The sequence below is a fragment of the Triturus cristatus genome, chromosome 12 (genome assembly GCF_964204655.1).
Source record: "Triturus cristatus chromosome 12, aTriCri1.1, whole genome shotgun sequence".
Taxonomy (NCBI): Eukaryota; Metazoa; Chordata; class Amphibia; order Caudata; family Salamandridae; genus Triturus; species Triturus cristatus.
The window spans coordinates 721,259,324-721,331,412 of record NC_140595.1 but is presented as its reverse complement, the minus strand read 5'-3'; the positions used below and the strand labels follow the sequence as shown (position 1 = coordinate 721,331,412).

Genomic DNA, 72,089 nt, shown 5'->3' with positions numbered 1-72,089 from the left:
GGTCAAGTCTGGGCATGTGCCAGATGGACAAAGAAGCTATTTATAGACTGTTACTAGGCAGATTACAAGAGCAACTAACACAGAGGTTGGACTCTTCTCGTGGGGAACATGTGGAAGCATGACAATACAAAATGGAGTCCGAACTTCGGTCAACATAACGGAGAAAACATGCTCTATAAGAGGGGAATTAATGTCTTTAGTAAATGCTTAATCACATCGTTGTTTCAATTTACAACAGACGACCCTTTCAGCATTTACTGAAGACATCCGGCTTGTTAGGATAATCATCATGTATGTCAATTGTCATCATTTCCTCAACTTCTTTAGCTAAAAGTTTCTGGTGAGCAACATTGGCAATAGTTTTCTTATCTGGGATACAAAATGATACACATAATGAGCAGAGTGAGGGACCACATTGAACGCAGATACAGCATGAAAACAGAACCGCTACAATAATGCAGAGACCAGTTAGAACCTTCCATCCCCAGGCAGTAATTAACGCCCAAAACCATCCAGAAAAGGACCAAGTGCCGTTTTCTGTATGGATCTCAGCTGCAATTTTATGCAGTTTATTGATGGCATTATAAACTGATGGCGTATGATCAGGGATAAACACACAACAGCTACTTCCAATAATTTTACATGCTCCTCCTCTATCAGCTAGCATAACGTCTAATACCATACGATTCTGCAATGCAACAATTCTAGTAATTTGCAATTCCTCCGTAAGATTCCCAAGTGCAGCAGCGGTCTGATTTGTCACCGCTTCTACCACTCTTGTTAATCTTCGGATCTTTCTACTGTTCAGGGCAGCTCCAACAAAGAAAAACAATCCTAAGTTAAAATCAATATACTGCTGCAGACTGGTATCAGTCTGATCTACATCGTCAAGTGATAAAGTACGTTTATACCTATTTACAGTCACATTATTCAATAATTTCAGATCCTTATGATAAGATGCGGGAGCTAGGAATACAGGAGGTAATAGAAATGATACATAGCATACCCCAGACCACCCAGCCGGCAGACGGTAATAACCTTTATTTCCACACACGAAGTACGTATTATGGGAGGCTAAAAAGGTACTATTGTTCAACCCATCAATATTCAGAACAGTAATACAGTCACTAACACCAACAGGAATGAAACCCACACTCTGGACACATAGGTCCGCTTGAGCTTGCGCTACTTGAATCACAAATTTGTCCTTTCCCACAGTGTCTCTTGTGTTCGTGAAGATGTAGGGAATGGATTCATTGTCTGGTCGGTACTCTTCCCACTCCCAAATTGTCCCATTCGCTTGTGGATACCCATTTTTGTCTTGATGGCATTCTTTATTGAATCTGAAGAGCAATCGTCCCACTGTCGGTTTCCGAGTAGCAAAAAGCAAAGTATACCATGCTCTACAAGAGCCATTATGAGAGAAAGGAAGTGGTATAAATGGCGTTCCTCCTTTCTTCTGATGAGCTGGCATCATCCCACATATCCAACAGTTCGTAGCATTCGTAGCAACGTGGGTATGATGCAGCATCTGGATGAAAGTGTTATTCAAGTAAGACTGTCGATGCTTCAACTCTTGATATGGTAATGTATAAAAGTAGTGCTCCTCAGGCACCGGAGTTGTCAACACAAGAATCTTCCGAGCAGGAGTTACATCCTCCACGAACCATGTGGTTATCCCAACAATGGCTACTGTCAACATGAACCCTAATGCACAAAGGATTTTCTTTTTCTCCATGTCAAGGTAAAAAATGAAACCCAATATATTCCTGAAACTAAAAGTCTGTCAGAACTCTTCCCCTTGGGCAGCGGTTGATTTCTTCACCAGCGGGCCAAGACGGGTGTCGCTACACTAATGCAGGGCTGATCCCCCCCCTTGCCTCATCGGCTCTCCGTTTCACTAACCCAAGGGCCGTTCTGACAGTATGTCCCGGTACTGGAAAACTCACTTCCTTGGTCGAAGATGATATCGCCTTCCTCCAGGAGTCGCGTGGTCCGGAAAGAGCTCCTCGGTGGCGTTTGGCTCCGCAGCACGGCCTGTCTCTGCAGCCAAGATTTCTCGTTGATCGGTCAGCACGGCAGGTTCCACCAATCCGGGCGGCACCTTCCTACAGTGCAGGGAATGGATCCAATTCTTTCTGTTGGAGACTCGCACAGCCGTCCTCGTTGCGAGGAGGACCTGCTCAGGACCCACCCATCTCGGTTCCAAGCTGTTCGTCCTGTCGAAAACTTTCACCATCACGTGGTCCCCAGGCCGGAGACCATGTCCTTCACCGGTAGACCGATCAGGGAGCGCCTCTCGGACCTGTTGATGGATAGAAACCAAGTTATCCGTTAACTGTGCCAGATAATCGCTCATCATTACACAAGGTACATCATACATAGCCTTAGGTCTTGGTGGACCCCAAATATTCATTGGGCGTCCAAAAACAATTTCATAATTTGTGTAAGGCCAGTTCGAGAGTGTGGTACCGATCTAATTGACAATAACGCCAGTGGCAGAGCGTCTGGCCAAGTCAAAGACGTTGAAGCTTGAATTTTAGCAATCTTAAGCTTCAGTGTACCATTATACTTCTCAACTAGGCCTGCAGACTGAGGGTGAAACACGGCGTGGAACTTCTGAGTGATGCCTAGGCCCTTCAAGACATACTTTATAACATCCGCTACAAAGTGAGGGCCGTTATCACTCCACAGAAGTCTACAGACGCCATATCGAGGGAAGAACTCTTTCAGCAGCAACTTCGCAGTAGTCATTGCAGTATTGTCTTTCGTAGGGTACGCTTCAACCCATTTGCTGAAAGCGCAGACCACTACTAGAACATACTTCAGATTGTTACAGCGCTCAAGCTGGATGTAATCCATCTGCAAAACCTCGAAGGGTGCAGTAGGTGTCACAAACCCTCCTGCTGGAGTTCGAGTGCCCTTTCCTGGGTTATACCTCAGGCAGATCATACAGGTCTGCACCACCCTCTTCGCTGTGCTAGCAATCTCTGGATGCTCCCAGACTTGGGTAAGCAATTTTACAATTGCGGAAGCTCCAACATGTGCTAGCCCATGTGCCATCTGAACCATAGGCTGTACAAAAGCTGTGGGTAATTTCCATCTATCCATCTGCTTATTTCTCCAGCAGCCTTCGTCATCCAGTTCTCCCTCACTAGCCCATTGTTCCCGCTCTTTGTCAGAAGCGGTCCTTTGCATTTCTCGTACTTCCTCCTTCGCATCATGCCATCTTTCCACCTGTGACTTTACTACATACACGGCAGTAGCACCGGGCTGCATCGCAGTCTCCCGTGCTACTCGATCTGCCAACGCATTCCCTTCTCCAACTTTATCAACTACTTTCCTATGGGCGCTACACTTAACGATGGCAATTTTCTTTGGGTATGTCAATGCGGTTAAAAGATTGTGAACTAACTCTCCATGCATTATCTGTACTCCATGTGACGTCAAAAACCCTCTCTCCTTCCAGAGTAGGCCGAAGTCATGCGCTACTCCGAAGGCATAGCGGCTATCTGTATAAACATTCACACATAGTCCTGTACTGAGCTCACATGCTCGTGTTAATGCTATCAGTTCCGCTGCTTGAGCTGATTTCTGTGGTATGCGTGCTGTCTCCACTATCGTTTGCAATGTGGTAATCGCATACGCTGCTGAAGTCGTACCATCTGGTAGCTTCAGACATGATCCGTCCACCCACAGTTCTCCATCTACATCTGGAAAGGGCGTATCCTGGAGATCAATACGACCCTTTGTTTGTTCCTCAGTCACGAGAATACAATCATGTGCTTTCCGCGCCTCAGGCTGGGTTTCGGGGTATGGCAACAATGTTGCCGGGTTTAACGTTACGCACCTTTTCAACGTAATATGAGGAGCCAAAAGCGTCAACTCATATCCCGTTAAACGGGCGCTGGTCAAATGCTGCGTCTTCGTTTGATTGAGCAGGGCATCGACAGCATGGGGGACTAATACCAACAACTTATGAGATAACACAATTCCCTCACTTTGGCGTATTGACACAGCTGTCGCCGCAACCGAGCGAAAACACCCCGGTAATGCTCGGGCGACAGGATCAAGTACAGCCGAAAAATATGCACAAGGGCGCTGCTTATCGCCGTGCATCTGCACTAAAACTGATAATGCACATCCATCTTTCTCATGCACATACAACGAAAAGGGTTTTGCATAATCAGGGGTCCCTAACACTGGTGCTGAACAAAGGGCCTGCCGTAGTTGCTGAAAAGCAGTATCACACTCATCTGACCAAGGGATTGGGATAGGCGTGTCCTTTGTCAAGAGGGCTAACAATAGCTTAGCTATATGCGAAAACCCCAAAATCCACTGTCTACAAAAAGAAACAAGACCCAGAAATGCACGCACATCCTTCTGTGTGGACGGTCTCGGTGTATCCAGAATTACTTGGATACGATCCGGTGTGAGTGCACGTCCCTCCTTAGACAAAAGGTGACCCAAATAAGTCACCTTTGGTCTACAGAATTGCAATTTCTTCCTAGATACCTTATGATTGTGGGATGCTAAAAAGGAAAGTAAGGATAACGTACTTTTTTCACACAACTCCAGGGTGTCAGCCGCCAGCAAGATGTCATCGACATATTGAATGAGGGCGACACCCTCGAGCAGAGCAAAGGAATCCAATTGTCGTTTCAAAGCCTGACTGTAAATGCTAGGGCTTTCTGTGTAGCCCTGGGGAATCCTACAAAAACGATAAGATCTATTATTTAATGTAAACCCAAAAAGATATCGGCTATCAGGGTGAATAGGAATGGAAAAGAAGGCATTCTTCAAATCAATCACTGAGAACATGGTTGCCGTAGGCGGGACCAAAGTAAGCAACGTCGTGATATCGGAAACCACTGGGTACTGAGGTATCACGATCTTGTTCACTTCTCTCAAATCAATTATAAACCGATAAACTCTGGCATCCGTATCCTTTTTCAGTATGGGAAGAATCGGACTGTTACAAATGTTGTAGGGGACTTCCTCCACTACCCCTACCGCCATCAAATCCTGCACTATCTGTATGAGAGCCACCTCGCCCTCCTGGGAAATACGGTACTGTGGGAGGCGTGGTAACACCGCCCCCTCCTTGACGCTAATGTGGACCGGTCGAATCACCATTTGTCCCACATCAGTATCCGAAGTTGCCCACAAAGCACGAGGGAGGGTAGCTAACAGCGCATCCTCAGACATCGTACACATCCGTTCTGATCGGGGGTAATTGTCATTCAATATTACCCGTACACCAGCAGGGGAGCAACGGATCGTAGCCCTAAAATGCTTTAACATATCAAGACCCATAATGTTGTCCGGTGTGTACGGGGCAAGCAGAAACGGACAGGGTGCAGAAAAAGAGTCAACTTTAAACATGAGGGGCTGCGAAAGAGGGCTTCGGGAGAGTGTTCCGTCAAACCCTACCGATGTGACCATTAAGCCGGATGGGGGAGCCCCCGGAACCAATTGCTTAGACAGTGCACTACGTGTCGCTCCTGTATCCACTAGGAACTGATCAGTAGAGCCCAAAACCTCAGCCGATACATAAGGGCCCTTCTGATCGACCGGCACCTCAACTGATTCTAACCCCCATCCAACGCATTCCTATGCATGCTGAGAGTCATAGTACCCCGACCGGTCAATCCCCGACGCTTGGTACTGATGCTGGCGATCAAAAACGTTTGATCTATCGCGGTGCTGTCCAGCAGAGTCAAAACGAGCCTGTTCGTTAGACTTCCCTCGAAAGTTCGAGAAACCCCCTCTACCTCGCGGGCCACCATAGGTATGCCCCTGACGCGATGCATGCAACACCGGGCAGTCCCTAGCCCAATGACCCGATTGCTTACAATACGCACATTGGTTCCTATTTAAATCAGATCGGCCCGAGGGAGGACCATAAGATCCTCCCCTACCTCTATTACTACCCCGCCGGGGCGGGCCATAGACTTGTGCCAACATCACCTTTGTTTTCAAATCTTTCGATTTCTTTTCCTCCTGGCCCTTTGCTTCTTGCTCCTGACGCTCATAATACTGGGCGATAGTCAGGAGGGCCGTCGGTGTAGCGGTAGACCAAGAACTTTCACTCGCTTTTAGACGGGCCGCAACTGCCGGCAGCAGATTTGCCACATATTTATCCGCAAAAAGGTGGCGGCCCGTATCGTCAGTAAGCGACTGGCCACTAAAATCATGAAACGTCTCCTCAAAGCGCGTAAAGAAGTCCGCAACTGACTCGTCAGCTTTCTGTTTACATGCAGCTAACATATTCCAGTCAATCTTTTTAGGGGGAATAATTGTCTTCAGCTTAGCCACAATAGCAGCAGGGAGATCTAAAATACTCTGGGGCGGTTTCTGCGCGGGCTTCCGTTCCCTATCCTCATCCTCAAGGTCAGACCACCGGGCCTTAAAGGCAACTGTATCATCTACTTTTCGGACAGATCGCCACATATCCGGTGGTAGAATAAGGCCAAAGAACAGGTCTATATCTGCTAAAGTCATAACGCAAGAATTCAAGGCCCCCTCGACTTCTTCGTAGAAGGCCGCTGGATTCTTGCGGGGGTCAGGCAGCGCATTCTTTAATGCCATCACATCAGCTCTATGCCACGGAGTATAAACCCAATTATACACAAAATATCCCTTAGCATCGGCGGAAGTAATGTCCGAGCTAGTCCCCGCTCCTTTGGGAGGAACATACAAAGGCGCCGCCTCGCGCATTGGCTTAGCATGCACTAGATCGCTCTTATCTGATTGAGAGGTGGATGAGTGGCCTTCTGTAGTACACGAATCCGACTGCGTCTCCTCCCCTGCTCGTTGGCGCGCTTTTTCTTTATGGGCCAGCACCGCGTCCCGCAAGGCGAATAGCCGCCGAGCCGTATCAGAAGCCTTAGAGGGAGAAAAAACACCATCATGTAATGCTTTAGCATCCGATGTCACTTCTTCAGGCTCAAAGACACTAGAATATTTCCGAAAAGCAGCAATCACTTCCTCAGCGAAATGACTCAAAAAATACAATCTCTCTCTATCCTGCCACGACCCCCACGTATAGAACAATTCATCCACGGACACCTTACCCTTAAGTGCACGGAAAGAGATTTGCCGAAGCTCAGCCATATGCTCAGCCGATAACATGGACCGCGTATCTACCTTACCCGGACCCGGGACAGAATCTTGCGGCCTCGGAGCAGATGCGCCAACATAAGGGGGCGGAGAGCGATCTAGTAAATAAAAATCATCATCAAGATTATTAAGGACAGGATAGAGTGGCTGCCGAACAGCATATTGACCCGAAACTTGCAGCCTACGCTCTTTCTCTTGTCTCTCTGTCTGTTCTCTGTCTTCCCGACGCTTCGCTTCCTGGGCTCGCACATGATCATTCTTCCGTTGTTCCTTATCAAACAGCGCTTTCTCGCGCTTCTCTCGCTCACGCACCTCCTTCACCCACAACCGTACACACTCAAACATATCCTGACGAGCACGCCGCTTACACATACACTGTTCCACATACTCAATCTTACGTATATCAAACGATCCATACAAAGGCCATCGCAACTCAGGATCTTTTTTTGTATATTTCCTCCATACTGTGCTGTACATTATGGAAGAAAGACCATGCTTCACGTACATATCCCTATTAGGAGTCCCCTCTGGGGGAGCTGGAGCAGATTCCTCGAGGTTCAACCGGTTTCTAAAACAGCAACACCACTTACGGAGTGCGCTAAAAGCAGGCATGCTCAGGAATAATGCAAAATATGCAATATTATAGAAAAATGGCACTTAATCGTTGCGCCGTTCAAAGTTACACAGCTCCGGAGAAATCTCTCCACATTACCTGCCTATATGTGTTGCAACGCATATATTTTCACAAAGACAAATACAAAATATGACTAGTCATCACAAATCAAACTCAAATAGCCGGACCAGGCTTCAAAAACTCGGAGCAAGTACCGTACACCGGTTCTTACCAATCAAGAGTCCAGATTCCAACTGCCAAGCTCCACAATCGCCCAAACGGCTTTCACGGCAGGACCGACAGAAGAGGTCTCAGTCGGGGACCGGCGCCACCCAGACGGTCAGCTCGGAAGGGAAGGAAGAAAAACCTCGGGATGCCAGGGCTAAGACGCCGCTGGCAGTGATCACGTCCCCGGCCAAGTTCCTCACCTTCGTCGCGACCAGTCCTTCGAGCATCCGAGTCGCCGATGAGCCCCACGTGACGGGCGCCAATTGATGAATACAGGCCCCAGCTAGGCCCGCAGGACACAAGGGTTCGCTCTCCTGTAATGGAATCTATAAGGAAGTTGGCACGGAAACTGCAAAGTACAAGGACAGCATTTATTAACCCTTAAGGGTGGTCCTACAATCCACACAACACTCTTCAGTATTGCATAGAGTAGCACAAAGAACTTGCGTACACGGTCCCCTTTTATACACAACAGAGGGGCTCATAAGTGGGCGGATACAACATGAGGCAAAGAATGTTACCTTTTATGGACATTTTCGATACAAGATCAATATGTGGGCGGAGCTGACACACTCCTTGAGCCCGCGAAAACATGGTCAAGCAAGGCTAACTGATAACAGATGTGGTCAAGTCTGGGCATGTGCCAGATGGACAAAGAAGCTATTTATAGACTGGTACTAGGCAGATTACAAGAGCAACTAACACAGAGGTTGGACTCTTCTCGTGGGGAACATGTGGAAGCATGACAATACAAAATGGAGTCCGAACTTCGGTCAACATAACGGAGAAAACATGCTCTATAAGAGGGGAATTAATGTCTTTAGTAAATGCTTAATCACATCGTTGTTTCAATTTACAACATTACTACTTGCCCGCCTGCCCATTAGGAGACCGAGGTTTGAGCCTTTGCTCAACCCTCGCTCTCCTAATGGGCATGCGCCAGCCAGAGCAGACACTAGTGCGCATGACTGGGCACGGCGCGAAAATTCGCTGACCTTCCCCACTCATGCGCACTTGTGCTGCTGCCTGTTGCCCCTGGTCCGTCTCACAATCATGTCAGTCAACATGACGCCAGACCGCCCACCCCTTCAGACTCTGAAGGGGGTGGGCGGTCCGACGTCATGCTGACTGACATGATTGTCAGTTCTCCCTCGGCGTCTTTGAACTTAAGTAAACGGATTCAGTTTACTTAAGTTCAAAGATGCCGAGGGAGCTGCGGGCGGTGGGGGGGCTACGCCCCAATGGACGCCCCACGCCTGTTGTCATCCATGTCTTCAGTGCCACCCTCTGCTTCAGGAATGACGTGTACATCTCTTTTATTGGTTTTATGCTTCAGCGACCTTCGTTTTCTGCATGCCGTGCATATCTGTCTTTTTTGCTGGGCAGTCTGAAAGCTTGTGTGTTGCTCCTCTGCAATACCCAAGTGACTTTTTGACATCAGATGATCTCTTTGTGGGAGTGGTAGGACAGCGTTGACTGGTTCTTCATTGATTGCCCTGTGGGGTGCAGCTTCCATGCGAGATGCCCTGGCTTACAACAGCTCCTTTGAGCTGCAGAGCAAGAATATGTCTCTCAGGGATTTGCCAGTCTGTCATAGAACTCATCAAGCAATTCTTCTGGTTATTGGCAGGCTTGCCTGAAGATGAACTGTTCATAGCCTCTATTGGCCATCGGTTCAAAGTGTGCATTCAGGGCTGCAACTAGAGCATCGTATGTTCTGGGTGCCACATCGGCGAGGGTTTTGTACACCTTATGTATGTCTTTGCCTCCTAGGTGTAGTACGAGGGCTCAAAGACATTCTGCCATAACATTTCTGGCTACAAAATAGAGTTCCCAATCCCTCCACTTGGGCGCTTCGGACGACAGTGCGCCTTTTATGATGAAAGACTTTATAGCTGGTATTGTGGGCATTATGTCACATTCTGAGTGACACCTAAGAGCTGCTCACTTTCCTGAGGGTGAGGCAGGTCACTGTAGCACACCTCATGGCATGAGCACTGTCAGCGCTGAGGCGCAGGGGCAGCCACTGAACTGAGGGTGCAGGTGGTCTTAGTGGCCACTCCTCTGTGGCCGTTAGTCAGGCTTTAAACAGCTACTTTTGTGTGGGGTGCTGTTTCGCAGCTTTTGTGAGGTGTAATGTGCCCCATACCTCCTCTGAAGGTCTGTCTGCTGCGTGCCAATGCCCAATCTCTCAGCCAGCTAAGCCAAAGATTCCACTAGGCCCTTTCCTTAGGGATGTTGAGCTGTAGTTCCTCCTACTCCTGATGCGAGGGGGTGCTTCAGAAAAATACATGTGAAGGGCCTCGGTCCTGCCTCTCCCATCACAGCACAAGCCCTGCATGCAGGATACTCAGCCGGGCAGCTGCCACGTGGAAGGAATCGCCTGAGGATACGGTCTCCTTACTGCTATGTAGCCATGGGTAGATCTCTACGGCCTTGTCCTCGTCGCCAGTGTTAAATTGGTGGTTGAGCGTGACAGCCACCACACAGGGTGCAGCCTGGGTGCAAGTGTTGAGTGGGAGGCAAGAAATGAATACGTGGAGACAGTTGGTATACTCTCGGTGTTCAGCGGGTGACTGCCTGAGCAGCCCCATCCTGCGCCTTTTATTAGATGCTGCATGTGGGGGAGACCAAACAGACACACGTCTGCAGGAGTTTCTCCCGGTCTCCCCTATGTCACTTAGAACAGCCAACATTATATGGCCCTCCCAGCACTGGCTTCGAGCAGGGATGTCTCTGCCCATTACTTAGCCCAAAAGAGGAATCCCAGAAGGATGGACGACTAGCCCAGCTCGACAGGAATCTAACTTACATATTTACCAGTCTCTAAACTATTTAACATGAATAGTTTTGCTCGCAAAGCTCTTACTTCAAGACTGGTGCTATAATGGGATCCACTCAACCAAACTTCAAATCAACAGCCTAATGTGGTTGCTAAAGCAGACAATCATTATGAAAATATACAGAAATAAAATTAAATTAAGAAGCATTACTTACCTTCTACCTGGCGACCCACCTGGAGAGGAAAAGGCAACACAGGATGTAAGGTTGGTTCTTTCACTATTTATTTCATTTGACAGGATCTATAACAAGACGTCATGGGAGGGATGGGAAACTGGGTTTTTATGTTCCGTCTGCACAGCGCTTGCTGAAATCTATAGTATTTCATATGCATCTTAATAAGGGCTTACATTCAACCTACTTGCTTTCCTTGCTTTTTATTGGTTCCTGTGCTTGCCACTTACATTTCATCCATTTCTATTGGCTGTAGCGTACAGTTTTTTGCATTTACCAAGTTTGAGATCTGCCCCTGATTTTCCCCGGAGCACCGGCATTGTTTGCATGGCACTGACAGAGAGTTTTGCTGTCCAGTTGCAAGAGCTGCTGTCCCAGGAGATGAGCCTGCGGTAGTTTCTGAAGGTGTCCCAGGCCATGATGCTGCATAGAGTCCATCTCCTGGAGAAGGTGGTGGAAGTCGAACATAAAGAGGTGCGTGTAGGCAGGCACAGACAATCTTCTGTAGTATTTTTCCCATCTCCCCCATTCTGCCAGTGTTTCTTTCGATTCCCTTTTTCTGTTGTTCTGCCATTTACATCTTGCTTCTGCCCAAAACAGCATACAACATAGCACCAAGGGTCAGCCTCCTTAAGCCACTGGTTAACTTCAATTTGAGTGACTGCATTTTTCTCTTTCACAAGAAACACATCCGCACACAATGTAGTTGCTATCAGTGGCAGTGTTTTTGTTTTTATTTTATAATTATTATTTTAGTTTAACTTTTGTGTTTAGAGCTAGACGTGAAAGCAGGATACTTTTGATAGAAGAACAAGGCACATTCCAGCTTTATCAGTTCCTGAGTCCTGCCAATAATGTTGTAAATCTCTTTTTGAGTGGCCTTTTTAGGTTTTGCCTGCACAGCACTTGCGCTGTGTGTGTGAACTCTTATGTATTAAATGTATCTCAAAATGAGCTTACATCCCGCCCCCTTGCTTGCAATACTTTTCATTGGTTCCTGTGCTTGCCACTTACTTTTCCTCCCTTTCTAATGGCTGGAACACATTGTTTCCTATTTCCTCGTGTTGTTCCTCTCGCGTGCTTCTCTTATCAGTTTCCCATCCCCAAAGTACTGTTTCCATCCACTTTGGGGCTCTTTAAAAAAAAAACATTTGCCTAAACAGAAATGTTTTGCCAGCACAGAGCTTTTGCTGTGCTTGTTTACCTAATCTCCCCTGCACAGACCATCTACTTAATCATTCTCACCCTGGCTGCACACATTTCAATCATGCTTGTTACACGAGGCTTGGAACGCATCGTGCTTCAAACCTTGCTTTCAGCTCTGAGCCCCACCCTTGACAAAGCCTCAAAGTCATTTGCTACACCTGTTTGTTTCCCTTCCTGTTTGTTTGTGTTGATTTGCTGATGTGTTGGCACCTTAGCATTGCCTGTTTGAGATCTGCCCCTGATTCTCCCTGGAGCTCCTGCTTTGTTGACATGGCGCTAACAGAAGGCTTTGGGGGCCAGGAGAAGGCGGTGGAGGCTGAACGTAAAGAGGTGAGTGAAGACAACCACAGACAATCTTTTGTTGTATTTTTCCCAGTCTTTCATGTGATTCCCTCTACCTACAATTTTTTTTATCTTTCCGTTTCCATTCATAATATCGGCTTTCTTTCCTTTTTCGTGTACCTCCTTATTTCTTTTACACTTTACTGCATTCTTTCTTCCTTGTTCTATTTTCCTTGTACCTTCCTAGTTCTCAGTTCTTTAATAATAGTTCACTTTCCTCTTTCTCATTCTCTCGACCCTCTCACAACCGGCTGCCCTCTTCTCTATGTGTGCTACAATTAAACTAACATGCTTTCCTTTTCTCTAGCCTTTACTTCCACTCTGCCCTCTCTCACCGTCTCAATCGCTATTACTGATCACCTTTTATCTCTTCCCTTCTTCCATCTCCTGAAGGGACTCGCACCAGGCTCCCCAGCCTCTAGGTCGGCAGTTCTGGCCCTTACGCCACATCCTCTGTCCTACCCCTTCTCTTTTATTTCCATGACTCTTGTTGTTTTCATTCCAGTTTGTGGCTTGTTAAATGCTGTCAGGACCTGGCCCTGCACAGTCTTCGCACTGTGCACAAAAGCAGCTGTGGATCAAAAAGCTCAGACTCGCAATCCAAAAACATTAAAAAATCTACCACATGTGCAAATAACACTTAAATTGAAAAAGTGATACTAGAGGTTCTCTAGAGTCATCCCTTTATGGTCACACATTTTGTTGTCTTTTCCACAGAAAGAAAGACTTCCACTCTGTTAATTCAATGGTTTGCAGGTAATTTATTTCATTAGCACTTTGGCTTAATTTCGAGCATAATTTGTTATCCTTTCACATATTCTCAAACGTTTTTATCCCAGGCAATGTCATCATCATTTATCCTATCCAATGCATTTCGGGCATTAGGGTCATGCCCTTCATCAGGGAGTTGACACTGTAAAACGGAATGGGATACCGTAAATGTAGTATGAAACAATTCGTATCATAAGTAATATCATTGTGGTGTGACAACATGAAAATTAAATAAGGCAATACGAGCAAAAGAACGTGAGCAAGCTTACAAGCAGACATGATAATGGTGTACACTCAAGGTGAACATTGACATGAGAATGAAAACGTCACTTACATGCCTTTCTGTGTGTTGTTTTTAAGATCTGTAAAAGAATGGTAGGGTTCGGTTAAACTATGGGTGTTGGGAGCTACGGCATTGCGCTGAATAAATATGGGTCTATCCTAGCTGATGGACTAACCTGAAAAGGAACTCGAACGTGCTCGAGTCCGTTACTCGTCTTCCGTAGCGACGGCACGAAGATTATCGGCCGCGCTTTGCTATTTTGAAATGATTCCGATCATGTGGTATGTCACATGACCATTGACGGGAAAGAAAGACTACAGCTAATCGGTATTCTACGGCCGGGGGGTCAAACTTAATTGCGGGAATCACCCGTTAGATGAGAAAGTGGACACATTAAACAGGTGGAGGGTATGTGAAATTAATTTAGGTGGTCATCTGCTTCCAAAAAAAGGTGGTATGAAAATAAAGAAAACGAAAAGGTGTTGAGAACCCATCGGGGCGCGAACCTGTGTAGGTATGTGTACATATCATCTCGTTTTGTGTGTGGTGCCACTAGCGCATCTGGCAGGTTTACAGGGAAAGTGCGGGTACAATAAACAATGATACGGTGGGTGTCAGATATGATTGTGAAAGAACACAGTGTTCATGAAGGTACAGTCTGCGGAGCAATTAATTACAAATAACAAGAAAATTCAATTCTTTCATTCAAACCTGTCGGTTTTTGGGTGGACAGTTTTTGAATCCAGTGGTTCTCTCTTCTAAGGAGATGTTTAGAATTGTCTCTCCCCTCAATTTTCCGGACTGTTTCGAGTATGATATACTTGATTTGGGAAACATTATGATTTTCTTCTACGAAATGAGATGATAGGGCTGATTTCGTGTTCTTCAATCGAATGTTGGATTTATGTTCTGTTAGTCGTATCTTAATGCGACGCTCTGTCTTACCCACGTACATCTTCCCACATGGGCATCTTATCCCATAAATTAAATTGCTGGATTCACAAGTGGCATTCACCCTGAGTTTAATAGGATGACCTTGTGAGGGATGGCATATGGTGTTTCCTCTGATTATGCTGTTGCAATTGCCACAGTTGAGGCAAGGTGTAGTTCCTGAGTGTGATGTAGTATCTGGGGGTTTATTCTGTAAGATTTCACCCAAGTTCTTTGCTCTAGTGAACGCAAATATTGGTGATAGGCTGAATGACTGTTTGAAGTCTGGTTCCATGTTCAAAATTGACCAGTGTTTCAAAATGGTTTGTTTGTATTTCTTACTAGCTGTAGAATATTTTGATACCACCACAGTGCGTGTTTGATCTGTTTTCACCTTGGGGGTTAAGAGTTTAGATCTGTCCATTTTATCGATTCTTGTTTTGGATTCTTCCACTAGAGTTGGTGGGTAACCTCTCGAGATGAATTTGTTGGTCATATCTTTAAATCTGGTTTTGAGGGTCTTTTCGTCAGAGGTGATTCTTTTCACTCTAGCCATTTGTGAGAATGGTAAATTCCTGATGAGGTTAGGTTCATGAAAACTTGAATATAGTAGCATGTTATTCCTATCGATGGGTTTGACATATAGGTCAGTTGTGAATCCATCTGGGGTAATTGATACTCTAACATCCTAAAAGTTAACCATAGTATCTGATATGTCCCATGTCAATTGAATTCGTTGGTCTATATCATTGAATTTAGTCAATTCCATTATTAGTTTCTCCTCTGTGTTTGTCCAGATGATAAAGAGATCGTCAATGTATCTGATTATCATTTTGAGGTTGTCTGTCCATTCTTTTTTAGAAAGTATATATTGACTTTCATACCACTGCATGAATATGTTAGCATACACGGGTGCTGCCGAATTGCCCATAGCCATGCCGGTGAGCTGTTGGTACCAAGATTCATTAACTTTAAAATAACTATGATACAGTATAAAGTGCATCAGCTCCATGAGAAAAGTCTGAAAATCAAGGTCTAGTGCTGTGTTGAGAAGGGCAGTTTCCATTGCTTCTATGCCCATGTCATGAGGTATGCTGGTGTATAAGCTACGTACATCTGCTGTGCATAAAATCACTTTTTCAGTAGGGTTCAAAGATATCTGTTGTAGTTTCCGTAAGAATTGTGAGGTGTCTTTGACATAAGTTTGCATGGATTGTACTGTGGGTTGCATATATTTGTCTATCATTTGACCAATTGGTTCGTGTAAGCTCCCTCTTGTTGATACGATCGGCCGCATTGGTGGGTCATAGGTATTTTTGTGAATCTTCGGAACCATCCGTAGTGTTGGACTTTTTGGATTCGATGTTGTGAGAAAATTCTTCGTTCTTTCAGTGATGATGCCTTGTTTCTGAGCTCCATCGATGATGATTTTTAGGACTTTGGAATATTCCAATGTTGGATTGTAGTCAAGTTTACTGTAGGTGTTGATATCTGTGATGTGTTCCATCACTTTAGCGTTATACATCTCAGCGTTCATGATAACCATGGCTCCCCCCTTGTCAGCTTTGGTGAATGTTATATTGTTATCAGTGGCCATTTTGTGAAGTGTATCCAGATCCTTTTGTGTGGTGTTTCTTCTTTTTGGTTTAACATGTTTGATCTTGTGGAGGTCCTGCTTAACTAAATTTTCAAATAAATCCAGTGTCTTATGGCTTATCGGAGCTTGAAAGGTACTTGGGGGTCGTAGTCCTAACAATTGGTCTTTTTCAGGTTGTGGACGATCCGGTAATGTATTATCGAAAAAATGTCTCAATCTGAGTTTACGCATCAGCTTGAAGAAGCTTACTTCCAGTTCCAAGTTATCCGTTGTGGTGGTAGGCACAAAAGATGTTCCCTTTTGTAGTAATTCTAGTTCGTAAGAGTTGAAGTGTTTATCACTTATGTTAATGACTAGTTGTTCTGTGGTTGGTTCTTTTTGGACCTTTTCTCTTTCTCCTTCTCCTTGGTTGTTGCTGACGTGCTCCGTGTGGTCGGTGGTTCTCTTTCTTTGTCCTTTTCTTGTGCTTCTCCTGGGTCTCCTTTTTGGGCTTGGCCCTGATCTAAAAAAGGATTAGTTTCAGTGGTTCTACTGGTGGTAGGTTCTTCAATAGGTGTTTTGTCTTGTGCTGTTCGAGTAGGTTGAGGTTTACGTAGTTTTTGACTGGTCTCACTGTCAGTAGATGATGTTTCTGTGTTGGAGTTGTATGGACGATTCCTGCGTTTTTGGGCGTAAATATCAGCCCATGTGTAGACTTCCCCTAACTGGTAGTCGAGGGTGTCCCTCTTAAATTTACGGATTTTCCGTTCATTAATTTCTTTTGAGTGTCGATCTATTTGATTTTTGATATCGTCCAAGGTTGTTCTTAATTCATCTTCCGTCATCATTTTGGAGAGCTCAGATGTTGTTTCCTCTATTTCCGTGCTAAGTTCTTCTAGTATAGTGGATAGTTCTTGTATGATCAATAAGATCAAGTCTAGTGAACATTTGTTCAAAATTTCATACCAGCGTTCTTGAAACTTTTTAGAATGTTTGCAAAGAGAAGGTTTCAGTGCAATTCTTAAGCCTCGTGGTATGCGTAAGTTGCGGTGATATTTTATGAGAGTACTGGCGTGAAGTTGTTGATTGGTTTTCCTTTTAAAAAGATACAGTAATTGTTTGATATTTTGCTCCTTGGACCGGCTTGTGGTTTCCTGTGTAAGCTCTTCCCTAATTAAAGAATAAATTTGATCCGCGTCCTTGGCTTCAAACGCAAAAGTGGAGGCTCTGGCCTCTGTGCTTTTAGATATGTCCTCGTAATGGCTCATTATGTAAGTTAGTTGAATGGCTATTTTGTGCGTGCTATCTTTCCTGGGGACACTGCGTGAGTAAATATAGTTGTTTGGTTGGATAGATGCACAGCAGATTTGTTGTACCTGTGATTATATTAGGTTTAGTTGATTTTTATGGTGCTCCAAAAGGTGGCGCCGAGGGTCCAACGGCACTCAAAAGAAATTAATGAACGGAAAATCCGTAAATTTAAGAGGGACACCCTCGACTACCAGTTAGGGGAAGTCTACACATGGGCTGATATTTATGCCCAAAAACGCAGGAATCGTCCATACAACTCCAACACAGAAACATCATCTACTGACAGTGAGACCAGTCAAAAACTACGTAAACCTCAACCTACTCGAACAGCACAAGATAAAACACCAATTGAAGAACCTACCACCAGTAGAACCACTGAAACTAATCCTTTTTTAGATCAGGGCCAAGCCCAAAAAGGAGACCCAGGAGAAGAACAAGAAAAGGACAAAGAAAGAGAACCACCGACCACACGGAGCACGTCAGCAACAACCAAGGAGAAGGAGAAAGAAAAAAGGTCCAAAAAGAACCAACCACAGAACAACTAGTCATTAACATAAGTGATAAACACTTCAACTCTTACGAACTAGAATTACTACAAAAGGGAACATCTTTTGTGCCTACCACCACAACGGATAACTTGGAACTGGAAGTAAGCTTCTTCAAGCTGATGCGTAAACTCAGATTGAGACATTTTTTCGATAATACATTACCGGATCGTCCACAACCTGAAAAAGACCAATTGTTAGGACTACGACCCCCAAGTACCTTTCAAGCTCCGATAAGCCATAAGACACTGGATTTATTTGAAAATTTAGTTAAGCAGGACCTCCACAAGATCAAACATGTTAAACCAAAAAGAAGAAACACCACACAAAAGGATCTGGATTCACTTCACAAAATGGCCACTGATAACAATATAACATTCACCAAAGCTGACAAGGGGGGAGCCATGGTTATCATGAACGCTGAGATGTATAACGCTAAAGTGATGGAACACATCACAGATATCAACACCTACAGTAAACTTGACTACAATCCAACATTGGAATATTCCAAAGTCCTAAAAATCATTATCGATGGAGCTCAGAAACAAGGCATCATCACTGAAAGAACGAAGAATTTTCTCACAACATCGAATCCAAAAAGTCCAACACTACGGATGGTTCCGAAGATTCACAAAAATACCTATGACCCACCAATGCGGCCGATCGTATCAACAAGAGGGAGCTTACACGAACCAATCGGTCAAATGATAGACAAATATATGCAACCCACAGTACAATCCATGCAAACTTATGTCAAAGACACCTCACAATTCTTACGGAAACTACAACAGATATCTTTGAACCCTACTGAAAAAGTGATTTTATGCACAGCAGATGTACGTAGCTTATACACCAGCATACCTCATGACATGGGCATAGAAGCAATGGAAACTGCCCTTCTCAACACAGCACTAGACCTTGATTTTCAGACTTTTCTCATGGAGCTGATGCACTTTATACTGTATCATAGTTATTTTAAAGTTAATGAATCTTGGTACCAACAGCTCACCGGCATGGCTATGGGCAATTCGGCAGCACCCGTGTATGCTAACATATTCATGCAGTGGTATGAAAGTCAATATATACTTTCTAAAAAAGAATGGACAGACAACCTCAAAATGATAATCAGATACATTGACGATCTCTTTATCATCTGGACAAACACAGAGGAGAAACTAATAATGGAATTGACTAAATTCAATGATATAGACCAACGAATTCAATTGACATGGGACATATCAGATACTATGGTTAACTTTTTGGATGTTAGAGTATCAATTACCCCAGATGGATTCACGACTGACCTATATGTCAAACCCATCGATAGGAATAACATGCTACTATATTCAAGTTTTCATGAACCTAACCTCATCAGGAATTTACCATTCTCACAAATGGCTAGAGTGAAAAGAATCACCTCTGACGAAAAGACCCTCAAAACCAGATTTAAAGATATGACCAACAAATTCATCTCGAGAGGTTACCCACCAACTCTAGTGGAAGAATCCAAAACAAGAATCGATAAAATGGACAGATCTAAACTCTTAACCCCCAAGGTGAAAACAGATCAAACACGCACTGTGGTGGTATCAAAATATTCTACAGCTAGTAAGAAATACAAACAAACCATTTTGAAACACTGGTCAATTTTGAACATGGAACCAGACTTCAAACAGTCATTCAGCCTATCACCAATATTTGCGTTCACTAGAGCAAAGAACTTGGGTGAAATCTTACAGAATAAACCCCCAGATACTACATCACACTCAGGAACCATACCTTGCCTCAACTGTGGCAATTGCAACAGCATAATCAGAGGAAACACCATATGCCATCCCTCACAAGGTCATCCTATTAAACTCAGGGTGAATGCCACTTGTGAATCCAGCAATTTAATTTATGGGATAAGATGCCCATGTGGGAAGATGTACGTGGGTAAGACAGAGCGTCGCATTAAGATACGACTAACAGAACATAAATCCAACATTCGATTGAAGAACACGAAATCAGCCCTATCATCTCATTTCGTAGAAGAAAATCATAATGTTTCCCAAATCAAGTATATCATACTCGAAACAGTCCGGAAAATTGAGGGGAGAGACAATTCTAAACATCTCCTTAGAAGAGAGAACCACTGAATTCAAAAACTGTCCACCCAAAAAACGACAGGTTTGAATGAAAGAATTGAATTTTCTTGTTATTTGTAATTAATTGCTCCGCAGACTGTACCTTCGTGAACACTGTGTTCGTTCACAATCATATCTGACACCCACCGTATCATTGTTTATTGTACCCGCACTTTCCCTGTAAACTTGCCAGATGCGCTAGTGGCACCACACACAAAACGAGATGATATGTACACATACCTACACAGGTTCGCGCCCCGATGGGTTCTCAACACCTTTTCGTTTTCTTTATTTTCATACCACCTTTTTTTGGATGCAGATGACCACCTAAATTAATTTCACATACCCTCCACCTGTTTATTGTGTCCACTTTCTCATCTAACGGGTGATTCCCGCAATTAAGTTTGACCCCCCGGCCGTAGAATACCGATTAGCTGTAGTCTTTCTTTCCCGTCAATGGTCATGTGACATACCACATAATCGGAATCATTTCAAAATAGCAAAGCGCGGCCGATAATCTTCGTGCCGTCGCTACGGAAGACGAGTAACGGACTCGAGCACGTTCGAGTTCCTTTTCAGGTTAGTCCATCAGCTAGGATAGACCCATATTTATTCAGCGCAATGCCGTAGCTCCCAACACCCATATTTTAACCGAACCCTACCATTCTTTTACAGATCTTAAAAACAACACACAGAAAGGCATGTAAGTGACGTTTTCATTCTCATGTCAATGTTCACCTTGAGTGTACACCATTATCATGTCTGCTTGTAAGCTTGCTCACGTTCTTTTGCTCGTATTGCCTTATTTAATTTTCATGTTGTCACACCACAATGATATTACTTATGATACGAATTGTTTCATACTACATTTACGGTATCCCATTCCGTTTTACAGTGTCAACTCCCTGATGAAGGGCATGACCCTAATGCCCGAAATGCATTGGATAGGATAAATGATGATGACATTGCCTGGGATAAAAACGTTTGAGAATATGTGAAAGGATAACAAATTATGCTTGAAATTAAGCCAAAGTGCTAATGAAATAAATTACCTACAAACCATTGAATTAACAGAGTGGAAGTCTTTCTTTCTGTGGAAAAGACAACAAAATGTGTGACCATAAAGGGATGACTCTAGAGAACCTCTAGTATCACTTTTTCAACTTATGTTCTAGACGCCGTTGGACCCTCGGCGCCACCTTTTGGAGCACCATAAAAATCAACAAAACCTAATATAATCACAGGTACAACAAATCTGCTGTGCATCTATCCAACCAAACAAATAACACTTAAAGCCATAGAAAGTGCATATATAAGTAAATGAGTGATAAGTTTTGCACGTAGTTGAGTAGCAAAAAAGTGTGCTCGGTGTATTACTGCCAGAGTCAATGACGAAGACCACTGATTAATTAATTAGCACAAAAGTCACATACAGTGATTGTGCAGTTAGCGACTCTCATGAACAAAACTACTTTACCCAGGATTCACAGATAGAGCCGGTATCACATGACACAGCTTGCACAAAGCCACCATGATTTCCTGTCAGCTGATCTGAACTCAGGCTGTCCTGGTTTTGTCAATGGGCTTACTTGAACAAGGAAGAGCTTAGACATGTAGGGTTTTACCCTAGCTCATCCCCAAATTCCCTGCAAAGTTATCTGACATTTCAGAGCTTTAGCCAATGAAAACTTTCTTTTTATGCCACCATTGCGGTTATATTTTAACCATTAAAATCTGTGGCTGTAGATTTCAATACTTAAGCAACGCAGTGCATAACGCTGTGTTTCAGTTAGATTTTAGTTTATTTGTTTATGTTGCAGGAAAGGAGACCCAGCCATTCCATAGAGGAAGTTTGCAACTGGGTTGAGTAAAAAACAAACCAAAATGTCTCCCTTAACTCGTTACGTGCTCATGACGGAACCACGCTGTCATGAGCCACGGTTGCCGTGTGCTCATGACGGAGTGGTTCCTTCATGCTGCGGCCGTTGGCGGCCGCGCCGCCCACGCAGCGCTAATTCCCCGCCTGTGCGGGCGATTAGCGCCGTGGGCGGAGTCATGACGGAACCACTCCGTCATGAGCACAGCCCAACCGTGGCTCATGACGGAGTGGCTCCGTCATGAGCACCTCGCCACCGCGCTGCCCCCCCGCACCCCACAGCGCTGCGGCGGAATTTCCGCCACAGCGAGGGGGTTAAACAAGAAGCTCTTCAACATCATAATACTGGGGTTTGCCTTCATGTTTATGTGTACTGCCTTCCAAACCTGCAGGAGCATTGCGGTAAGCTTTGCTCTTGCCTTTTTTTCAGAGCCTTCCTACCACTTGACCATCTTGAAAAACCTAACTGTTTTTGTTACAATTCCTCCTGTTTAACCCCTTCAGTGCCACGCTCTTTCCCCCTCCTGTGCCAGGCGTTGCACTAGTGGGTGGGGTTCATGACGAGATAGTCTCGTCATGGGCACAGCGCAACCGCATGGGCACTGAAGAGGTTAAGAGATCTCAAGTTGTCACATGTCTGGTGCAGTGGTCGAAGTGCATTAAAGAAAGTGTGGGAACTGTGATGTGCGCCCAAATGGGGGCAAGGTGAGTGAGTGTGGGGGCCAGGTAAAGAATGTGGCAATTCTCATTCTGCACTCAACACACATCAATCACCATGCATTCAAGCACATTCACCATGCAGTCAGACACTTACCAACCTTCATTCATGCACCACTCACCCTGCACAGAAAGCATTCACACCATTCTCCTTGAAATCAAATACGAGCATTTGTAAAGCGCACTGCTACCTCTGGAGAGGTGTCCCGGCGCTGGGGATCGTTGGGAAGATTAAGCAGGCTATTGCCCAGAGTCACAAGGTACTAGGCTACCCTGCCACCGGCACTGAGGATTGAACCTTGAGCACTCATGTTCCGGAGTCAGCCACCCTGGCCGCTGCACCACTGCTCTTCCCTCTTGCACTCATACATTGCTCCTGCACTTCTTATTATCAATCCCATAGGCGAAACTGAATGCATTTACCAATGCATGTTTTGTATAATTGGTGATCTTTACGCCAAGAGGACCATTCACTCAAGGGGTAACATAGCTGCCAAGGTTTCAGATTGCTTAGGAGTGACACTTTCATAATTTCAGTGTATTAATCAGTGACATTCAACGACTATGAGTGACACTTTCTCGCAATCAAAATCAAGCAATGAAGACAAGGGAAACATAAATATCAGAAATTGTACCAATTTGAGCAACTAGAAACTCTAAGAAGATCTTAAAACTGCTGTATCGCACAAGAAATGGAAGGGCACTCGGACCCGACTATACCAAACAGTATGTGAGAGGCCATACTGCCTGCAAATGAGTCTCATGTTCCACAACGCCCCGTCCACCCCCCCCCCCAAAAAAAAAAACAGTTTAAATCTTCTATGGGTGGACTTAAGCAGAACCTCATGCCTCCCTCTGCAGAATCTGATCATACTGTGCTGAGAAGCCCCTGCATGAACCGAGGCATACCACAATAACAAATGCTGGGCTGCAGCTCTGCTGCCTGTCTCATGCAGGCCTCAGTCCCAGCATCCTGCCTGTTTGGATTAGTGTCACACATCTCACTGCCTGGCACGTTCCTGCTTGAAACAGGGCAGCATGAAGCTGCAGCTGAAGATGGTTATCGTGACCACGTGCTACTAGCGCTATTACATTTAAAGGAAATGTTATTCAGCAGAGAGACTCAATGACTCACTTACTTTTCGAGGGGGTGAGCAATTCAGCAATGGGCCACAATGACTCCCACGGCAATCACCAGGGCAGGGCATGCTTTTGAGTGAGGTGCAGCCCAGCTCTCCACAGAATTGAAGTCTGGACTGGTGGTGTGTTCTCTGATGCTGAGCAGGCGCGGTGCATCCATTGGGGCGTAGCCCCCCCCCCCGCCCGCAGCTCCCTCGGCGTCTTTGAACTTAAGTAATCAGTTTACTTAAGTTCAAAGACGCCGAGGGAGAACTGACAATCATGTCAGTCAGCAAGACATCAGATCGCCCACCCCCTTCAGAGTCTGAAGGGGGTGGGCCGTCCGGCATCATGTTGACTGACATGATTGTCAGACATGGGGCAACAGGCAGCAGCACAAGTGTGCATGAGTGGGGAAGGTAGGCAAATTTTTCCGCCGTGCCCAGTCATGCGCACTAGTGTCTGCTCTGGCTGGCGCATGCCCATTAGGAGAGCGAGGATTGAGCAAAGGCTCAAACCTCGGTCTCCTAATGGGCAGGCGGGCGAGTAGCAACTGTGCCCTAAGCCAATCCTGGTGCTGCTGGCAGTGCCAGGATTGGCTGAGAGGGGTTGCCAGTCCACTCCAGTCAGTGCCATTCGTGAAGGCGCCAAGGGGAGCAGAGGTGGCGCGGACCGGCTGTGAGGTAAGTTTTCCTTTTTTTTTATAATTAAATCCCCGTCCCCCACCCCCGCGCGACCCCCCCCCCCCTCATGAGCCGCGACTGGGAACAACAGAGTCTGTGCTCACTGGTAGCTGACAGAGCCTGCTGGGACTCACAGGGGCCTCATCAAGCCTGCCATTTATTTACAAGCAAAAATCAAGGCCGGGCGCTCACAGGCAGCGGACTGAGCCTCGAACTCCGGTTGACTCGGCAGAAGCTGCACTCGTAGGCAGCGAGAACACGTCAGCGGCTCGCAAGCTCGCAACTGCCTGCGCCTACAGTTCGTAGGCAGAGGCTGAGGCGCTGCCGCAGGCTGTAAGGCAGCCAAGTGTTGACGGAGTCCAGCTTGGACCGGAGCAGAGATGGAGACAGCGGTGGACTTTTACTTCGCCGCCCTTCCTGTTCACTGTGCTGGCCGTCATCCTGGCCTCGGTGTTCATGAAAATGAGGTCAGGCAAAGAGGAGGAGAAGAAGACAGATGAAGCGGCCATGGGAGAGGCGCAGGGAGAGGAGGATGGGAAAGGGGTAGAAGAGGTGAAGAGGGCAGAAGAAGATCACAGGGCAGAAGGGGGGCAGAGCGTAGACGGGGTGCATCAGAGTGTAGAAGAGGAGCATAAGGCAGGAGAGGATCAGAGGGCTGAGGAGGTACGTAAAGCTGAGGAGGTACGTAAGGCAGAGGAGGTATGGGAGGTAGAAGAGGCACAGAAAGCAGAGGAGGCGTGGAGGGCCGAGGAAGCAAGGAGGGTAGAAGAGGCACATAAGGCAGAGGAGGCGCGGAGGGCAGAGGAGGCGCGGAGGGCAGAGGAGACACGTAAGGCAGAGGAGGCATGAAGGGTAGAAGAGGCACGTAGAGCAGAGGAGGCTCGTTTAGTGCTGTAAGATATGGGGTATTTTGTAATGTATTTGCATATTTCAAGTCTACACCTTCAGAATTGCTTTATAAACATTCTTGCCCTCTCAAATTTGCTGTAAAATGCTCCATTTGCACACACTTTGCAAGTCCCTCTCCCCTCAAGTCCCTCCTATGATAGTTGGCTCGCTCGCTATCGACATAACACTTATCCTGAACTTTTACGCCCATCAATTTCAAATGTCACCAGCCGCCCCTGAAGGAACCACTCCAGCGGCCAGCGGTGACTGTGCATTTCACTCAGCAGCAGGTGGGTCGTCGGGTCTGATCCGGTCGCTGAATCTGCATTAAATTTACTGTGCTGCTTTAAATTTACCGTGATAGATGTCCGAGCAGTGCTGCCATTGCCAATGTAGCCTGCAACCTTACTATCGTGAACTAAAGCTGCGCTGTGCCGGCAGCAGTAGAACGTCGGTCCTGCCTTGGTCCTTGGCTATTGAAGTGTGTGAGCCATGGCCTGTTGACAAATGTATCAAAGCCACGTGATTCTGGGTAAATATTCTACACTGCACCAGATTAGTAGCTAGAGCTGAGCTGCGGACTCTAAGCTAAGCCCAAAGCATGCTGGGAGCAGCACGCACGGCGCGCTGCTACTCCAGCTTCGTTCCAGGTTCAGTATGGTGCATGAATACTAGTAACGCTTTAGCTTCACAGTTGAAGGGGAGCTATAATTTATGCATGTCTTTGCTTTTCAGTGCAGTGATGCGAGCCACCACGCTGAAAAGCGTTAGTCTAACGTGTGATGCGTGGTACTTTGCAGGGCTGGGGGTAATGACTGTGACTGGGAGGTCCGATGAGGAGGTACTGTGGTGAAGCAGGCACATGCACTAAAATGCATTATATTAACCCTAGATGCAACGCAACTGGGCAGGCTGTACCTAGTCAAATGTGTTAGCCTAACTGCAGATACATGGCACTTAGCAGAGTCCTAATTTTGGTAGTTCCAACACAACACTGAAGGTTACGTTTCAAATAATGTACATTTTTGAGTAAACAGTACTGAGTGTAGACCTTGCAGGTCTGGGCATTGTTATTAAAGTTACAAAAGTGCTCAAGTTCTATATTCATAAACTGTGGTCCGGTCGGCCATGATCCCCACTTCCCAGCAGCCTGTGCTGCACAGTATTCGGTGGCTGCTTCTATTACCGCCCCTTCTTCTGACCAAGAAACCAGGCTCGTCTTTCCACTGGATTGTGCAGTGGCACAACAGCGACAGCTAGAGGCGATTTACAGAAAAGGCAGTTGTTGAATACGAGGCGAGAGTAAATGGAGAACAGATGAAAGCGTCGATTTTGCACCGCGGCACGTGCATGGCTAGATTCACATCAGTGTAAACGCGAACTGTATTCACCGAACGCACGTGAGGCGAGCAGGAATCCACGGACTGGATTCTGATTTGTCAGCGTTATGCGACGTTAGCAGCAAGGTTTTTATAGTATCGCTAGCCGCATTCTTCATTTGTCTAAAAAATGAGTTTAAAGCGAAGAGCATCCAGTACCTAAGAATGGCCGTATTATTATTTTTTTTAACGTACTGTGATTTTCATACCAAGCCTAGGTACAGCGTTAAATGAAAAATGAAAGGGTTAATTTAGAGAGATATTTGCTGACTCAATTAAACGGATAATTTTCAACGTTTCCATAAAGTTTGGATATTTTATCAAAATATACACGTCCCTGGGTGGGCTTGAACCACCAACCTTTCGGTTAACAGCCGAACGCGCTAACCGATTGCGCCACAGAGACATGTAATTAGCAGGCTTCACATCACAATTAATACTGCACAACACCGTGACATATATATTTTTCAAAGTGCAAGAGGTGTTTTCCATCATTAGGTGCAACAATTCATAAATATATTACTGTTAAATACTTGAGTGCTGTTTGGTATGATCCCCATTTAAAACTGAGTCGGATGGAGTGACTAGACATTTCCAACCTACTTATTAGGTTATGAGCATATAGGGATTGCGTGTGTACAACAGTACATGCATGTTGTATAGGGTTGGACCTTTCTTGATTCTGACGACCATTCTCAATTCCGATCTAGATTCCAAGCAGGCCTTGGCATACATGCCAACATTTTATAAAAGGAAAGTGGGAGACTTAAAAGAAAATCTGCAGACTTTATTTTCTCCATTGACTGCTCTTGAAGCATATTCAGCCCCTTCATCCCATTGGCGTGTGCTGACACCAAGGTGTATGGAGAGGGAAAAGCATTTGTTATCTGCTGCAAGGTGGTCAGTAGGGCAATGGAGGTAGGGTCGAATTGCTGAGACAGGCACTCGGGCAAAGGGAGATGGGCCAACTCTGAGTTGCCGCTGTGGGCCGGTTTTTGACCAGCGAGGTGGCTGATTTGGGCTGCGTCTGTGCTGTTCAGATGCCGCCAGCGGCCTAGTGGGGGCCTGAGCGGCCTTTCTGGATTCAGGGAGGCCAATATTACCCCCCCTTTACCAATGGGGAGGAGCTATCATTCCCATTCTCATTAATGTATGCTGATTAAGCAGGGGCAGTGCGCCTGAGCAGAAGTGGCCTTACTTATATTCAGGTGTGGTTCACCAGAGTGAACTTATCCTTACACAAAGAGTCCTGGCAACTTTTGCATATTTTTATCTCAGCGAACTTAAGAAAACTTGCCTCTTTTAGAGAAACCCCCCTCTTATAATACTTAAAACACCGAAGAAGTGTTTTGTGAAAAGGCGCTATCCACAAATGTGGTCCACTTTTTGTTTGGGTGCCCGGGCCTATTTTTGACCCAAAACCAACCCTGAATGGAGGCCTCTTATTTTCCTCTGCAGAGCAGGTCAGTCGCCGATACCTCAAATCAAGAACATTGAGTGATTTCTTGTGTCTGTGATGCGTTAAGGTCGAGCACATGTGGAGGTCAAACAGAGTCTAGTCAGAACCTCACACCTTGCTTCAGATTCAGTCGCTCTGGAAGGAAGAAAGAAACAAGCATTGGCAAAGCCAATAAGTCTCAGCAACGCAAGAGCTGTTGTCTTTGTCAATGTTAATGATTTTAAGCCATCTGCAAGTGTAAGGGGGAGGGGGTTTACCTGCAGCAGAAAGGGAAGTGGTGATGTAGCAGGGGCAGATGGAACTGGGAGCATGATTCGCAGCCGTCAAGGTTGGAGGTAAAGTGATTGGGGTGGAAACAGCCGGCATATATAGCTCGATATACACTTCTATAGAATCACACACAGACACTTTTACAGAGACATGTAATGCCAACCACACAAAAAATGCACACATAGAGGCATTCACACACTCAGGTGCAGCAGCTTGGATACAAACATTTATGCAAACATGCACACACAAATGCATGTTCAAAGATGGAGACACACAAACACACACATTTAAAAATGCACACAAATTAGGTACTGCATATAGCCCTTTTTTTAAGCAGCCTGGACCCACAAGCAACGACAACAGGGGGGAGTGCGCATGCAACAACAATGGGAAAGAAAGTACTGGCAAATGTGAAGCTCTAAGGTGCTACAAGCCACCGCTGCACCATAGTGGATCATTGAGGAACAATGACGGGGAGGAGTGCGCAGGCAGCAGCAATGAGTTCTGAAGCTCCAAGAAACGTGAACGCAAGCCGAGTCCTTGTCATACAAAAAACACGAGGTTCACTACAACAGCCACCTAGGCAATGGGGGGGGGGAGGAGGGGGCATTGCAGTCTGCCCATTAAGTGGGTTCTCAGACTCGGTGGTGAACGTTTGGAATAATTTGCTGATTTGTAAGCACACTTGTTATAGGGTTAAACAATCCATTTATTTATTGGGTCTGATTACCCATATTATTATTATTTAAAGAAACATTGATATGATTTATAGGAAGTGAACCTTCACTTATTTTATATTACATCACAAGACCCCATACACTCAAATGTTGGTGAATATGTCTTATGGTCCTTCAGTGGCTATTGGTTCAAGAACATCAGTGCCACGGCCAGGGCTGTTGTATCCACAAGGCAAGGTGTGGCGCAGCGTCACCGCGCCACTAGTGTGTGGCAGCAAAGGACTTTGTTGTGCAGGTGGGTGAATTAAATGCCATGTTCACATGGAAGACAACATATACAATATTAAACAAGGTCTAAAACAATACTGTCTCCACTAAAGAAACAACGATCATTGGCCCCTTGCGGCCGCCAACAAACCATTTTCATAAAAAGCAAGCAAAATAGTTTAAAATTAAAATAAAAAACATAAGGCGCAAAAATTTAACAAATATCAGTTTTAGAATGTGCTGCTGCCTAGCACTTGGAAAGAAATACACAGGTTGCTCACCCTTTAAACATATAAAAATACCATACCAAATGTAATTGAAATATATATTGGAATCTGTAAGTATGCCGTCTAAAGAGATACTTTTATAGGTTAGGTCACACCTAAACAATAATTCAAAAATGGTTCGAAATAAAATGCTACATTTGTCACTTTCTACATCATGTAATATATTTAGATTATTCTGGAAAAAAAGAACATGCTTAAATTTACACAAATAATACTGCCAATAAAATGTCAAAATTACATTCTCTCCTTGCGGAGGAAAGGTAAGTGGTGTTTCAATAACTACCCCCTAGATGTTGGTCATTTCCAGTAATATTTGAATTTTTTGTTTGTTGAAGGCCTGCTCAGTTATTGCTCTGAAGGAAACTGGCTGTGATGCGTTTGCAAAGTCATTTCTTTTTGTAGGGGACCACAAAGAATATACAACAGGTCTGTTTTTTGAGACAGTGCATGCTTGCCGTCTAGAACCGAGACCAAAAAAGGGAAAGTACAGTTTAAATGTAATCAAACCGTTAAATCAAATATCAGTAAGTAAAAGTGTGGAGAGTTGGACGAAAGTTGTATATATGTGGGACTTCAAATGTACGCTGCTCCGCTGTACTCAATGGCGGAATTGATTATCAGAAATGTAGAAATGTATAAAGACCAAAGTACGGAAGGACACAGGGGCAGATTTACAAGCCCCTTGCGCCTCATTTACGCCGCTGCTGCGTCACTTTTGTGACGCAGCGGTGGCACAAATCCTGCGGCATGGTGCGGGGTACTTACAACGTGACGCCTCTGGGAGATGCGTCACGTTGTAAAGCCCTGCGCCACATGTAGGTGTTCTTGCGCATTGGGGGCGTTCCGGCGCAGGAACGCCTCCTAAAAGTGGCTGAGTGAAATCTACAAGATTTCACTCAGTCACTTTTAGGCCCATGCTGCGTCAAAACCCTGCGCCTGCCTGAAGCAGGCGTAAGGATCGACGCAGCATTAACAAGATAGGGCCCCCCAGAACATTGCTGGAGCTGCGTCGCGCTTGCAACGCAACTCCAGCAATGCGCCACTTTTACGGCACAGATGCATCCCGCATCTGTGCCGTTTTTGCCCCATGGTGCGCCACATTGTAAATACGGCGCATCCATGGTGGCGGAGCTGTGGCGCACAATAACTGGCGCATCCCTGCTGATATGCAGGGATGCGCCAGTTATTGTAAATATGCCCCACAGAGTTTACCAAAGCCACCATGGACGACTAGAGGACACTCCAAACAGTAAGGTCGCCGCTCACTGGGCAGCCTCAGGGGGGTAGCTGGGTCAGCAAGATTGGGGGGGTGAGCTTCAGATTTCCCAAAAGTCAAGCTGGGATATCCTGCTAAAACACATTATATACGAAGCACGACGTGAGGAGGATTTCATGGGTAAAGGAAAAAGAGAGGAGGGCATATGGTTAGGGGCACTTAAAACACAACATTTTCTCATTGAATCAGCATTTTTAGGGCCTTTAAAACAAAGATGCGATAGTGTGTGTGTGTATATGTGTGTTTTTGTCAGTGTGGGCATGTAAAAATCCAAGGTGAAATACGACTGACACTTTACCATACCCGACTGAAAACACTTGTACCCAACTATTTACAGCAAAACACATTTTTTAGGGGGGTCTAATTTTATTTTTTTTAAAGATAAATAAATGGGAATCCTCAGTAGCAAATAGAAACGTCATTCAAGGCAATTTAAACAAGCCTTTGTTGTTATAATCCTATATTAGCCTTCAAACATCATTGCAGAATAACATTTTTGTCATTTTATCATAACAGTGGCTCCATGTGTGAGTTCCGATTAGAGCGACTGTGTTCTGGTTGAATAGGAACACTGGTTTGCTATGCAAGATGCTGGATTGGAGGCAAAGTCACTTGTTCCAGTGTTTTCACTAGTACTGCAGTCCCATGAAAATAAACGTTGAAAGTTAAATGCATGGCGGGTGGACTGTGTGCAAAATGATGAGGCAAGAATATGAAGAAGAAAGCAAACTGTCTGAATCTGGAAGTAATTTGCTGGGTTAAAAAAAATGTAACAAACTATAAAACTAACACCTTCTGTTGACTAGCGTATAAACCCACACTATTCCTAAAAATTGTGTTATAAATAGATTGCACGTGTAGCGGGAGATCAAGAGCGACAAAGAAAGCGTCTGTGAAAGAGTGGACATAACTCACACTACACTGTAGTAACAAAATATTTCTTGTGGGCGCCCTATTTACGCTGACAAAATGGGGAGCAGAATCTTACAGACCAGCAATGAACACGGTATGCAAAAGCAAGCAGGGCAAAACTACTGCTGGTTTGTGGAAGGCAGTGCTTGTAATACACTTCTTAAAGCAGAAGCCACACAAATAAAAGATATTTAATACTGTTTACCATAAAAAACCTCCACATTCTCCTGAAAAACGCTTCTAAAGAAATACAAAAGTAGTCCCGAAACAATGCCTTAAAATGGCCGCTGCTTATGTTTAGCAGTAGTTGGCCGGTGCCCCTGGGGAGGGCTGAACACCAGAAGAGGCATGATGTATACATGTCCTTGAGAAATGGGGAGAACGCAAGATGGAGCGATGATGGTGCCAGCAATTGGGAAGCCATCAGCGGCCTGAAGCGCACAACAGGCATTGTCATTTCTAATGCCAATAGCTCAAACTCTCGCAAATGCGAGACCACTTTAATGGTGGCCGCGCTCCTTTCTTTAGACACTGCTCGCCGTATTCAGGTTACAGTGAGCAGCGTGCAAAGAAAGGGGTGCGGTCAACATTAAAGTGAAAGCGTGTATTGGGCGCTTTTACATAAAAGCGTAAAAATAAATAAATAAATAAAGTTTTTGTAGTGCAGCTGCTAAAGTGAAAGTGGTCGCGTTGTGAATTAAATAAATAAATAAGCACGGCTGCTAAAGTGAAACCGGCCCGCGCTGTAAATTAAATAAATAGGCGCAGCTGCTAAAGTGAAATTGGACCGCGCAGTTAATTAAATAATTAAGTGCAGCCGCTATAGTTAAAGTGGACTGTGGGGGAAATGAAAAAATGCACAATATAAAGGTGACGGCATGCTGCCACGTCATGGGTGGAATAGGGAAGATCATTAAAGAAAATCGTACTCGCTGACTAGATAAAGCACACCGTGTTACGAAGTACAGTCGTTATGGGAGGTTACATATGCAGCCAAGGCGGTACTAAGGAGGGACTACAAAGCCTATACACGAATAAAAAGCAACAATTTTGAAAGGACAGTAACAGGAGCCAATTGAAAAGATGAGCAGGAAATGGGCGGAGCTTCTATGCCATACCTCAATACAGCATGCCTCGCACAGCAGCGCATGATCTGCCCAGGCTCAAACTAATCAGTTTGTCACTTGACAAGCTGCCAAGAGATAAGCTCTGATTTGAAAAGTTTTTTGACTGTAAAAAGTTAGGCTAATATGTCCAAATCCATTGTCGTTATGTCATATAGCAGGGGTACTCATAGTACGGCCCGCGGGCCGCCAGCGGCCCGGCAAGCCTTTCTTGGCGGCCCGCGGACCTTGCAGACATCGTACCGGTGTTTGTTTAACAGTGTCAGCAAACACTTGGAGCTGCTGGGGCGCTAAGAGGTGAAATACAACAAAGCCTCGTTATCATGCAAATGGTCTCTTAAAGACCTGTGAAGCACTCGGGTGGGGCTGTGTGTGTGCCCTGGAAGGGAACCTGCCTCAGCTGCCAGGGGCATAACGCAGCCCCCGCGGTGCGGGGGCCCCCATGCTCCAGGTGCCCCCTCACTCTAAGCGAGGGAGACAGCTGCGCCTGGAAGCAATCCTCTTCAGCCTCCCCAAGTCCCCATAAATTAAACTGTGCGCGCACACCACGGTGACGGCATCTAAGCCTCAGAGTCTTCCCTCTCATTCTGTCTCCCTCCTCAGTTAGTGAAAGCCGAGACTTCAAGAAACGGGTATTACCCTCTCTTTCCTCCTTTCGTTTATTTGCTCCCCTGTGAAATGGATCCAAAAAAGAATAACATTTTTGCTGGAAACGTTGTCTTTCTCTGACACAAGTGCAGCCTCCGTGTGGAGAGAAATAAAACATTCCAAATGTGAAAAATAAATAACTAATTAAAGCAAGACAGAGTGGTTGCAAGATGTCCAGAATGATTTATTTACACCTAAACACATTAGCGCCACTTTACAGTGTTTGCCAGTGAAGTGATACTTTTGTTTACTCCTCTCTCTTTAAACAAAATTGTTTTCCCTGTGTGGGAAAGTGCACCTTGCCTGGAGGTACTGAAATACCTGCTTGATGGGTGAATTGGAAAACAAAATGTGTACAGCGACTGTGTGTTTACGAATGTGGTCTTTTTATACCATACTGCCTATGTTTTGAAAGAATATAAGCAATGGGCACTGAAACGGGTCCCTTCCGGGCCCTGTTTTCATGCAAAAGCACTCACTAATTTCAGAATAATGAGTGTAAAAGGAAAAAGGTAACCATGACTGAGAGGGAGGGAGACGGGGAGAGGGAGGGAGAGAGGGGAAGAGGGGGAGAGGGGGAGGGAGGGAGGGAGAGGGAGGGAGACGGAGAGAGAGAGAGGGGGAGAGAGGGAGGGAGACAGGGAGGGAGACAGGGAGGGAGGGAGACAGAGGGGGGAGACAGAGAGGGGGAGACAGAGAGGGGGAGACTGAGAGGGGGAGACAGAGAGGGGGGAGACAGAGGGAGACGGAGAGGGACGGAGAGGGGGAGACAGAGAGGGGGAGACTGAGAGGGGGAGACAGAGAGGGGGGAGACAGAGGTAGACGGAGAGGGACGGAGAGAGGGAGAGAGAGAGGGGGAGAGAGAGGGAGGGAGACAGGGAGGGAGGGAGACAGATGGGGGAGGGAGACAGAAGGGGGAGGGAGACAGAGAGGGGGAGACAGACGGAGAGGGAGAGAGACGGATAGAAGGAGAGAGGGAGGGAGACGGAGGAGGGAGGGAGACGGAGGAGGGAGGGAGACGGAGGACGGAGGGAGACTGTGGACAGAGGGAGACGGAGGAGGGAGGGAGACGGAGGAGGGAGGGAGGGAGATAGAGAGATATGTGTATGCCGGGTCCGGTGGCTCAGTGGACGAAGGCGTCCGCTGCAGGGACCTGTGTTCCACCTCATGGTCACAGTTTTTTTTGTTGCTCTTGCCCCGCCCCCTCCCCCAATGAACCCGTCCCCAAGGTGCGGCCCTCGGCCACAAACCACACTGTAAATTTGGCCCCCAAGAGAAAGTTTGTGAGTACCCCTGTCATATAGGTTCCTGTCTTGCATCATATTAGCATGTTTTTATAAAATACCTTTTATTTTGTTTTATTACAGAAGTAAAAAAAGGCAGCCTGTACAGAAACATCTGAAAATGCGGCAACGAGGCACATCATTGAAGCTGGTTATGACAAACACAAATCGAAGAACATAACAAAGCAGTGCCCGGAGATCTTGGGATACATCAACTGTTAGATTACAGCAATACATCTTGATAGCAGTTAATCCCTTTCCTCCATATCTTTTTACGCTTCCCAAGGCAGTCACAGGTCTTGCGAGGGCACAGTGATCCATGCTGCATAGCCATTCCGCCATTGTGGGGACCTCTGTTGAGTGCCAGTGCTTAGCAATATCCCTCTTGGCTATTAGGCAACCAATATTGTAGAGTATCTTGTCCTCAGTTGGACTATCCCACCCATTGTGCATTCCCAGTAAGGCCCTGCCAGGTTCACGCTCCACTGGGTAGCCCAGGATGTTGCATAGAGTGCCGCGTGCTCTAGACCAATATGTATGTATTAACGGACAACTCTATATCCTATGCAGCAGGGTGTCTACTTCTCCAGCATATCAAGAGCATTCGGAAGCCAGGGACTTATGCATTTTGTAGAGATCCTCAGGGATTTAATATATAAAATGAAAGTATTTGAATTCCACTAGGCGCAGCATAGATAAGATTGGTTACGTGTTGGCTGCCATCTTGGCTTCTGGCTAATCCTCATCATCCAGATCTCCCATGTCTACCGTTCACCAATCCCTCAATGATGAGAAAGAGTCTTGGGGGTTCATAATTAATGTTTTATATAGTGTAGATATGACCTTATTGTTTATTACCTCAAGGGTTAAGTTGGGCTGGAGAGGATTATAGTCAGGTAAAGCACTGAGGGGCTGTTTATAGGGTTCCAGAGCGTGTCTCATCTGGAGGAACCAAAAGAAGTGGGATCTATGAAGATCATATTCTGCTACTAATGCAGTAAACAATTTAATGTGTGATGCAGTTCAAACATTTCACAGTGTAGAAATACCTATGTTGTCCCATAGCTCAAATCCCGTTAGGTGTCACTGATGGTAGCCAGTCGCCCACTCACCTTGTGTAGGCCTTCTGATCCATTTAATGTGTTTCAAACCTAGGGGCCAGCTTTCGATCGGAAGCATTGTGGCTAAAAGAAGGTCGATCGGTGTCTGTTCCATAAACAAGTGTTAAACCCCATACCGCTCAGCTTCCGGCAATTCAATTCGGACTGTAGGATTACCGCTATCCAAATATAGCCAGTCGTTAATAGGGAGTAAGTGGACCGCCCAGTGGTAGAGCTGTATGTCTGGCACTCCTAGCCCCTCATCCCCTGTTGTCTGTGCCAAACTTCTTTAAAGAAACTTGCGTGGGCCACGTTCCCCCAAATATGCGGAAAGGGTGGCATGCAGTCTGCAGAAGAATATATTGGACAGCGGGTGGGAGTAGTTTTATAGCATATAGGGCAGCTGCTGGAGAGAAATCATCTTTTTGTTTTGTGTGGAGTTTTATATAGCGCGAACTAGACCCGAAGGTATCAGAGCGCTTTACATGAGCACCAGTTGCGTTACAGATGGACACATTCATTTTGTTAAGCACGGGGAGATTAAGTGATTTGCCCAGAATCACAGAATGTTGTGCGTTCCTGCCGAGACTCGAACCCAGTTCCCCAGATCCGAGGTCAACCGCCCTAGCCGTAAGGCCACATTCTCTCCCCATCTTGTTGAGGGCCACTCACCCCGCAACCGAGAGTGGGAGCTGTTCCCAAGCCGTGAGCTGCAGTTTGAGGATACATAGCAATGGCTCTACATTGAGTCTCCAGTAGTCTCCCGTTCTCTATCAGAGCTACTCCCAGATATTTAAAGGGCCTGATGGCTGCCAGAGGGCCAGAGTCATGGGCAGAGCCACCTCATCCATCCTCACCACTGGGGCCACCACTGACTTGTGCCAGTTAACACTGAGGCCTGAGGCTGCTCCATAGACTGGGAATGTCTGAAAGATTCAGGGAATCGACAGATGTGGGCGCTCCAGGTACAGTAACACTTCGTCCCTGTAGAGGGAAGCTCCTTCCTCTACCCCACCCCAGTCAATGCCCCATAAGTGGGCATATAGATGGATCCACGCTGCCAGCGATCATTCATTAGAGCAAATAAGAGCGGGGACAGTAGGCAGCCCTACCTCGTACGCTGTTCAATGGGAAGGGGCAAGAGAGTAGGCTATTGAGATGCGCCCAAGCCTGGGGGAGGAGTAGAGGAGTCCGACATATGCAATAAACCATGAACCGAAGTTCATTATATTTAGCACCTGGGACATGAAGGGCCCAGACACAGAGTCAAACGCCTTTTCAAAGTCTAAGGCTAAAGGTGCTGCCGATCTTGGGAAACAGCAGAGGAGGTTGAGAGCTCTGTGCAGGCGTCTGATACTGTTTCTGGTAACCCGTTTTGGCATGAAGCCATTTTGGTCTGTGTGGACCAGAGGACTCATCACCCTGGCCCACATGGTGGCTAGGATTGTGGCAAATATTTTCACCTCAGTATTGATGAGAAAGATAGGGTGATAAGAGGTACAGTCTGGGGATCTCTCCCTGCTTTGTGAATTACCACTATGGTCGCACCTAAGAGGTCCCGCGGTCGTTCTCTCATATGGACATTTTTTTAATACAGGCCTTCTAGTGGTTCAACATGTAAGCTGGCAAATCTCTTTTATAATTCTGAGGGAATTCTGAGGGAAAGCCATTCAGGCCCGGGGTTTTGTCAGCTGGCATGGCATTGATCACTGCGTAGATTTCAACATCCGAAATGGGAAAGTCTAGAGCACCCCTATGCTCTGGCTGTAGTGTTGCCGCGGGGAGATAATTTATTATTGGGTTTTCATATTCCACTATAGGGGTGGGGAGAGCTTAATAGGGCTCACTGTAGCAGTTTGCAAATATATTGGTGATATCTGTGGCTGCAGCCGTCACGATACCCATGGGGTCATAGAAACCCGCCACCACTCTGTGCTGCATGTTAGTGTGCTAACCAGTACATGAGTTTGCCATTTTATCTCCCATATTGTATGTGCGGTATTGAGAGGCAACCCACCACCTCCTGGGCTTTTCCATTCATTTACTCCTTAGCTCTAATCTGACCGCCTCTACACAGCAGAGTGCCTTGTCCCTGGCCTCGTGGTGTAAGCTTACTTCTCGGCTCATGAGGTCTGAGCTCAGTCGACCAAAATCTCATCCATTTGGTGTCCGGCAGTGGAAGACATAATGTGCCCCTGCATCATTGCTTTCAGTGTCTCCCAAAGTAATATGGCGATGAGGGAGGGGAGTGACATTAAGGGCTAAGTACTCGTCAATACCTTCCCGGATGTGGTCTGCGAAACGCCCATCGGTTAGTCTATATGAGTTCAGTCACCACTGGTGAGCCTCAGTTTTTTGGGAGGCCTCCTAGGCTCAGTCCCATGGGATAGTGGTTGGAAAGGCATATGGGGAGGATAGCTGAGGACTGTATTGCCTGTCTGTCGGTTGAGGGGAAGAAGAAGTGGTCTAACCTGGCAGTGAGCTGTGGGTGTCCGAGTAATACGTGTACGCACAGGTGGTTGGGTAGTGCATTCTCTATGCGTGCACGAACACCAGTGAAGAGACTCAGGCTGGCAGAGGGGTGGCACAGATACTGGTGCCCAGTGTACGGACACCCAGAGACAGGTTCATAATTGCATGAAAGTCCCTCCTATACCCAGTTTACCCATGGGGAGCTCCAGGATCCGGCCGGAGAGGGTATTCAATGCACTATCGGTCAATGCAGATGGGACATAGATGCTCACAAAACACCAGGTAATGCCCTCCAACCGGCCCAAAACTCCCACATGGCGGCCTAGGGAATCAGTGTATGTTTTTGTCACTTTAAAAGGAAAAGTACAATGTATGAAGATCGCGGCCCCTCTAGAGCCTGATGTGAACCCTGCATGGTAGACCCTCCTGGAAAAGCCATGTCTGCCTAGGAATCCACCTTTAGTACCTGAGAGGTGGGTTACCTGCAGTAGTATTAGTTAGAGGCAAAGGTTTTTGAGGTACTACAGGACTGCTCCTCGTATGATCTTGTTGTTCAATCCATTAACGCCCCAAGGAATAATTTTGCTATCAGCCGACATGTATAATAATGGCGGTATTGTGTTGCACGAGTGGCATTCCTCACAATGTGTTGCAAGCCAGTACTGCTCTAAAGTGGTTGAAACTAAAACTGCCCTCCAAACTCGCCCGACTACCTCCACCACATACTTCCTAACCCAAAGTATCTGCCTCCCCAAAACTCAGCTAGGTGACTTCCCTTGGGTCCCAGGCATGGCTGTTTAAGCCACCTTAATAAACATAGGTTCGAGCAGTTTGATGGCTGTGCTGTTCATATATACGACGCCCTACGTCAGACCCACCACCCTCCCTCCACCCCCACCCCCCCTCGATTCTCAGCACCTCCACTCTCACCCTGGTCTCCATCTCAAGGTCTGTTGTCACCACTGGAGAAAGGCGAGCCGGAGTCAGTGTCCAGGGTCTCTTGTCGATGCTGCAACCGGAGACTTCATTGCCTTTTACTCCCAGGTGGGAGCGACCCTGAGGCGTCCCAGTGTTCCTCTGGTGGGCTTTCACAGTGCCTGGGGGTGTTCTTTTCCCCTGTTGTCCATGTAAGTCCTCCACTCACTTTCATGCACTCCGGTGTTTCAAAAGTGTGTTTCTCATGGTGTACAGCTTTCAGTTGTGCAGACTACAGTAGTGAATACTGGAGTTGCATGGCTCTCATCTTTTGAGTAGCTTCCATGAAAGACCAACATTGCTGCTGCGTCCCGGCTGTATAATCCCGAAAAAGTAGGATTTGGGAGGAGTTGCAGAAAACCTCTTTTCTCTCCTGCGCCTCCTGAAGTATGGAGTTTCTGCATAGTTTAGAAGTCGTATTATCATGGGGTGGGATGCAGCGCCAGGCGGGGGCTTGGGCACCAGGGCGCAGTGGGCACCTTCCAATATAAGGGCACCAGGGCACAGTGGGAACATTCCAGAATAAAGCAGGGGAGAGGACCTTGGGGGGCATCCAGGATCAAGTCAGTCAGGAATGTCTCTGGACGTGGGCCCTCCTGGCCCTCAGGCAGCCCCACCAGTCGGGTGTTGTTCCAGAAATATATTGCCTTGGCACCCGCTGCATGAAGTTCCAGCCACTCTGTAGCTATTTATAGGCCTGGGAGGAGGTGAGGGAGTTCCACTCCACAGAATTCCGCTGAGTTACCGAGAAACTCTGTCAAATTCTGCAGAATTCCGGAAGCGGGTGGAGTACTGTGTTGCTCGGCAACCCCTGTTCTATGAGAAGTCCAGTTCCACCTTGGTGCGACATCGGCTGCAATGCCATTCCCACAAATCTGGCGTGTATTATCAGTATGAGCAGTTGGGGGGCCAGTTCCCTATGAGGTGAAGCCCCCATGGGATGCATGGTGGGGACTCCAGAGGTTGCTCAAGGTTGTACAAAAGGAGTCAAAGGAGGAGCTGGGCTCCTGAGACCACGCTGCAGCAGGACACTCATGCCCATTGATGACAGGAAGCACCACATGCAGGGGGAAAAACAAGGTTGAGAAGCCAAGGAGAGCTGGTCGAGTGAAAGGTGGTGGCGGGCACACCGTGAAGAGCGGCATGTGCACACAGAGGAGGGCATAGCACGCGGGACTCTAAGGGAGAAACACAAAACACATGTTTCCCACCAACCTACGTCGACGGTTCCATGAAAACATCCATGACACCATAAGTCTCACCTTCTGCCTCTTGTAAGAGACATCAGACTTCCTCATCTTTGCTTTTGAGTCGGGTGTAAGGTACCTCAAAGCTGCGAGCAGCAGAAGTCAATCAGAAAGCTCCTTTAATGGCTACTGGCGCAACGGAGGGGACTTGTTCAGGTGGAGGTCCTGTTGCCTCTCAGGGCACACCCGTCCTGCGGGCAGGTGTGCGGGTCTTGTCAATCTTGGCCTGCTGGCCGAGGTCTGCATGCTTGCACTTAACCAAGGCAATTGGGCCATGCCCCCTGTGAGGGATGAGGGGACAGCAGCAGATTCCCAGGTTCCACCGCTAGCAGAGAAAGGGTTCCATGTGGGGTTCCGACCACGAGGCAAGGATCTCAGGGCCAATGGTGTTAGAGAGGTGAAGACCCTCCTGCGACTGTGGCAGTGGCCGACCACACCGGCAGGATGTTAAGTAGCATTCATTTAAAAAGACCAGTGGTCCACACTCCAATGCCGCCTTGGGATCTCCCAGTAGTTTTGTCCTTTCTGCAAGGTGCTCCTTTTGAACCTCCTCAGTCTCTCTAAAGTTTCTCACTTTGATGGTCTTTTTCCTTGTGACAATTTACTCTGGTCGTAGATTGGGGAGACAGGGGTTCTCCGTTATCATGAATCATTCCTCAAGACTTTCCGAGATAAGGTGATCCTAGGTATAGATCCAACTTTTCTGCCTATAATTTCTTCTTTTAATGTCTCTCAAGACCTGATTCTTGGTTCCTCTTAACCTTCTCTGTTTTTAGAGCAGGAAGTTCCCTGGCATACTTCGGACCTTGCCAAAGCTCCGTCGGTCTATTTAGAAAGTATATTAGCTTTTCAGAAAGTATTTGCAAGAAAGCACTAGCCATTTGCAAAATGCTATGGGATGTAGTTCACAGTCAGAATTAATGTGAGTGGTCTGCATACCACAGGGCATGTTTGCACTCTGTTTATGGTTCTGAAATCTATGTTCATACGGTAGCGTGGCCGAGCGGTCTAAGGCGCTGGATTAAGGCTCCAGTCTCTCCGGAGGCGTGGGTTCGAATCCCACCGCTGCCAGAATACTTTTAATTTCACATTTTCCGAAAAATATTTCCTATTATCTATCTTTTCAAGACAATTTATTTGTGGACATATTGCGCTAGTGTGCTTTCATTTCTTGAAGACCATTTAATACAAATGGTAATAGTCGATTTAACTGCTCATTCATCCAATATCGAGACTTGTGGCCACCGGGTGCTCTGCAAAACAATTAGCCCGGCTACAAGTCTCGATATTGGATGAATGAGCAGGTAAATCGAGTATTATCATTTGTATTAAATGGCTTTCAAGAAATGAAAGCACACTAGAGCAATATTTCCACAAATAAATTGTCTTGAGAAGACAGATAATGGTGAATATTCTGTGCACTGCTATTCATACTCATTAAATATAGTGGAGTGCTATTGCGCATCAGCTCCAGTGGCGCAATCGGTTAGCGCGCGGTACTTATATGGCAGTACTTGCAATGAGCAATGCCGAGGTTGTGAGTTCGAGCCTCACCTGGAGCAGGTGGATTTTTGTCTTGGCAAACCGTCTCTGGTCTGATATAACATGTTTGGAAACGCCACTGGTTCTTATGCCATTGTCCATTTACGTGATGACAAAAAATCCAGTGGCCTTTTCAGACGTGTTATTCAAACCCTTGTTCCCTCCTGTTAAAATCAATAAAGAGAACCCGTTTGTCAAGGAATAAAACTAACTGCTCCAGGTGAGGCTCGAACTCACAACCTCGGCATTGCTCATTGCAAGTACTGCCATATAAGTACCGCGCGCTAACCGATTGCGCCACTGGAGCTGACGGAGAGGTGACTCCCACTGTATTTAAATTGCGCCTCATGCAATGAGCACTGCACATGATAAGTGATGAGTCCCCCTTCCAAAACTGTCAATATCAGTATACATGAACCTGGAACTTCAAGTGAGCCATGCAGGATGGGCAAACGAACAAATGTGTAAGCTAACGCCCAACACACATAAACAAATATATCAGCATCAGTTCAAGATGGCATTTGATCTTTCTTAATTCTCCAATGTGAATGAAACAATCATTGGCACAGCCAATAGAGCTTGCCTAGGAAAGCTATTTGCTTTTCCAATGTTTTGTAGGCATGCTGTACAGCTGCGCAGCTGCAATGCACCATGGCTAGAACTTATTAAACAAGCATTGGCAGCACCGGTAGGTCTCACCCATGCGAGCTATAGGCTTGGAGTGGAGTGGCGTAGAATGGAGTGCTTGAATGGTGTAGAATGGAGTGGAGTGGAGTAATGTTTCATAGAAAAGAGTGGCGTAAAGTGGTGAGGAGTGGTGTAGAGGGAGTTGCATAAAGTGGAGTAGAGTGTTGCTAAGTAGAGTGTCATAGAGTGGAGTACAGTGTCAGAGAGTGGAGTAGAGTTTAATGGAGTAGAGCATCATAGGGTGGAGTGTTTTAGAGTGGAATAGAGTGACCTAGAGTGAAGTGGCATAAAGTACAGTGGTGCAGAGTAGAATGGCATAGAGTGCAATAGCTTAGAATGCATTGGTTTTGAGAAAAGTGGTGGTAAGTGCTTTGGTGTAGACTACAGTAACATAGGGTAGAGTGGTGTAAATTGGAGTGGAGCAGCGTAGAGTGCAGTGGCATAGAGTGCAGTGGCATAGAGTGCAATGGCATAGAGTGGAGTGATGCTGGGTGGAGTAGAGTGACGTAGAGTGGAGTAGAGTGTAATGTCATACAGTAGATTGTTTCAGAGCTGAGTGAAGTGGTGCAGGGTAAACTGGAATGGTGAAGGATAGAGTGCAGACATGTGGCACTGAGTGCAGTAGCATAGAGTAATGTGGAATGCAGTGTGGGGAGTGCAGTCCAGGGTAGATTAGAGTGGCGTAGAGTGTAGTGGCATAGAGTGGTGTAGAGAAGAGTGCAGAGGTATTAAGTGCAGTGGTGAAGAGTAGTGTACAGTTCAGTGGTGCAGAGTGCAGTCTTGCAGAGTAGAGTGTCAAAGAGTGCAGTGGTGTAGAGTGCATTGGCTTAAAAGTTTAAATGGAATATTAGCATCTTGAAGTGGAAGTGCTAGTGTAAAACTGCAAACTGGAGGAACCAATACCCAAGAAGGAGTGGTAGCAGAACACTAAGGTGTAAATATTGCCTGTGAAAAATATTGTGTTCTACAGACTTCCTAATCAGGGGTGGGCGCAGCTTGCGGAGTTCACTCTGTGGAATTCCGCGGAGTTGCTGAAAAACTCGGCCAAATTCACAGAGTTCCGTGGTCTGGCGGAGTATATTGCTTGGCCACCCCATAGCTGGTAAAGAGTACCTATGTGTATGATTCAATTGTACAATGTATGTACATGTTTTAAAAAGAAGGCTGTGCCAGCCAGCCCGGCACCTCGGCTCTCCAGTCTCCACTTCGGTCGATCCAGCTCAGTTCGCTACTGCCACGGGGACAGCTTGCTTATTGACATCACTTCCAAAGGCACAGGAACTGACTGGTGCCTACAAGGACATAGAAAGAGAGAAAGGGCTTGCTCTTCCTCCTCCTACTCATACCCGTAATTCATCGCCTACCCCACACCCACCGCCCAGCCAAGTAGGTGGCACTACAGGAAATATATTTAAGTTTTTTGGTGCTGTGAAAGCTGCACATGTCCGCTCTCTATTTCCATGATTCTGACTCCACTATGATGACCCTTTGTTGAGTCCGGTTTCCAAGTCCATGCCTCTGGTTCCTGAAGCTGAACAGAGATCTGGAGAAGCAGGAAAGGATTCTGAGTTCGAAATCAGATTCGGGATGAGCATCGAGAAGGACGACAGGTACTTTGCCCACTAAAGTTAGATAGGATTGGTAGTGGTGCTAATGTAGGGGGTCTCTGGCTTGGGACTAAATTGCTACCCTGCCTTACTCAACAATATCCTCTCCCACTCGCAACAGGTTGAGTCCCTTATCTCTGCTGAATGTATGTGGTGAGGGCCTATTTGGGTGGCGTTTGCAGCTGTAGCTCAGGTGACAGAGGCAAGCAGGGCCGGCTTTAGCACTGGTGGTGCCCTGTGCAACAATGTTTGTTGGCGCCCCCCTTGACCACCTCGCCACGAAATGTTACATAAGACAGAGGCCTACAAGATGTTGGAGTTCCATGTCATCCATACTGGTAGGCAGTATAATTTAAGAGTCTGTGGTCTGGAAAAGCACAAATTCAGAATTTAAAATGTAACACCATTGTTAGGGTTTTTTTTTTTAAATAATAATAATTGATTTCTATCCAAATTAACTCTTTTTGCAATATTAGGATAAGAAAAGACTGGGCAAAAAACTTGTAACTGTAATATATTCCTTGCAGTTTGCATGCAGCTCTTTGAGGACAGTTAAGCGCGCATTCCTCTATATTAGGATTTTAACTCTTAAACTGCAAGTAACAAAAGGATCTCTCTGACAAAAGCGATAACCCATTGACCTCTTTATAGTATATGCATTTTGTGATCTGAATGGGACACGTTCTTTGCAGCAGGCAATTTAACCTTCTGCGCTATTATGAGTTGAAACTTCGTCTACCAGACAAAGCTCAGGTCCCTGACCAGGAAGTACATTAATCACCAGAGATCGTGACATTTTTATTGATGCTTGAAAATTGCTGGACAAGGAACGTGGCATCTGGTGCTTTTAAAACAATAAACAGGGCGCCCCCACCTCAAGTCAGCGCCCGGTGCGGTGGCACCGATCGCACCACCCTAGAGCCGGCCCTGGAGACAAGTAGTAGCTTCCAAGCACCAAATTAGAGGTGAGTGGCACTGAGGGTGCCAGCAGACTCAGCTCCGCTGGCGGTTGTAGGAATTTTGCTGGACTTTGCACTCTAGACGAAGCGCGGAGTAGCACAACTTTGCAAACTCCGCAGGTAGAGCGGAGTTTGCCTCCCACCCTTACTCCTAACAACGTATCACCCGATTATAGTTAATAAGAGAAAATCTACACCCAATGGGGCAATATTTTTGTAAATTATATTAGGCCCAATAATATATGCCATACATTTTTTTTTGTTATCACTCACTATTCTGACATCAGCTCCTGGGAAAGCATTATGAGCCTGAAATTAGGAGATCTTGTATTTTAAAGATGGCAAAAAGCCCAAAGTCGGAGAATTGAGAGAAAGCACCGTGCTCCCTTCTGGGACCTTAGGATCGTGTTAATTTAATGTAACAAAACTGTTGAGGTCCAGGGCTTCTTCAGAAATTGCTCTGCTTTTTAAGTCAAGAGAGGCTACTTTCCTGAACTTTTGCACTCTTTCCTGTTCCAGCCTCTGAGTCAATCATTATTCCTGTGCCCGTGGGCTGCTCCATTTTGCGAGACAGTGTTGCGCCTCTACCTGCTCATCAGGGTGTGAGCTGCTTTCACTTTCATCTCCCATGTCAGAAAGACCCATACTGCTGACTATAGGGAGCCAATTGCACCTTCCTTGTCCCTTCTTCAGAATGGCTATTGTCGAACACTGACTAGAAACCAACTAAATATTGTTGCAGTCCTATTAACTATTACATTCACCTTACCAATACCAGCTGCCACCTGCTTGCTTCACTTCCGGTGTCTGTGGACACCATCCACAGTGAGTGTCGCTTCTAAAATTCTCAAAATGTTCATGAACCTAGACCACTCTCTGTCCCCTCATTTTAAGTGTTTTTATGCTCTTTGTTTAACATTGTGTAAATGCCCATTTAATCTCTGTGTATGTTCTATTTGGGAACTGTGTGCAGATGTTTGTAAATCTATCTATCTATCTATCTATCTATCTATCTATCTATCTATCTATCTATCTATCTATCTATCTATCTATCTATCTATCTATCTATCTATCTATCTATCTATCTATCTATCTATCTATCTATCTATCTATCTACCTACCTACCTACCTACCTACCGATCTGTCTATCTGTCTTTCTGCCCTTCCATCTCGCTACTTAAAGTGAAGAGATTCTTTACTTCAGCAAGGGAGAGGGAGATGTTTAGGTCTGGCATGATGATGTAGCTGACTGTGAAATCAATTGTTACCAATGTATTAAAATATACACAGACAGGCTTTAGTTCATGACGTTGGCTGTTTCGGTGTAGCCATCTGCCTCTTGTGGTGCATTACATAGCACGAGGGACTATTTTAATGACAGATTTGATTATTTATCTCATAAGTGCATTATTTACAGAAAGCATATTTTTTCTTTTTTTCACTGCAGCAGGCTTTTTTTAAAAAAAAAAATCTTAGTTGCAACTCAATATAGAAGGTATACTTATTGCTTTCTCAATGCTTTGTTTTTTTAAACTTTTCTGGGAACATCTGGAAAATTAACTGTATCCTTCACTTTAGTTGTTAAAAGAAATGACCCCAATCTATGTCAAATCAGTGCTGTGGAATGCTGGGAAGTGGCTGGTCCCTTAGAGTCAGCATAAAAGAGGTCTTTGTATTTTTCTCTTCCAATAACATGGGACAGGTCAATTTTCTGACTGGTGCTTGGGAAAAAATACTTTTCTATTCATTGTTAAAATCGAGACAAAATATTTAGAACTAAATAATTATCCGACGAGGGTGGGATTCGAACCCACGCGTGCAGAGCACAATGGATTAGCAGTCCATCGCCTTAACCACTCGGCCACCTCGTCTCCTTATTCAGACGCCTTGGTATACAGATTGCAGTCACATCCGGTGCAGCAGATAGTACGCTCCTAGCAATAAATACAACATACAAAACATTGATTTTCGACTCAGATGGCATACCGCATGAAACAGCACAGCCCGGTCTAACAAGCCTCTCTTCGCACCTGTTGCAACACCGCTCCGTGTACCTATTTTTAAACAGCTCTAATGTCACTCGCACTGCCTCAAGTATCGCGAGGCTCCCTTTTCATAGATCGTGCGTCACCGAACCACTCTCTGGAACTGAGTTGTAGCTGTGAAGCTTTGATGAATTGCAGCAGAAGAGTGGCCCCTTTATTCCTCGGTCTGCACGTGCTGGCTCGTGAGCTTCAGCATTAAACGACCACGGGGGGCGGCGCGTGGCCCCAAAGACTGCACCAGAAACAGTTGCGGCTTCGATACGTGATGACATGGGACAAATGCTAACACGTGCGGAGGGCGCGCGTGGGCGGGCTTTAAGAACACGAAATAGATGGCATTTTAACACATGGCTTGGAGGGTTAAAGCACAGAGATCTTTGAGTAACTAGAAAGTTTCAAGACATTTTTATTTTTTCAATGCAATTTTATATAGCGCAAACTTTACCCAACGGTGCCATAGCGCTTTACAATAGAACTAGGGGGCATATTATCAAGAAACGGCTTTAAAGTTATCACCGCTTTAGTGGCAGAAAACGGCCGCTAAATGGGCTTGATAATATGTCCTTGGGAATTCCAATAGAAGCCCATGTTCTGGTGTCAACATTTGGCTCCAAAGCTGACCCTAGCAATTGATAATGATGCAAAACTATTTGCCACTTTCTTGCTCAATGACTTGAAAGCCTGGGCAGATGGCACGATGATCATTCTCAGCAATCAGTGTGGCTTCCAAGATAACAGCGGCAGTTTAGTAAATCTGAAGGCACTGGCGTTAATGCGCGACAAAGTCTACAGGAGCTGTTCAACCCTATAAACCTGTTTTATCGATTTAAAGCTGCATTTGATAGCATTCCGAGAGACTTACTGTGGCACAAACTTTAGTATTAGGGACTGCCAGCTGACATATTGAGGATGATGGTGAGGCTTATTACCAACACCTGGATGCAGGTCAAATTAAGGGACGGCTCACCCATTTCAAGGAGAATCCCCACAAATCAGGGCCATAGAAACAACATGCATTCTCGCCCCTACACTTTTCATCCCGTACGTAGCCTTTTTGTCATGTGTGATGCTGTGGTGTTCGCCAACACTCTCAGGCTAGAGCCACACCCTGCTCTAGCAATCTCGACGTGGAAGGAACCAGTGAGCCGGTGGGTCGCAAACCGTAATTTAGAATTACGGTAGGGACGGTAGGCTCCGCCCCCCTAGAAACCTAGGAAACCCCGTAAGGCCAAGGTGACCAACAGAACCACCAGAAGGCTGGCCAGAAGCAAGAATCGCCGGCCTGGATAGCCCAGAATCGGCAGCGGCGGTGACGGAGCATTTGTAGTGTGCCGTAGGGGGGCACAGGAGAGTTCACCCCAGGTTGCCTGCAGAAGCGGGCTGTATAGATATGGGTGCTGCTTGCGGGTGCACCGGGTGAGCTCCACTCATAGCCCCCACCAAAGCGGCTCATCTCTGACAACCGTAGGCCCCACCTGGAACTCCCTGACACAAGTGGTCATGCGCCCTGTGCCCCGTATCCACAACCTGTCTCCACCCGCACCCAGATTCTGGTCTTGGGCAGGCCTATAACCTACCTGGGGCCAGAGTTCATCAAGTTCCGGTGGTCCCAGTGAAGTAGGATATGCCAGGGAAGGTCGCTGGACTGAACTCTAAGGGGAGCTGAGGGCACCAAAAGCCTGGTGCTCAACTTTTCAGCTACAAGAAATAAGCAAGAACAAAGGTGAGGTTTTCATTGCCTCTTCAGTAGCATTAAACAGATAGCTGGCACATGCTGGAAGGCACATGGTTGGCATAAGGCTCAATCTGGCCAATAGGTTGCTTTAAGCATACTGGTCCTCTTAGGGTCCAGCATAAAAAATCATCACAACCATCCTGTAAGGGGGCAACCCCCAAAGCACACCACTCCCACACACCAGTGGCTCGGAAACAACTCAGGAGACCAAATATTGGGGAATACTGGGATACTCAGGCCATACTGACAAGGAAAGGAATTCAGTAGGAATCCAGAAGGGTGCTGCCCCGACGCTACATGTAGACAGTAGTGACATTGGCTGAAACAGACATCAGAAACAAACTAAAACAAGCATTGGCATAGCCAATACGTCTCGCCTTTGGGACCTTATAAGTGTTTAGCCATGCAACAGTTTCATAACTAAATACTTATAAGGTCCCAAAAGCGAGATATAAACTTACTACTTTTGGTATTCACAAAAGGCATTTAGTAGTAGTAAAGTTAGGACTCTTAACTTTACTACTACTAAACTGAGACAAAATCCTAACTTTACGATATTCGTTATTCATAAAAGGCATTTAGTTGTAGTACAGTCTAACTTTACTACTACTAAATGCCCTGGGAAAGGTGGGACATGCACCCGCCTTTGCCCAATTGCGTGCTGTCTTTTTATAAAGACGCACGCAAATCCCAATAGAAAAAATGCTAAAGCAGGAGCGCGTGAAAAGTCCATAGTGATTCCAAGATGACGTTTTCCTAGTGCAGCGCATGTGCGCTGCACTAGGCTCGACCGAAAAATGACAGGGGACACATTAGAAAGTATCTAACCTCGACAATTAGGAAATGACAGGAAGCACAGCCTATACACCATGCTCTCAAAAACAATGAATCCATAAGCGACACACATAGTAGGGGCGCACAAACAAAAATCCCCTTCCCAATACCAATGACCACAGAAGTAATCATTTTAAGAAAGGGGAGAGTAGCACCAATGCGGAATACAGATACAACAGCAGGGCAAATGAGGGAGAGCAAACCTGAAAAAACTTTAGAAGGGGGCTCAATCCAAAGAAAGATTTAGGGCTTCCCACAACAATAATCAATCAGGGGATAACCAACAAGGCCAACAGGGCCAAATAGACCCAGAATCCGCCGAACCCCTGGAGCTCCAGCGACATCACTTATCACCATTATAGGTTTTATCAACCAGTGTAATGAGCCCGACAAACAGCTCAAGGATCCAAACGAGTGCGATGGGCAACATCAAAGAATTACAACAAAAAAGTGACCAATTAGGAGGAACCAGTCAAAATCAGCTGATTTGGTCGATGTCAATATCAGCCGCACTATCTCAAGTTTCTTCCAGTCTATACACCAATAATATAGAGAAAGCAACTAGCCACACACAAGCTAAGATCAACACAAGTAACATTTCAATAGTGGATTTAAATCCAGCATTGCCAAGAAATAACATAGGAGATAACAGTAATCCAATTACGTGTTGACGTAAGGAACACAACATTAAACAACAAGGAGATCAATGCTCACTATCAAGTTGGTGCTCAAACCTGTCGAACTCATGTTTCACATAGGACAGTGAGGTCGCCACTACAGGAGTAGCAAGAAGGAAAGAGAACTCGGTCGCACCCGCTTGCAAATTTGAGAACCTTCTAACAAACCTTTCGAACTTTTGTTTTATCATCCAGGATAAGGAGACCCCCACAATGGGATCAGCGAGGAGGGAAGAAAACCTCCTCTTATGCTCCCCAAAGATCAAGAGTCTTTTAGCAACCACCAATAAGGTCCTGAGCACTATGGCCAACTCAGCATGCATGCATGCAGACAAACTGGAAGTCCAAATAAATATACTTCAGATGGTGGCCAGCTTAATCTCTGGTATAGACAGCAAATTAGATCGACTGAACTCCTTGATATCCAAAGCACAGGATATGGCAGAGCTGAGCCAAAAGCAAAGGTATGTCACTGTAGCCCGATACTAAAGAAACTGGAAACGCTAACGGATATGAGCTCTATATCTGAGGACTTGTAGAAAGAGGCAAATTGACGACCACACAGAATTAACTCACCTTTACAGCAACAACAAAACCTAGATCAAAATGTGTTAAAATTAAAAAAGGAGCCCTCACACCTGGAACTAGGAGATAGTGGATCCCAAGTACAAGGAACAGGGGTGAAAATCAAGACAACTACACAGAAGACCCTAGAGACACTGCAGCAAAAGCTGGAAGAGATTGAGTGGGCAGAACGACAGTAAGCAAGAACAACTCCACACTCAAGAGAGTAGCATTAAACAAAACAAACAAAATAACACAAAGAATGAACAAGATCAAATCTCTTAGCAAGAAAGAGCTGACCCTTATTTAATGTACAACACTGAAAACATTAGAGCAACAGATAACCTCAAGAGATCTCCCATGTCAGCCTATATCCAGGAAGAACAAGAAAAAATTGAACAAGTGCAAGAAAGGCAGAGAGGCCCGCTACTACATTGGCTCCAAAATGAAAATAAGGTAAGTAAAGAGCAAACTGAGTCTTCCACAAATCCAATCCACAGAGGCAGAGAGACAGAACAAGTTGGGGGGACTTACAAAAGCTCAATAGGAAACCCGCATAAAAGTATAATAGCAGAGCAAGAGGCAAACCAGAATATGAAAGTGCAACATAGGGAGCAAAATAAGGTAGAGGAAGACTGCCCAAAAATACCTGGTGTAGGAAAGTGGTGGGAAAAAGCATCTCCAAATGAAAAACATTAGAGAAATATTACCACCAGGGAAGGCGAAGAAAACACAGTAAACCGAGAAGTAATACAGAAGCAGTGCAAGCGTGGCCTCAAATTCCACCTCATGTTCGATCACATTCAGAAGGGGAAAATCAGAGTGGAAGTAATACATGCCAAAACACATTGAAGTCTTAATCAGGATAAACCAAGATCACAGGATACCCAAAATTACTAGGGAATATGGACAACAACCATAGAACAAGATAGAGGGAGAAAAACCATGGTACGGAGGGCCAACAAACCAACTGCGAGATGAAGCATTTAGCCACAGACGTCAAGCCCTAGATTGTGGGGAGTATGAAATGGCTTCCTCCTAGGACAGCCATCAGAACAAGGTAAGACAAGCCAAAATGCTACTACAAAAATGAAGATAGCAGATCTAAAGTTGATATTGTACCCGAGTACATTTTGCAGGGGAAGTGGGACAGGCTCAATAAAGGGAACATCCTAAAGCTCTGTTCTCATCTGTCAGGTCTAGAGAAAACAAGTACCACTGACATTGAAAGCATGGCCTTCCATTCCCGTGATACTGATGATAAAAATGAGGCAACAAAAATAAACTTTTTTAGTTTGGAAATTGCAAAAGCCCTGAGAAGAAATAAAAACCAAATGGGTTGCTAGGGTATCCAGATTAGAGAAGCAGTAACATCAAAGTACCCAGCTTTCCTAAAAGACATAATTGATAAAGTAAGCAAGGAAAAACATCAACGAGAGAATTATAATAGTATGATAAGACCAGGAGCAAATTCCAATCTACATGGCACCAGAGAAGGGCCGAGAGCGATGCCATTGAGAGAAGGATCCATACAAATTACAATGGACAAATAGGAGGCACTATCCAACGGAAGAACTCCCTAGATTGGACCTGGCTCTCCCAGACCCTTGGCCCAAGCACCTAACAACCAGAAGTACAAAAATAAAAAAGAGACCTGTCCCAAATTAAAAACTTTGTTCCTAGAATGCACACAGGCTAAATAACGATAAAACTAAAATGTCATCAATACCCCAACTGGGGAGCTTTGATGCCATCGCGTTACAAGAAACCCAGGCACTGCAGTCAGCTTCCTGGCCGGACTTCACAGCCTACGATTCAAATGCAACAACCTCTCTAGCAGGGGGACACGCTTCAAGGGGGTATCAATGTATGTGAAGAACAACTTGGCAGCCCCAGTAACACTACTGAGCAAAGGCCATGGCGATTATTTGTTATTTAAGGCAATAATTAACAAACCAGGAAACACAAACCGGTAAATAACAACAGTCATCCTAGGTAGCATTTACCTCCACCCATCCTGGGCTAAACGAGAAGCAACTTTACGCATTTTACTCCCAGCATTGAGGGATCTCTCATCCCGGTTTCCAGGTGACCTGTGGATAAAAATGGGAGACTTCAACGCAGACCTCATGAAGACAGATCTCAACACCACTTTTGTGACCATGGATGGCGAAGCTTGGGCCGTACCTGAGATAAGAAGTCAGTAGCAAAGGGCAGACAAGTATGGAGCAAGGATAGCAGCTCATTTGAACCAACTAGGCTTATGTATTTTAAACAGAAGGTCAGAGACTGACTCACCAGCAGCTTACATGCACACCGCATGCTTTAGATTGTCCATCTCAGATTGCGTCTGGGTGTCGATTGCACACTTCAACACCATCCAAAAGTTTGCAATAACACCATTCATGGACAGTGATCATGCAATGCTAACTTGTGAAACTACAGCCTTAGGGCACTTCCTGCCAAAGATTAGCCTGTTCAGCTATAAAGATCAATTAGAACCAGTAAAACAAGTAAGGTGGTCACACAAAAACCAAGAGCTACTTGAGGAAAAAGTGGAGGTGTTTTTGGACAAACTACACCAATTACAAAATGAGCAAATTACTACAACTTCATGGGAATCAATTCTGAAAGAACTGAGGGAAAATCTAATTATCATGGTAAAGACAGGAAGAGATAAATCACCAGTGAAGGCCAATCAACTTACAGAAATCAAACAAATAACAGTGAACTTAAAACAAAAACAAAACAATATTATGCGAAGGATCATGGAAGACAATTGCGGAAACAAAATACGATTGCGCAAATTTCATGGCAGTACACCATGAATACAGAAGATCTAGATACATCTATAAGAAGAAGATCGAAGATCAGCGCTGGGACAATGCATACGAAATTCTCAAATCAAAGGGTCAAAGAAAAGTTTGGACATGGATGAATAAATGCTTCAAGCCACACCAACAGCCTACTATTACAAACATAGCACCGTCTGCTTGGGAAACTTACATCAAAGTACTCTACTAATACCAGCAACGTATTAAAAGATCTAAAGCAATACAAGGGAGAGAGCGAATCATCAGAACCACCTGAAGGGGACATTGCCAAAATCACAAGAGCCCACGTAACATACACGATGAAACAAATGCGAGCAGGTGGCGTGCCCGGTCCAAATGGCATCCCAGCAAAGGTATATAAAGGGGCATTGCTAAAATGGGCCTCAATAATGGCATCCCTATTCCGTAAAAGCCGAATTGGGATGAGGCAGCCCGGAGACATGGCGAGGCTCGCTGTTAGTCCCGATTCACAAAAAAGGCTCCCGGTTAAGCCCGGAAATTATTGACTGATCGCTGTACTAGATGTAGAGGGGAAATGCTATGCCAGTATCCTACACCAAGAACTGAAGCATTGGGCAGAAGAGCGAAAACAGATCCCCTACTCTCATATTGAAGATAACTTGATCTGCATATCCCACCTGATAGATGACACGCTAGCAAAAAAAAACACTTAAGATACATTGACATCCAAATCACGTTTGCCAACCCATCCTGCACATGATTCTAAGAAAAATTAAACAACTGCGGCATCCCACGGACTTTACCAAATGCTATCATCACCCTATATTCAGACATGTGGGAGAAACCTCTGGATGGGCCACTACCTACAAAATCAAAACCAACAAGGGACTAAAACAAGGGTGCATACTGGCTCCAACACATTTTAACCTTACTTAGCAAGATCTCCCTGAATACTTATCACACGAAAGAGCATTTCCACCTAAATTCTCGAGAACTCAAATCCAATCCTTACAGTATGCGGATGACACAATACTGATAGATCAAACCCCGGTGGGCTCCAGAGGCTCCTAACGGCCTTGACATCATACTGCAAAGAAAACTGCCTGATATAAACACAGCAAAATCAAAGGTGATGATAGAAACAAGACAAAGGACTAGGAAAGGTTTTGGTATATCGAGGGGAAATCCATCGAGGTAGTGACCACATACAAGCACCTCGGTGTCTGGCTTGACCATAGAGGACAACTAACTGCACACATTACCGCACAACAGGGGGCAGCGAATTCCCTAGAAGGAGCTTTCGGCAAACTGAGAAGACCCATGAGCAAACCAGATCTACCCCCCTCCTTAAGGTAATGGATTCAACATTTTTTACCAACAGTGGCTTATGGGCCAATGATTTGTAGAGATAAAATGGCAACCTGGCTGGACAGGGCACAGTCAGCTTGCCATCATAGAGTGTTCTTCCTACCAACCTCCACAGTGCATGCTCAAATTTGCATGGAATTCAAGTTGACATCACAGAAGTGGTTACTAAAAGCCAAGTTCGTAGCCCACTGCCTGAAAGCCAAGCAGGCCCAGGGGGACATGTTAAAGAGCCACATCTGGTCACTAATAAATAACCCTGCAACAAATTGGCATACATTCTTAATGCACAGTGTAGAGATATTGGATGCACAAGACATCTAGACTAGTCCACTGCCAACCACCATTGTAGCAAAGCTATTAATAAAGCAAGCAAAATCATTCTCAGCGGAAAGCGACGCACTGGCAGTAAAGAATTTAGGTCATGGTAGCTGGGTGACAAAACTCTACGACTGCGGGAATTTGCCACACTATCTCTCGACCTTCCTCAAGCCAATGATGAAGCACCAACTAATGAGGTTACGCTTTGGCCTAGTCCCTTTAAAGGCACATAGGTACGGTCGGAGGTACCAGGATGAGCCGTCACTGTGGAAAATGTTGGCTCCGCCCAACATGGCACATTGTAAATGTTCAGACTTGTCAAGAGGCACTAGGTGAGTGCATGAGAGGTGACTCGGTACAACTGGCTGCTTGTTTTACGAAATTCATGACAGGGACAACAACTTTAATCAAAGTTGAACATTTCCAAGAACCATAAGCATCCTGAATATGAGCTTGAGCACCTTCTTTTAAATCTACAGTGATTTTTATACTATGTTTCTGACGAGAAATAGGATCAAAAGGCATTTGCAAGGCGATACCAGTTTTTATAAAACTATACATAATTTGCAATGAATTTAAGTAATTGTGCAATAAAAATGTACCTATTGTTTATATATATGTCAGAGGAGCTAGACAAAGCCAGCTGTCATCCTCCCACGCTGGGCGGTCAGCGCATGACACATTTGCTGCATGCTACTCAGCCACACCAACATTGGCCTCCAGCATTAACTTTCTAGCTTGCATAAATACACCATCGGAAACAGCCTCGAAATAAACTGCAAGGAAACAATGACGGTCAGTTTCTGCAAGAAAAAGGCTGGCTGTGGCAGGTGGCACCTAATTGGGATAAAGCTGGTGCACAGCAATAAATACGAATATTTGGGTATCCTTCTGGACATTCTGGGGTCATTTAAATCACATCTCCATACACTGAGGAAGAAAGGCGCCGGTCTTATGCTTGCCTCAACACTCTTGCCCAGAATCTCAAAAGCCCAAGCTTAGACCCTTTACTTTGGGTAATGAAGGCTAAGGTCATACCTGCCTTGCCCTCTGGAAGAGAGATTATGCTGGGTATTGAGGCTTCCCTGTCAGATAAGATTTCTACCAAGATCTACAAAGCTGCATTGCGCATGCCAAAGTGAGCATCACCAGCACCAGTTAGGCTGGAGTGTAACCTAACAAAATAATCATGGTCTAGAAGCTGGGCATTTTTGATCTTCTGTCACAAGCTCAGACGTGCTCCTCCAGAATCCAAGAATGGTTTACTTTGGCGAGAGCTAGACAGCTCTGGAACCTCACTCAAGTATCATCTTCAAGAGAAATTGAAAAGCTTATGCTTACCAAAGCCTAAGAAAAACATCTCCCACAATTAGCATTTAAAAAAACTTGCAGTGATTACGGCGAAAAGGTTATCAAGGCTGGATGACTCAGCAATGCTGAGTAAGCGCTCACACGCATGGAAGGTGGCCAACTTTTACACTCCTTGGATCCAGCAGAAGTATATTGCCTGCACTTACACGCTGTGGATCAAAACTTGATTTGTAGCTCTCAGACTTGGGGAGTGGAACATGGGTGCCAGATGCCTGGCATGGCAAACATCAGCAGCTCAAAGAAGCGCAACGTGCCACTTTTGTGGCCTGGGAGAGGAAGTCATCATTTATGTTCTCTGTATCTGCCTCACGTTGCTCCACCTGAGGAAAAATTCCTCCATTAAGAGCTTGTATGTTTAGGAGTGCGTACGTGCCACCAAGCTGCAATGGAACCGCTTTGAACACCATACAGCTGTTGCTGTTACATGCGCAGATTTGTTCCTTACCATGAGTTCTCTCGGACCATAGCACTGTACAGCCAGTGTTGTCTTTATGCATGGGCATGCTGGGCATTGGCCCGGGGGCCCCACAAGCATGGGGGCCCCATGCAGACCAGAATTTAACACAAATATTCCGCTAAACATTTTTAGGTCGCGCCTGAGTCAGTGTGCATGCGCTGCTCTGCGAGACTTGTTGTAGTGGAGTATGGAAGAGAAGACCCGCCCACTCCCCGCCCATATTTTTATTAGGCTTGTGTCATTGTCCTTTCTAAACGCTGGCTTTAGAGTCGTTATTAGGGTTATTAGTCCCTCCTTGGTACCGCTCTGTCTGCATTAGTAACCTCCCATGGTGACTGGCCCTTTACTTTGGATGCGACAGGGTATGTCTTATTTAGTTTGTAAGCACTCTTTTCTTTAATGGTGTCTGCTACTGCAGGCACAACGTGCTTTCCTCGCCATGTCGCTTTAATTTTCAAGCAGCCCCGGACAACGAGGCCGCTTCTTTGAAGTGAAATAGGTCTCGCATTTACAAGAGTTTGAGCTATTGCTATTGTAAATGACAATAGCTTAAACTCTCGTAAATACGAGATATATTGCATTGAAAATGCTTGTTATTCCTGTGAGGAGTTGTCTAGGCAGGGCCCAGTGCACTGCTTTGCCAGGGGGCCTATAATACTGTTATATACAGCAGCAAACTAATTCATCCGAACTATTTACTGGATCCACCAGTGGCCAAATTAATGACGCTTTTTGCACTCTGCACTTGCAGTACGTTTGCCAAACACGAGCACCATGTGTAAGCCAACAGTTGAAGCCACCTACGCTGCCTGGCTGCTGTGCCGGCACCTACATCCACTTGGCACTTCACACGTTGCACCTTCAGCTCGTTTGCCACGCTCGAGCACTCTGTGGAATTTAACTTTTCAAGCTACCGGAGCTGTCTGGCTACTGCTCCAGTCTGCCTGTTCCCTTATGCTGATGTTGGTGGCAAGCACATATGTTGCTTTGCAGTCAGTTCCAACCAACCAGAGACACATTCTGGGGCTAATCTTCATCTATTTTGAAGCAATCATCATTGAACTATTTAAGGCACTGGTTGCAATGGCTTAAAATTGATTCTATGCCCTGCTCCATAGCTTTTTTTATCCCTTTTCCCTCCGAGCCCGTAGGCTAATTTTATTATGTTATTCACTGTTCCCCTTGTGAACTTTTTAAGTGTCTTGATTTATATCATTTCATTATATGGTATCATACTAGAAATGCATTTTGTACTTTATTTTACTTTTGTAAATGTTTTAACTAACTGTAAAATAAAATTTACTAAAAGGGTTAATTAAAAATCCAAAGTCTCCCTACATTGACACCGGCATCCATGGTTTGCCAACTTTCCAGAAGAAAAATATTGGCCATTGTGCATGTTTTAAGGTTCTGCACAAGCCAGCGTGTTAAAAAGAAATTTATTTAAAGCCATCTTTATTTATTTATTTATTTATAACATGACCTTTCTGATTTTGTTTATTTTACTTACAGTACAAACTCGACTGAAGATATTGGAGTGCTTTACATGAGCACCAGTTATATTACTCAAGGTTACATTCATTTTTTTAGGCTCTATGAGATTAAGTTATTTGTCCAGAATCAAAAGAGGTTGTGCTGACGCCAAGACTATAACATTGTTCCCCAATTCTAAAGTCGGCAGCCCTGGTTATAGTGGCACACAGAGACGTTTTAAGGCATGGGCAAAGTGGGCTCTAGCCAAGGGCCCTATCCTTACAGTGGCCTACTGATAGAGACAGCTCTGTTCTGGAGAGAGACATGACCTGATGACCTTGAATAATTCTTTAAGATATTTTTTTTAAATATGTGTGCCTTTAAATTATTTTTAATGCGAGTGATGTGTAAGGGTCTATTACAGACATTTTGTAGAGGAATATTTGGGCCGATTCACAAAGGTAATCTGAGACAAAAGTCTAATTTTACAATTTTTGTTATTCGCAGAAGTCACTTATGACTTTTGTTATTCACAAAAGTCACCTACGACTCGTATCTTTAGGTCCGCATTCGGGCCGGAATTTCCGCACTCAGGTGGAATTTTGGCACCCCGGACGGAAATCCCACATCGGGGCCGGAATTTCCGCACTTGGTGCAGAATCTCCGCTCCTGGGCCGGAATATCCGTATTGGGGCCCCATGATCATTTTCTTCAATGCTGAACACCTGTGAAAGTACCTACCACCCTCACCATGCTCCAACAGCCAATCCCAGCCCTGCAGCACATATGAAATCAGAGATGACACACACAAATCTTCCATCATGTCACTGAATGTGTTTGTTGCTCTGCCCCTTGCCATGCGGCAACAAGACTTGAGGAGGAGGGGGAGGAGGAGGAGGAGAGTAGAGAGGATATTCAGACAAGGATCAACCTATTTGGGATGTCTAGCCAAGATGTCAGGGCCAGATACCGTTTCCCTCCAGAAGTCACCTTGGAGATGGTATGTGAGTGGGGGCAGGAACTTGACTCTGTGAGCTGAGCGCTCACATGCCATTCAGCATATCTCAAGATACTTTCTGCTCTCCATTTCTTTGCTACGGGGTCATTCCAAAGGGTCTCCAGTGACCTTGTGGGCATCTCTCAGGCAAGCCAGTCGCAGTGCTTGCATCAGGTACTGTGCTGCATCAATTCAAGCGTCCACCTCCACATAAAAGTGCCCCATACACTGGACAGGAAACAAAGGGCAGCTAGGGATGTCTATCTCATTTCCCGCTACCCACGTGTGCTGGGTGCAATTGATTGTATCCATGTGGCTCTTCAGCCACCCCGTCGTGTTACACACATCTTCTGCAACATACACCGATTGGCATTCCATCAATGTGCAGGCTGTCTGTGATGCCAGTGGGAGATTCATTGCTGTGCATGCAGTGTTTCCAGGCTGTACCCATGACAGCTTTGTATTCCACATGTCACCTCTTGCCTGGCGGATGGCTGTGGGAAAATTTGGCAACATGTGGCTACTGGGTAAGTACCAACCACTAAAAATGAGGGATATGTGTAAATGAAATGTATGAATGCCAACTTGCATTAACAACCATTGTACAATAAGAATCATTAAGCCACATGCATGGCTTCAACAGACACTGCATGTACCAAAGTATAGATCATGTTCTGTTCAAATTTAAGAGGGAAATGTAACCTATTGCCCTATCTTCCTTCCTCAGGCGATGCTGAGTATGCACTCTCCACTCAACTCCTCACACCATACAGATGTGCAACCACTGTACCTCAGTGTAGGTACAATAGGGCACACATAGGAACTCAAGCCATCATAGAGCACACTTTTGGTCTATTGAAGTCGCGATTCAGATGTCTAGACCGTACAGGGGGTGTGCTGATGTACTCCCCTGAAGTTGTGTGCAAGATCATAGTATCCTATTGTGTTTTGCACAACATAGCTTTAAGTCATGGCTTACACATACCTCTTATACCTCAGCTAGCTCTGAAGCCAGGCAACCGGGCCATTGCACATAACAGAGGTCAGGGTATGGATGTCTGTGATCAGCTCTTTGCCACTTTTTTCACATGAGCAACCTGTTGTGTTATGGACCAAATGTGGTTTGCAGTCTGTTGTCAATGATGAAAAATGGATAATTATGACTCTGTCCAAAATTCCATCCTGAGACTACTTTGCAAGCCACACTAACTGTATGTAAACCACAGCTGTTGACAGGAGTAAAAAGACTGACCGTGCATCAGGTCATGTGCTGATGTCAGCAATCAGTGTTGTTGATGTCCCTAAGGAATCCATTGACTCAGAGGATTAGATGTATATGTTCTGAGAGACCTTCCCCGACCTTTCGAGAATGGGTGTCTGAATCACAAAAGGGCCTAACTATTGTATTGTTGAGTTTTTGCCCCCAACTGATTTGACTCCCCCACAACTGATGGGCCTCCAACGTGAGTGATGATGTTCTAGGTGAATCTGGCTCTATCTGTCTGGGCTACACAGCACTGCTTCCCCTGAATTTACAGTCAGTTCTTGTGTTGAGCACAAAATATGGACTACATGCACTATAATACAAAGGAGGAGCAAACTCTCCTGGGATGTGATGTTGTTCCAGCCGCCCCCTTGCCCCAGCCCAAATCTGATTTAATGGTCTGTTCTAGCTTTTATTTCATGTCTATTGTTTTCTTTTAAACTGTCATTTCAGGTTTCTCCGCTACAGAACAACAGAATGGCAGAGGATCTGATCTGTGATGGAGGATAACTCAGAATGAACACAAAATGGCTGTCAACAACTTCCTGTGATGTATTTCCTGTCTACCACTTCCTGTATGTAATTTCCTGTATGAAAGCATGGGTTCCAGTCCATTTTCGGAACTTACGGCCCAAATGCGTGCTCTCTGTCTGTGAAGCATACGCCTCGTATGAGGACCCGACACACCTCTTTCGGAACCTACACTCTGCAAATGGAGAGTACGCATTTGGGCCGGAAGTTCTAAAAACGGACCCGAACCCATTCACTGCATACCCCAGGATGGTGTTGTCCGCTGCACTTGTGTAATCATGTCTGCAGCTGTAATGAGACATATCAAAATTTCAGTGCACCAGATGGTGTGAGTTGTAGATTACCTGTGACCCAGCAAAGTCCAGGAGGTGGTAAGGAGGCAGACTAGTGCTGTCTCTTTCCTAAAATTTTAAGAATCGATTTTTGTTTTACTTTTCTTTTTAATTTAACGGTCTCTACTTATCATTGTTACAGTTTAAAAATTGTAGTTTTAACCTGCTCGTGATTGCATAATTTATCCCTGTTTTGTGTTTAAACTTGTGATTTTTACTGATCCGTGACTATCTACATTTAACCTGTTGAATTGTGAGATTTGCAGTCCAAACTCTGTAGGTTTCCCTCTCATTCCCCGTGACTATCAGTTTTTTACCTCCAAATTTCTCCTTTGCTCTGTGCTAAGACCTGTATGTTAAGAAGTGCACCCCCAGCTCCCATTTTGTGTTAGCACGTGAGTGAAACCAGCCCCCTCTTCTACCCTTACCCCACATCAACAGAAAACTCGGCGATGCAGTGCGGGCAATGTAAATTGTTTTATTTTATTCCATTCCTCCGTATGCCGGAGTTTACTACCCTCCCTGGCCCCTCCCCACCACCAGCAGGACTCCCTTAAGAGCCGTCACTGCACTGGACGCATTGTTAATACTCCTGATAATTGAATCTCACTTCTTGTTCATCATTGTTATATTTGTTAACATTGGATTTCTAGATTTTGGCACAAAAAAAACCAATATTGTGGAGGCTCCTTTTTGACTTGTTGTGGCACTCGATTCTAGGGATGAGCTCACAGTTCTGGAACTGTTGACGGATAACATGTAATGTGCCCGAATCACAAAGGTATAATGAGCCTAGATATCTTATTTTTCGTCTTTCGCTATTCTCAAATGTCATTTGCTAAAGGTAAATGTCCTTTAAGAATTCCAATAGTTGAAAAGTTAGATTTTCATTTCCGGTTACCATTGAGATTCGGGCCCTACATGTCCCTCTGTTGTCGGCTGACAATGTATGCATTTTGACCCTCTCCTGACCAGTTTGACTTACCAGTTAGTGAGGGTGGTATGCCTTGCTCTGGATTATGTTGTTTCCTCCCAGCAGATGCAGGGACCTCTGCTACAGTGGTTGTCTGTACTCTGGCTGAATGTGTTAATAGGTGAGAATTCGAAAATGTACATGTGCAACTTGTCAGAAATTTCCTCAGAGCTTCTGCATGCCAACAGTATTGCGAAGTGCCACCGCAGCTGGTGCAGGTTGGAGCAGTGGGGTGTTGGGAGTGGCATGGTGGGGCAGGGTGGAAAATAGACGATGGAATAGGGAAAATAAATGTCTCAAAATAAGGATGTTCTCACCTTGTGCTTGGTGATGCGGCAAGCACAAGGTAAGTTGTTTTTTGTAAATTTTCTTTTATTTTCCCTATTCCGTTGTCTGTTGATTTTCCCCTGAACCGCCGCACCACCCCCTGATGTTCTGGACTGACCCGGCCGTGTCTGATTAAGTGGAAGGGGCACTTTGTCAATTGCTACTTAACAGTGTTAGGTATATACGGCAGCAGTACTGGACCCATGTTTTCAATAGTGGGAATGGCATTTGCCATTTCTAACTCAAAGGATTCTGGAACTTGTTGTGCAACATACAGAGGGAGGCACATGAGCCTCTTACAGACTTACATTTTTATTTATACTTTGGACAACTTCCTTAATCACAATGGGGGTGCAACACAGACAGTCATTTTATATATTTGTTCTTGTCATCACTTTTACCTGGTACAACATTGCGGACATCACTCACAGGCAGCCCATGGAGCATGTGGGGGTAGATTGTATCGAGGAGATCCTCCTCAAGTGTGGTGAGATGGAGGCAGGATCCGGATTGTAGGCCAGGGAGAATTCTGGCCAACTCAATCCTGGCATACTTCTCCTTCACCTGCCTGTTTTCCTCCTGCCACTTCTTCTTGATGTCATGGACAGTGCGCACATCCTCTCCCAATGATGTGACTGCAATGGCTAAATGCTGCCATAGAGCTGCCTTCTGTGTGCCACTGGTGCAGTAAGGGGGAAACCATGTAGCTGTTTGTGGTGCCTCACAAGGAACTCCACGATGATGATGGTCTCCTCATCTGTGAAGTTTTTCTTCCTCCTAAGCTGGGGCATTTTCCAGAAGTGATGCGCTGAGAAAGAATGCGGGAACTCTCTGTGGACAAACCTGTTCCTTGAATGAGTGCTGCTTTTATATGGTTTGTGGTTCTGGTCTTTCACTTGGTGCTAATTGACTTCATCTGATGCAAGCGGGGGAATGGAAAGCACTTGCACAGGTGTTTAGCGTTGAAGACAATAATCATCCGGCCCGATTGCAGAGATTCCGGTCAGAATACGGAGATTCGGCCTGGAGTGCGGAAATTTCTGGCCCGGGTGCGGAAATTCTGCCCCGTCCGAGAGCAGACATAAAAATACAAGTCGTAAGTGAATTTTGTGAATACTAAAAGTCGGAAGTGACTTCTGTGACTATCAAAAGTCGTAAAATTAGACTTTTGGCTCAGATTACCTTTGCAAATCGGCCCGTTGTGTTTATGTTTCATGCAACATCAATAAAAACATTTCTTTCAGGTCAAATCAGGACCTCACATATAAGAAATGGGAGGGTGTCACAAAGATTATTCACAGTGAGATTTCTGAGTTGCTGCTGTGTTACCAATATTGAAAGCACACATTACTATACCTGAATATAAGATGTAAACGCATTTAGAATTTAGAGGAGTGTGCATCTGCACTGTCAGGGACCTGGCCAGCCGCGGTCCATGCAGGTAACAGCGGTGGGGAGGTGGGGCCACATGGGGGGGATTTCGAGGGACGATGCTGAGGGAAAATTAAATAAATAATTATTTTCCCTCGGCATTGTCCCTCGAAATCCCCCCCCACGCGGGCCCACCACCCCACCGCTGTTACCTGCACAGACCGCGACTGAACCTGGCCAAAGAGGACATTAAACAGCTGAAACTGGATCATAAACTCAAAGCTCAGGGCCCCCAAAATCCATAGAATGTCCCTGGTGGCACATTCCCTCCCTCTGTGTTGACGAGTTTAGAGTTTTAACACATTGTTGATTTTCATAGACTATGACAAGCAACATTGTGTTTCAACAGTAAAAAAACACCAAGATGGGTGTATTGCTTCTTGGTCAAAGGTGCTAATAGACAATTTGCCCATGTGTGTGTTTCACAATTGTATTGTATTGTATTGTATATTCACTTGTATAGCGCAACACTGTCACCCTACGGGTATCCTGGCGCTCTGACAAAAACAATCAATTGCTTATGTTGGATTTTGCAGCCTGTAAGAGGGAGGGGTCAGGCCTGGCTTGTGTTGGGCTTGAGGGTTAATGAGGGCCCTGAGCTTAGCCAGAGGTGTGCCTCTGACTGGAGCCACAACTGAGCTTTCAAGGGCTCAGCCACCTCTTTGTTGAATACAGTGTTGTGCTCAGATGGGAATGTCCCCTGTATAGTCTTTAGTGGTGTCACTTTCCCTGAATGCCCAAAATGGGAGAATCAGTGATCCTGGGGTTTGGATTTTGGTCTCACCACACTCTAATCTAGTGGGTGCATGAAGTCCTATGCCTGCCTTTTACTGTTATAGGTTCTGGACTTGCTCTATACCTGAAGGGATGCACACAGTGAACCCTCATAGTGACAGAAGGAATATGGTCCATGTCATGGGCTGTATGTGTGTGTCACAGTGGCGACAGCATACAGTGCTTTGTAAATGATTATAGTGACCAGGCCTTTTAACCTGCGTTGAGTGAATGTGAGCCCATTCGCCGATTCATCTGAAGGCTCCCAGCTCACAGTGAGCAGAGAATTCTAACATTGAGATCCAAGCAGTGAGTATGTGTGTGTGCTAGTAAGCAGTACTTGTTTGTCTGAATGAGCAGGTGTATACAGGCCTGGGGGTTCCATTTTGGAAGCCCCTTGTCTAAGTATTTGTACAAGATGGACACAGGCTCTTAGAATTTTGCCAGGGTCTTGGCCTGGTTCTGATTTGTCTTTCTCTGTTAATGTGCCGGCTTGCCCACCAGTAGCAAGCATAGAGAACAAGTTTGACCTCATTGACTGGACATTTGTACAAGCTCTCCATGAGGAAAGTCTGAAAAAACAGGGACAACCTCATACCATCTCCGACCACAAAGGTCCGAACATTCTACTAACCATAAAATTCAAGTCACCATTCCTAGATATGTTCTCACTTTACACTGGACTGTACTCCAGGAATGCAAACCTCATACCCCTCTCAGAATGCAGGGTTCAAATGTTGACAATTATCTGAAGCTGTGAACATGCAGTCCCTAACCCTCAAACCACATTCAAAATTGGAGGGGTTCAAGCTACATCCCACATCAAACTTCAGGAATAAAGACAACATTCACCTAACCTTGCATAGTTCCAAGTCCCGCACTCATTCCCTTCCCTCTTCATAGGTTTTCACACCACCCAAACACTCCAGAATGCAAGGCCCAAACTTTAAACTACACATGTCCTCATTGTTGTAATGCACAACAAGACTCACTCTAAGTCTCCATTCTAGTTACACGTTTTAGCTTGACATCTTTTTGGTGATGAATGTTTCCCTGCTTTACACTTCGCACAAAAACTTACTGAGAAACAATTATACATGCCGTTCATTTCTTAGTAAGTGTTATTATCATATTGTTCGTACACTCTGTACAAGGCTAGGCACATAGAACTTGATGCCCTTGCATTTGGTTGGCTGGTTTGAGGAAGTTTCAAGGCTCCCTACAAACCATCACATCAACTCTGCACCTTTGACACAGTGCGATTGGACCAGTGCTTTTATTATATAAATGGCCTCTGTGCATAATTTGGCAGAGGAGCACTTCTTCTGGGATTGTCCTGGAACACCGTGTACAGTGACGGAGATGCAGGCCTGCTAACTCTGACCTTTATCCTGGAAAGGACGAAAGCCTTACTACACCAGACAAACTTCCAGGCCCTTCATGCTCAGGTAATGGGGTGGTTACGCTATCCCAATGGATCTGGCAGAAGACTATTCCCACTATGCTCTCAATAGTGTAGGTGGTATTAGATAGGAGTATAATCACATTGTAATGTTATCATGGTTGAACTGTTTATGTTTTACACAATTCCTTAATGATGGTTACAATGTGTTGTTTCGTCCTCCTAATAATTGCGGCTCACGCTTTCTATGCAAGAATATGGTTGTTTCAATAAATGTTCGAAAAGTCATGTTAGTATTTTTGTATATTTTTGTTTACCTTGGGCATGCAAAAGTAAAAATTAATGGGTAGACCGGTTTTCATGGTTTCCGTGGGGATTTAAATTGGTCATGTTCGAGGTTGCAGATACCATCTGGTGCCCTGTAAGGTTAGGGGTGCAGATGGGCATAGCGAGCCAAGTAGGAATAGGCCAACATTTCCTGATGATATGTGTGATTGAGTCTCCATATTCTGAAGTTTATGTGGTCCGGATATGCAGTCCTACTTAATTTGTAGAGACTGTATAACAACACCGCATTGCTTTTTGTTTCATCATAACTGGCGAGTAATTGTAAATGTTTACCAGTCTCAGACACTCCGAGTGTAGTTCTGTGTGTGAATATGTCGAAATGTGCGTGGTCAGAAGTTGCGGAAGGCATTGAAATCGCTGATCACATTTGCATATCTCTGCTGTTTTAAATCAAGAGTCATGACTCACAACTCCTGTATGTTTTTCACATTTGAACAAATATATTACCTACAAAATGGCTGAGAATTTTTTTCTGACCATCTTGAAAGTTTTTTTCTTTAATGGATCCTGTGAACTTATAGATTTATCCTATGAAGCACTAGCCACAAATTCACCATTAACGTCTAAAGCCAAAAGCAGAGGCAAGGATTCATCCTGTTGTTGCTGAATTAATAGAACAGAGTGTTTAGAAAAGTTTATTAGCAGATGTAATTCTCTGATTCTTCCTCGAAAGAAGGCAAGAAAAGCTAATGTGTAAAGATTTATCCAAGATCTAACAGCCACTAATAATGTGGTTAACCCCGGTTTTCTAGTAGTCTCCAACCCCGCTACCATTCTTTCTTGCATTCCTTTTAATGCTCAGTGGTTTACTGTGCTTTGACTTCTTCCCTATTGTCTCACACAAAGAGACTCAATTGCTAATCACAGTCCTATTCAGCAGAGCTCAGCTTTCATGAGGGAGGCTCCCTCGAGAATTTACAGAGACTCTGTCAATCTTTTCCAAGCTTTAAAGAAACTTTGAGCCTTTTCTGGGGGTTCTACTTTAGTGTAGTAGATTGATGATTTATTGATAGCATCTGTTATTTTAGATCACTACAAGGTGGACCCCATCTATCTCCTCAATGAATTATCTATGAAGAACCACAAGGCCTCCCCTTATTTTGGTCATGAAATCTCTGAGAGAGAGCACCATTTGTCACCAGAACCAATTAAAGACATCTGTAAGTACCTGGCTCCAGGAGAGAATTGAACTTGCACTTTCTCCCTCTTTCACTATGACTGTGGGTGGGGGGTCTTTCTTTTTCTCCTTTAGGTGGCGCATTGACCACCTGCTCTTGAAGGACTATGCAGCCCTCTACGGGCTGGCGGAGTGCTCATGGCCACGAGATGGTGACTGAGACATGAACTGTGCTGAGATAGTGACACCCGGGTAGAGGCGGTGAATTTTTGGCCTCACCCTGCTCTACCCGATGCTGAGGACATGCCCCCACTTTGCTCAGGAGTCGAACAGTGATACAATTAGGATGGTCATAATTTCATAGACAGCAGAGGGCAGGTTAGTGGTCCAGAATCTAATGAAGATGATGTCTTAATCCCAGGAACAGTCATGTTCAGTGCAGAGTCTCTAGTGTATCCCTCTAATCACCGTCTATTCAACTCCATGCATGAATATATAAATTAGAAGCAAACTATCAAAACACACTATAAATATTGACACGCATTGTTGTACAATAAAATTAATATCTTTGTAAATGAATAACGACTTATATGGCCTAACTCAATATAAGGTGGTCCTAAAAGACATATATGTCAAAATATATGAGTATTGGGTGAGCTGCCAATCTCAATCATTAGGCATATAGATATTTTCAAGATAGTTGTGTTGCTTGAGTTTAAAATCCTTTAAAAACAGAACACCAAAAGGCATTTGGCAAAAGAGGAACAGTATGTTTAATTAAACATTATGGCTGGAAGAAGAGTTACAGGTATGGAGGACTGTCTCAATATAGTCTGTGTCCTTCTTTTATACAAATCATGTTGAGTAATAAAAGTTTCCGGCACACCATATATGGTGAGGAATGTTGGTTGCTTCCTTTGGAGTCATAAATTAATTATCTCATGGTTACTACAGGTGGGTCTCAACCTCCGGTGCCTGTGGATAATGTTTCAGATGTCCGGCATGGGGAGCACGTGATCACTACGTGTGCTAGGGCCTGATTGGCTATGTGTTCCTAACTCATGTGGCAACTGACTTTGTCTGTTGTTTTAGGCACGTGTGTAGCTCCTCCAGCCATGTGCGCTTTATTGGGGCAATCTCAGTTTACCAGAGTAATGTTGCTGCACCGATATGTGGGATTGATCAAGAGTTTTCTGCCCGAGCATTTGCCTCCCACCTTTGATATATCAATCAGCAATCCCTGGCCTGGATCTCAGGGCCTGCTTGACTACATGTTTGCGACTCAAGATTGATGTGGAGCTCACATTGGGTGATTCTGTTAATAAGGACGAGATTTCAATTTTATCGATTAATACATTTATTTATTTAGTGCTTTATTTAGCGTGAACGTGACCCGATAGGATGCCAGAGGGCTTAGCAGAGATATAGCAGTCCCGAATGCAACCAATAGCAAGCAACATAAACTTACGCATGAAGGTTATATAAAACAGTGGACAGTAAAAGTTCTCAGAACTTACAATAATATCTGAGACTGACCGAAAACGAAAAATTACAAACAATCTTTTACCATCAAAAGACTCAGAGTTCAAAGTTTAGCTGAGTGCTCGTCTCAGTAGCTTAATGGGATAGGAGGCCTAGGAAAAGGCTATGTAGATCCCAATATGAATCGGTTCAGGAAGTCATTGAGGGGCCCTCTGATTATAAATCTGTAGCGACTGGAAAAGTGATTCGATCAACAGATGAATTAGTTGATTCTTTGTAAATAATTATGGTAGGAATTTTCCCCATTAGGAAGATCTTAGCCTCCTTATTGAATTTTGAATGGAATGGTATTCTTCTAATGTTTGGTGGCAGCAAGTACCAGATTCTGGGTGCAGTGCCTGAGAAAGCTCTGTTGTATGTTTTCTTCTTCTGGAAGTGCAGCGGTTTCAGTACAAGATTTTTTGCGCCTCTGGAGTACATGCCTCCTCCAGATATCATCACTTTCTGGGCAAGGTATGGCAGTGTGTAGCGCCTTATGTGTGATACAGGCCAGTTTGAGTTGTACTCTGGCTTCGTACAGTAGCCAGTTCAGAGCTTTTAAGTGTGGAGAGATGTGATCAAATTTTCTAGATCCAGTTATGAGTCTTGCGGCTGCGTTGAGACAAGCTTTTAGCGGCGCTATTGAGATCTTGGGCAGGCCAGATAAAGTTGAACATCCTTATTCGATCCTCACAATGACCAACGCATAAACCACCATTTTGAGGTCTGACGTTTCTAGGAATTGTTTCAGTTTTCTAAGACACCTCAGGTGGTACCTGTCGTTTTTAGCCATCAAGTTGATGTGGCTTCGAATGTTCAGATTTTTGTCCAACGTGATTTCTAGTGATTTGGCTGAGTCCACTAAAGTTGGGGTGCAGTTAAGCGCGGTGATCAGTTTGGTATATTCCTTTTTTTCAGAAGTGATTTTGGGGGGCGTGAATTAATAAGAATTCAGTTTTTTGCTTGTTTAGTTTAAGCTGATTACTTGTTAGCCATTGAATGGTCATCTTTAGCGCTTCATTTATTGACTTGATCTCCTCCAGTGATGAGACTTTATTGTAAATCTGTGTGTCGTCAGCATGCATATGATTCAAGATGTTGGTGTGTCGTACTCTCTCAGCCATGTAGAGGTTAAAAAGAGTTGGGGAAAGAGTTGATCCTTGCGGTATACCAATCGTAATACGGGACGGCGATGATAGCTTTTGATTAACTAAACATCTTTGTGATCTATTCTCCAAGAAAGATTTAAACCATTCAAGGACAGTTCCCGACAAGCCCATCATGCTTCTGAGTTGATCTAGCAGTTTATCATGATTTACGGTGTCGAACGCAGATGAAAGGTCCAGAAGAATTAAAAGACAAGCTTTGACTTGGTCTAGAGCTTGCAAGGCGTATTTTAGTTTCCGTTCTATGGTCTGGTCTGAAACCTGATTGGCAGCCACCCAGAAGATTACATTTAGAGATGTGTTGGCAAATTTGTTGATGCACACATTTTTCTAGCACTTTCGCTAATAAGGTAATATTGGATACTGGCCTGAAATTATTTGGGTATGTACTAGCGTTCGATGTCGTTGATTATCATGGTCCAGATGGGGACAACAAATTGGCTGGTTGTCTTCTAGAATTTAGAAGGGAGAGTATTATTGAAGTGGTTATTTGGCTTTGTCGACGAGAGGATTTTGGAGATGTTGTTATTGTCATATTGTCACAACCCCCCCCCCCCCCCCCCCCCTGTTCCCTTATGGTCCCCCTGTCTCTCTTCGTACTCCCCAAGAACTCACCACTGAACGAGTTTTCGATCGCATTCCAACAATGGGGAGATACGGGCAAAAACTACAGCTCCCATCGTCGCTGGGACGTGGCTCACGCTCATTCCAGGAACCGGCAAGCGGCAAGCGGAGGAGAATAAAATA

General features: G+C 45.3%; 5 non-coding genes across 5 annotated transcripts; 2 read left to right on the top strand and 3 right to left on the bottom strand.

Annotated features, from left to right (window-relative positions):
* Window positions 1-27,062: 27,062 nt before the first annotated feature.
* On the bottom strand, window positions 27,063-27,136 carry TRNAN-GUU (transfer RNA asparagine (anticodon GUU)). Its single transcript has one exon. It is a non-coding gene; the product is annotated as a tRNA-Asn (tRNA).
* Window positions 27,137-41,716: 14,580 nt separating this feature from the next.
* TRNAL-AAG (transfer RNA leucine (anticodon AAG)) lies at window positions 41,717-41,798 on the top strand. The gene has a single exon. It is a non-coding gene; the product is annotated as a tRNA-Leu (tRNA).
* Window positions 41,799-42,194: 396 nt separating this feature from the next.
* On the top strand, window positions 42,195-42,289 carry TRNAI-UAU (transfer RNA isoleucine (anticodon UAU)). Its single transcript has 2 exons — window positions 42,195-42,232; window positions 42,254-42,289. It is a non-coding gene; the product is annotated as a tRNA-Ile (tRNA).
* A 192-nt stretch (window positions 42,290-42,481) lies between these two features.
* TRNAI-UAU (transfer RNA isoleucine (anticodon UAU)) lies at window positions 42,482-42,576 on the bottom strand. The gene is made up of 2 exons: window positions 42,539-42,576; window positions 42,482-42,517 (listed from the first exon to the last, which is right to left on the bottom strand). It is a non-coding gene; the product is annotated as a tRNA-Ile (tRNA).
* A 4,735-nt stretch (window positions 42,577-47,311) lies between these two features.
* Window positions 47,312-47,393, bottom strand: TRNAS-GCU (transfer RNA serine (anticodon GCU)). Its single transcript has one exon. It is a non-coding gene; the product is annotated as a tRNA-Ser (tRNA).
* Window positions 47,394-72,089: the final 24,696 nt, after the last annotated feature.